The 72089-nt window shown below is 34.6% G+C and overlaps 3 protein-coding genes across 5 annotated transcripts in view; 1 reads left to right on the forward strand and 2 right to left on the reverse strand.

Annotated features, from left to right (window-relative positions):
• Positions 1-28297: 28297 nt before the first annotated feature.
• LOC107839760 (pectin acetylesterase 12) lies at positions 28298-33614 on the reverse strand. Its single transcript, XM_016683385.2, has 12 exons — positions 32974-33614; positions 31909-31991; positions 31315-31444; positions 31153-31226; positions 30174-30260; positions 29977-30098; positions 29824-29884; positions 29397-29450; positions 29232-29309; positions 28981-29086; positions 28751-28896; positions 28298-28644 (listed from the first exon to the last, which is right to left on the reverse strand). The coding sequence occupies exons 1-12, from the start codon at positions 33182-33184 to the stop codon at positions 28537-28539; spliced, it is 1260 nt and encodes a 419-aa protein (XP_016538871.1). The 5' UTR covers positions 33185-33614; the 3' UTR covers positions 28298-28536.
• A 23004-nt stretch (positions 33615-56618) lies between these two features.
• LOC107839761 (protein NRT1/ PTR FAMILY 4.5) lies at positions 56619-60399 on the reverse strand. The gene is made up of 6 exons (XM_016683386.2): positions 60245-60399; positions 60063-60150; positions 59575-59792; positions 58701-59120; positions 58332-58456; positions 56619-57920 (listed from the first exon to the last, which is right to left on the reverse strand). The coding sequence occupies exons 1-6, from the start codon at positions 60245-60247 to the stop codon at positions 56930-56932; spliced, it is 1845 nt and encodes a 614-aa protein (XP_016538872.2). The 5' UTR covers positions 60248-60399; the 3' UTR covers positions 56619-56929.
• Positions 60400-64782: 4383 nt separating this feature from the next.
• Positions 64783-72089, forward strand: part of LOC107839762 (flap endonuclease 1) — an 8087-nt gene continuing 780 nt past the window's right edge. The window contains exons 1-17 of one of the 3 annotated variants that reach the window (XM_016683387.2): positions 64783-64973; positions 65062-65178; positions 65266-65324; positions 66090-66149; positions 66239-66292; positions 66385-66433; positions 66631-66678; positions 67374-67439; positions 67610-67660; positions 68031-68150; positions 68227-68311; positions 68927-69008; positions 69997-70111; positions 70205-70261; positions 70354-70400; positions 70621-70672; positions 71440-71617. In XM_016683387.2, the coding sequence (XP_016538873.1) occupies positions 64962-64973; positions 65062-65178; positions 65266-65324; positions 66090-66149; positions 66239-66292; positions 66385-66433; positions 66631-66678; positions 67374-67439; positions 67610-67660; positions 68031-68150; positions 68227-68311; positions 68927-69008; positions 69997-70111; positions 70205-70261; positions 70354-70400; positions 70621-70672; positions 71440-71613 (1248 nt within the window). In that variant the 5' untranslated portion in view covers positions 64783-64961 and the 3' untranslated portion in view covers positions 71614-71617. Of the gene's footprint in view, positions 64974-65061; positions 65179-65259; positions 65325-65940; positions 66008-66089; positions 66150-66238; positions 66293-66384; positions 66434-66630; positions 66679-67373; positions 67440-67609; positions 67661-68030; positions 68151-68226; positions 68312-68926; positions 69009-69996; positions 70112-70204; positions 70262-70353; positions 70401-70620; positions 70673-71439; positions 71618-72089 lie in introns of those variants that run through there. The other 2 variants (XM_016683388.2, XM_016683389.2) reach the window with 2 other exon arrangements.

Raw genomic sequence — 72089 nt, forward strand, 5'->3', positions numbered from 1 at the left:
GGGTCTGACAGTGAAGAAGAGAAAAATCAGTTGATTTTGCAGGAAGTAGCATTAATGAAAGATATAAAGTTATTGAAACAACAGATGGCAGAGATATACCAAGCTTGGTTGAATGGACAAGCCCCGCCTTCTTCAATCCCTGGACTTTCGACTTCGAATGATCCAAATTTTGACCCAGCTCTAACTGGTGATCCATTTTACCCACCAAGATTTGGCCCATTTTCTAATATGTTTGGAGTTGCTGGTACTTCTACCATGCACCCACTGAATCCTTCTATTGCAAGTAACTTATTTTTTGCTTCTGTAGCACCAACTACTGTGGGTACTCAACCGACAGTACCGAAGAATATGGGGAAACCAAGTAATGATATGTTGTATCCTCCTGAAATGAATTTCAAATCTAAAACTTCACATTATCATGTTCATCAACGGGATACTCCTATCGTGATTGAGAAGATTGCTAAGAATAAGGAACATGAGGAGATGGCAAGAAAAGTTAGAAGCCTGGAGCAGAGTATGAGAAATATGCAAGGATTAGGTAAGCCAAAAAGTGTTTCATACAAGGATTTGTGTATGTTTCATGATGTCCATTTGCCGATAGGATTCAAAATGCCAAAGTTTGACAAATATGAAGGACACGGCGATCCTGTAGCTCATTTGAAAAAAAATTGTAATCAATTAAGGGGAGCAGGAGGAAAAGAAGAATTATTGATTACTTACTTTAGAGAAAGCCTTACAGGGATAGCTTCTGAATGGTTCATTGACTAAGATATTCCCATTCGCACGTATGGGATAACATGGCTAGGGATTTCGTTCAGTAATTTTAATATAACATTGAGATAGTGCCAAATCGCACTACACTACATTGAGATAGTGCCAGATCGCACTACGCTTGCTAACATGAGAAAAAAGATAACTAAAAGTTTTTGAGAATATGCCGTCAGATGGAGAGAGCAGGCTTCAAGAGTCAGACCATCGATGAAAGAATCTGAAATGATTGGCATTTTTCTGCAAGTACAAGAGTCTGATTATTTCCATCATTTGCTCTCTACTATCGGAAGCACATTTGCCGAAGTTATTAAAGTTGGAGAGATGGTAGAAAATGGAATCAAGTCAGGAAATATTATCAGTCAGGCCACTTTGAAAGCAACAACACAGGCAATTCAAAGTGGTGTTGGAAGTTTCGGGGGAAATAAAATAAAAGAGGATGTAGAAACTGTCGTGACAGGTCCACGACAAAATTGGAGAGGTGCGCGTCAATTATACGCACAGAATCTATTATATTTCATTCCATCCCCCAATATCCTATTTACAATGCACAATCATACGCTCAGGCTCCTTCTTACCTGCAGTGGCGTGCACCAGCAATCCAAAATCATCCAATGGCCTCATAAGTTCAAAGAGGCCCTCTTAGGTCTAATTTTCGGCCTAGAGCAGAATTCAAAAGGGATAACATGGTAAAAGATAATTTCACTCCTATTGGAATATCTTACACCAGTTTATTTCATAGGCTGAGAAAAATAAATGTTCTAAACCCAATTGAGAGAAGGATTCCGAATCCTCCTCCAAAGAACTTGGACTATTCTAGAAGATGTAAATACTGTTCTGATGCCCCAGGGCACGACACAGAGGAATGTTGGTATCTGAAAAGAGCCATTCAGGATTTGATTAATACCTAATAGATCATAGTAGAAAGTCCAGACGCTCCAAATGTCAATAAAAATGTCACCCCTCAAATCCTATTGGGGCGGAGTGGCACCCGTAACCGAGGAGGGCCGGGAGAACCAGCTCATAACCTTATACTTCCCATGCATACCTCTATGACGACCCAAAATTCTGACAGCATCATGTTGCATATAAAAGGAAATAATCACCTGTATAAACTCGAGCACACATATATATGTATATACAATACTTGGCCGTTGGAGCCATCACGTCTATTAACAAAACACCACCTTGACTGTACATTAGGTCTACAAAGCCTCTAGACAATACATAGAGTTTAACTAAGGTCGGGACACACCCCGCCATATAAGTAACTTCTATACAATACCAAAAGTAACTGGATATGACATGGAAAGCCCCGAAGCAAATTGGAGCTCACCAAAAGCAGCTGGGTATCGTGGCTCCTACTTATGCGGTGTATGAGCTGAGGTACCTGTGCCTGCAACATGAAATGTAGGTCCCCCGTGGGGGACGTCAGTACGAAATATGTACTGAGTATGTAAAGCTGTAGATAATCACATATGATATAGGAGCTCAACAGAAATCCAAAACAAGTGAATAAATCGTAATAGGAGTGGACCATACTTACTAGAACTTGTGACAACCTGTACATTGAATTTATTCAATTACTTTACCTTCGATCTTATCATCTTTGTAATCATTACTGTACTGTACGATGACCATTAGGCTGCCTCCAATACATATCAACTGGGATCAACCCATGATAGGCTTATGCCCTTGGAATACCACCCATAAACACATAACTAGGGATCGACCCATGATAGGCTTATGCCCCTGGGATACCACCCGATAAGAGAGAACTTCCATCACTTAGTTCAATTAATCTTTGAGATTGTTATTTCGGTCGCCACCGCATTTTTGATACTTTGAAATAATGGTACATCAATAAGAGACATATAAATAGACCATCAATGCAATAACAATGAAGTAGAACTCATTGGCACATCAATGAAGTATTTTGGAGTTATCAATGCCATAAAAATGAAGTAGGAACTTATTGGTATATCAATGAAACGTTTTGGAGTCATTAATAGCACATGGATCTTGTTTGAGTAACCGGATACCTTCTGACATTCATTAGTGCAATAAATATGTAAGATTTGGAAAAAAAGTAAGTATTGGAATGTCTTGACATCTTGTAGGGTGGAAATAAGTTCATTGGTAATGTAGGACATCATACAAAACCATTATGGATCACATGTTACTGAATAACTTTGGAAACTTTCTTAATAGAACAATTGTTCACTTTCATGCCAAAGATATGGTATAGAGTATGCTTTACATACCTGACTGTCAACCTTCAATACTAGTCCCAAATAGACTTCTCATCTTTTCGGATTACTTATCTACAATGAACATATATAGCAATCTAGTATTAGCGACCAAATGTCACAATTCAATTATTTGAATTCACAAAACTAGTGGTTAAGTAGTAAGCCTTAATTACACCATAAAGGGTGTCACTTTAACCTTCTTATACTCCAATTACATTCACATGCCATGCATATTCATACAACATCCTCCAATATCAAGTTTGGATTCATTTATCCTTCCAACCAATCCGTTAAACCAAATTGAGCCATAGACATAAATAATCATCAATTCAATAGTTTATCACCATATCCACCTTCCATAACTCAATTATCATATCCACCTTCCATAACCCAATTACCATATCCACCTTCCACAATTCAATACCACCAAACCATGCAAAATAGTCCATAACCCTATTTCCATCACCTTTCAATAACAACCAATACATATAATCCTCTATCACACATATACATATGGAAAAGAACAAGGCAAACAATATTCATACCTTAGAATTCACCTCTTGATTATGCAATCCTATTAGCACAAATAATAGGTGTCGCTCGAACCTCTCGAGATAACAAACGTAATTATCGAATTACTTTGGAATTTCTACGGTTGAATCAAAAGTAATTTAAAGGTCAAATTTGGCTAGGGTTTGTTCTTTCTCAATATTTGATGATGAAAATGAGTTTTTAAACTCATATACATGTATATATACACATATTCCCGTCCATAATATCATAGGGAATGACCAAAGTGCCTTTAAAATTTAAATAATGTCAAATCTGTCCTTTGGTGGACTGTTTTGAAAAGCTAAAGTACATCGACCATAACTCTTTGCTCCAATATTGGATTTGGGTGAAATTGGTATCGTTGGAAATATAATTCAAAGAGATTTCATTTCATATAAAGTAGGCCACCCATTTCGTCCTGTACAAGGAGTTATGATCGTTTGAAGTTGACCCTAAAAATCTGTTTTGAGAGGCTGAAGTAAAACGAGTATAACTCCTTACTTAGATGTTGGATTTGGATGAAACCAATTTCATTGGAAAGAAGATTCAAATATATTTATTTTCATAGGTTGCAGCTCTCCCAGTTTATTATATTAAGGGAGTTATGATCGTTCAAAGTTGACCAAAAAAATTGGCTGGCCTCAGTAGTTTGTGTGCAGGAAATTATCCTGTACATTTACTATTCCTAAATATCCCGGCCACCGTTTTATAGTTTCGAACGTTCTCTATTATATCCGAAACCTATCCGTTTTTGGAAATCTTTATATCGTTGGAAATCTTATTCAATAACCTTCGTATGGAACCATCGACGGGCAAATTCCGGTATAAATAAAATAAAATAAATTCTATATAAATAAGACCAATACACGTACTTGTATACGCCAATACATGTACTTGAATACGGGGTGTTACAAAAAATCCGCTGCCAGATCATAATGAAACAAACATGCTCAAAGTGATACTAAGTGGTGAAGATTCTTCGATTTCCTTTAAGTCGATCATTAAAATTAAAACTAATTCGGAAAAGTCAGCAAATGTTGTGGATTTGACAAAAGAAAAGCCTATAGAAGTGGATGTGGTGATAACAAATCCCGAATCGTTGAATATTCCCTTGGTGGTGGGGAAAGAGATTTCAGAAAATCGTGGGTCAAGTTAAATAAAGCCGAAACTCATTATTCCTGGAAGATCCAATAAGCCTCTTTTAATCATAAAAGGAGCTCTCATAGCTCCTATTGATATTAAACTAGTGTCACAGCAGCCTATTGTTGATACTAAGACAGTCCCTTAGAATTATGATCATGTTATGGTGATGCACAAGAGGAAAGAAGTGACCGAAGATGTAAATGAAGTAGGGGGATTAACTCGATCTGGAAGATGTTATGCTCCAGTAGAGTTAAGAAAGAATAAACAAGGCGGTGAAGAATGAATGACAGTCAAGAAGCTTATCACTGATGAAGAAGCTGAAGAATTCTTAAAGAAAATGAAATTGCCAGAACATTCTGTTGTAAAACAATTGAAGAAGACACCAGCACAAATTTCTTTGTTGTCTTTATTTATACATTCAGAGGAACACCGCAAGGCTATAATGAAGATTTTAATGAAACATGTGTTCCCAGTGAGATTAGAGTAAATCAGCTGGAAAAAGTTGTTGGAAGGATCCTTGAAGCAAATAAAATTACTTTCTCAGATGATGAATTGCCTATGAAAGGTATTAAGCATAACAAAAGTCTGTGCATTTCTGTGAAATGTGAACATTCCATCGTCACTCGAGTGTTAATTGATGGAGGATCAAGTGCTAACATTTGTCCTATGAAAACTTTTCAAAAGTTGAATGTTAATATGGAAAGGATCCGACCTAATAATGTATGCGTCAAAGGTTTTGATGGATCAAAAACTGATGCCATTGGTGAAATAGAATTCATATTAACAATTGGACCTGTGGAGTTTGCTATGGATTTCCAAGTGCTGAACATTGAAACTTCATATAATATGTTATTGGAAAGGACATGGATTCAAAGGGCTGAAGCAGTCGCATCAACATTGCATCAAATGGTCAAATTTGAACACGACAGGAAAGAAATAATTGTTCATGGTGAAGAAGATTTATCCATGTATAAAGACTACGTCGTTTCCTCCATCGAAGAAGATGCTACAGATAATGTGTTAATTCATCAAGATTCTGAGGTAGCGGCTATTGAGCATATCCTCGAGGAGAATCTCATTGCAAGACCACAATTGTCCTCTGCATCTATTATGGTAGTGAATGAAATGTTGAAGCATGGTTTCAAACCAGGAAAAAGTCTAGGGGTGTTTTTTCAAGGCATAGTTCATCCGGTAAACCTCAATGAGAACTTTGGTACTTTTGGTCTGGGATATGAGTCTATTGCTGAAGATATAAAGAAGGCTAAAAAGCGTATGAAAGATTCATGGTCACTTACCAAACCGATACCGCCACTTCACAAGTCTTTCATCAAATTTAGTGTTGTTGGATCCTCCAAGTTACCTGCAGTAGAATCAATGAATGATGATGATACAAAGTTTATTGGCCTTTTACAGAATATGTTGATTGAAGATGATATGATTGAAATTAGGAAAGGTACCAACAATGTAGATGTGCAGCTTGTCGTCCCTGATATCCTGCTTAACAATTGGGAGGCCACTCATTTCCCTATTGTAAAGGAGTCTTGGTAGTTTGTTTATTTTCTTTCAATCTTAGTAGATTATTTTTCTTTCTGTAATTTGAATAATTTTAGGATTGTAATTCAGACCTTTACCTTGGTATTTTAGGTTAAAAATCTTTTTATCTTTGTTTTTAATAAAGTGCAGTCTCCCTTCGTTTTATTTAAGTCTGATTTTTATTTATTTATCTTCTATCATACAGTTCTTTCTATGCCAATTCTAATGATATGAGATGCATGAAGAATTGTCAACCAGATTTAAAAACCGAATCTAATTTTGAATTAATGAATAAAGAAGTTGAATACGATGAAGAAAAAGCATTTGAAGATATAAGCAAAGATTTCAAACAGTTTGAGAATAAGAAAAATTCCAATTTGGAGGAAACTGAGGCGATCAATTTAGGAGATCATGAAAATATTAGGGAGACTAAGATAAGTGTACATGCTCAACCACAACAAAAGAAATCTATAATTGAAGCTTTGCATAAGTATAAAGACATCTTTGCGTGGTCTTATGATGATATGCCCGATTTGAGCACTGATTTGGTAGTTCACAAGTTGCCAATTGATCCTGCTTTTCCTCCTGTCAAGCAAAAGCTAAGAAAGCTTAAAACTGACATTAGTGTAAAAATTAAAGAGGAAATCACGAAAAAACTTGAGGCTAAAGTCATTTGAGTGACCCAGTATGCTACTTAGTTGGCAAATATTGTCCCTATTTCAAAGAAGGACGGCAAAATTCGGATGTGTGTTGATTATTGTGATCTAAATAAGGCAAGTCCAAAAGATAATTTTCTACTTCCCAATATCCATATTTTGTTGGAAAATTGTGCCAAACATAATCTTGTGTCTTTTGTGGATTGTTATACGGGGTATCACCAGATCATTATGGATCCAGAAGATGCGGAAAAGACATCATTTAAAATGCCATGGGGGACATATTGTTATCGAGTCATGCCTTTTGGACTAAAGAATGCTGGGGATGCTGGGGCAACTTACATGAGGGCAATGACCACAATGTTTCATGACATGATGCACAAAGGGATTGAATTTTATGTGGACGACGTGATCATTAAATCGAGAGAGCAATCTGATCATGTCAAAGATTTGAGAAAATTATTTGAAAGGCTTCGGAGATTAGATCTCAAACTTAACCCAGCAAAATGTGTATTTGGAGTTCCATCAGGAAAACTCTTGGGTTTTATAGTCAATAGACGCGGCATTGAATTAGATCCTTTAAAAATAAAAGCTATTCAAGATCTGCCTCCACCAAAAAATAAAACAAGGTGAGTCTAATGAATGGTTTCAGCTGTATGCTCTATTCCCTATCTAATATTGACATGTCTAGAGTCATTCAAGGATGAATGTGTCCAAGGGGGGATGATGTAATACCCCGAGAAATTTTTTATTAAAATTTTGTGCGTAAACGTATTGGGTTCTATCTTCTAGAATGAATTATAAATTTTTCGTGCAGAATGTCTTAGATTATGACCCACCATTGCTTAGAGTATCAAATAATCTTACCAAATATATATGGATCATCCAAAACGAACACCCGAGCGACGAGTTATGAACATTCCGATCGAACCATGAATAGTAGTAAATAGTAAAACATGCAGGAAAAAGTACTGAGGCCTGGTGTATTTTTGCTCCAACTTTAAACGATCATAAATCCTTGTACATAATGATCTGGGTGATCTACTATATATCAATGGAAAGCTCTACGAGTTCTCTTTCCAATGAAATTGGTTTCATCCAACTTGTCTATCGAAGTAAAAAGTTATGGTTGATCTACTTCAGCCAATCAAAAGTAAATTTTTGGATCAACTTTGAACGATCATAACTCCTCGTACACAATGATCTGGGTGAGATACTTTATATCAACGGAAATATATGAGAGTCCTCGTTCTAATGAAATTAGTTTCATCCAATTTGGATATCGTAGTAAAATGTTATGGTTGATCTACTTCAGACTATCAAAACAGTCCACCAAAGGACAGATTCAAGAATTATTTGATTTTTAGGGACGTTTTGGTCATTAAACCTCACCCAAAATCCATCCAAACCCTATATTAAAGCCTATTAGAAGCATTATATGTTATATTTCATCAAATTCTCTCAAAAAGAAAACCCTAAGCTCCTACATCCAACTTCAAGAACCTCCAAAGTTCACCATTAATTCTGCAAATTTATTCAAGATTCAAAATTCGTAATTCAAGAACTCCAAGAACCATCATTCAAAGGCACGATTAACATCTCAAAAATGAGGATCGATCTAAAGTTCATCATTCAAGGTATGTGGGATTTTTCAACAAGAACTCTCTTTTGTTCTTGTGCCCAAAAGTAATTTTCTTTACAAAGGCATGATTTTTATTTGATTTTTACGAATTTGAAGCATGAACCCATATCTTATGATGATTATTATGAAATCTTGATGTTTATGATTTTGAAAGATGAATTTACATGTGTGGAGATATAAAGCATGAATATTGAACGATATTTATCATGATTTTGATATTTGGGTCGTGAATCCCCATTGGAAATTGTGTTTTTTTGAGAAAGTGTGTGTTATAGCACGTTGATGTTGAATAATTGAGATATTTTGAATGATTTGACCTTTTGGTCTTAATGGAGTTATTTTGAACTCGAGTGTGAAAGAAATCCACAACATGGTTGATTTTGATAGATGGGAAGCATGATGGCTCTCGATGTATATTTATATATTACTGAAATTGTTTTATTGTGGATTGTCTTTAAAATGATCTGAGCTAAGTCCAGAAGAAATCTTTAGCACCGAGTGGGAGGTATAAAGCGACCTTACTTCCCTAGAACTATGTGCCCCTGTAGGAGTGAGCCTGAGGCTGATTTATATAGTGATCAGTAGTTTGTGTGGATTTGATATCGATAGTCCTACTCCGATGACAAGGATAGGACGTCTCTCCCCAATGTGGGTTGTAAGTTGGACTCCATTTAGCTCACATGGTTTATGTCGGTTATAGGATCTCCCTGTGTGTGTGTGTTTCCTTGTGTCAATGGTGAATGGTGAAGTGATTTGAAAGTAGAATTGTGAAAGTTATTTTTTCGAAAGATTTAAATGATATTTACATTATGTGAATTGATATTCTTAATGAACTAAAAGTGATTGACAAATTATATGATGACTCACATGTGTTATTGTACTTATTTCATCGTCTCATGATTATGATGATTTTCTTCGGGCTATGTGAGTCTTTTATACATCCTGCATATTTCTTATAAATATTTATGATGATGATGTTTATATAACTGCATGCACCCCCAAATACTCGGTTCCTTTCCATGGTACTGACCCACATCTTCGGATGTGGGCTGCATTTTCTTAGAATATAGGTTCAGGTGCTCAGTTTCAGGTTCGACAGTGATTTTTTGGGCACATAGTTCTACATTCTCTGTTGTGGTGAGTCCTCATGTTCCGAGGACGTGATGTCTGATGTTGGTTTCACGGAATTGTTTACATTTGATAACTGAGTATGAGTCAGTTGGGGCATATTTCAATGGCTCGCTGATTTTATTGATTTTCTTAGAGGCTTGTCAGACTAGTATAGATGTTGGGAGTTGACTAATAAGTCGTATTTTGTTATCTTTCTAAAATTCTTTTATTCTTGGATGATGATTACTCTGTTGATATTTGAGGGTTATTTATGGAAACCCCATTGATTTGTGTTGAACTTAATGAAAATGGCTCAAAGGGTTAGCTTGGGGCTACTCATAGCCTCAAGCACCGTGTGACGCTCCGGGACCCATTTTCTGGGGTGTAGCAAACTTAGTATCAGAGCCTAAGGTTTTAAGGTGTCCTAGGGAGTCTGATAAGCCACTTTAAGTAGAGTCTTAATCATCGGTGTGTAGCGTACCACATCTATAAGCAAGAGGCTACAAGACGTTTCAGGAAAAAGTGTGATTCTTTTTTTTAGAAGTCTTTCGTGCTTAAAGTGTGTCTCTCTTCTATTAATTCATGCTCTTCTTTTTGAGAAATATGCCTTCACGTCGAGCGAGAAGAAATAATGATGGTCAGCAACCTCAACCCGCTGACCCATTAAATGAAAACGTGTCTCATGCTGAATTTCGGGCAGCCTTTCAGGCGCTGGACCAAGCTGTTACTTCAAATGTTCAGGCCAACCCAGCTCCGGCTCCACAGCAGCAGAGAGGTGATTCAGCTGCAGCCAGGATCTGTGACTTCATATGGATGAATCCGCTGGAATTCTACGGGTCCAAGTTTGATGAGGATCTACGGTTTTTTTTAGAGGAGGTGCGGAAGATTACTCAGGTGATGCATGTATCTGAGGAACATAGTGTGGAGTTAGTTGCGTATAGGTTGAAAGACCTTGCTTATGACTGGGTTGTTGCTTGGAGGAAAGGTAGAGGTGAGGGAGCTGTCCCTACAACTTAGCAAGAGTTCCAGGATGCATTCTTGAATAAGTTTTTCCCTGTGGAGAGCTAGTTATGTGGTTGAGGAGTGTAGGTCTGCTATGCTGAATAGTGAGATAAATCTTTCCAAGTTGATGACTCATGCACAACAGTTTGAGGCAGACAAAATTAAGGAGAGAAATAGAATGAGAGGGAATAAGAGAGCAAGGTCCGAGCAGCACGAATAGGGTTAGACTAGATCTCAGGGAGAGAGTTGCCCTCAGTATCAGGATCGTTCGTCTATGCCAGCACCGTCATCTGCTAGTGCTCCCATTCCTAGAGGTAGGAAGGAGCAAGTTAGCAAGTCATATGCATCTAGGTCCCAGTACAGTGCGGGCAGTAAGCCAAATCGTCCCCTGTGTCTTAAGTGTGGTAGGGCTCATTCGGGTGAGTGCTGGGTGAGAAGAGGGGTTGTTTCTGGTGTGGCAACATGGGTCACAGAGTTAGAGATTATCCACAGGATGGACAAGGGCGTCGTGACTATCGCTCTCAGACCCACACTCAGACTGTTAGTGCTCCAGTTCCAGCGATTTACCCAGCCTCAACTTAGGGTGCCTCTTCTAGCAATGCTGGCGGGCAGCGCCAGAATAGATTCTATGCTTTACCGTCCCGTCAGGAATAGGAGGACTCTCCCGATGTTGTTACTGGTATGCTTGGTATATTTCAGTTTGGTGTGTATGCTTTGTTGGATCCTGAATCCAGTTTCTCATATGTTACACCTTTGATTACTGTGAATTTTGAAATAAGTCCTGAGATTATTCCTGAGCCTATCCTAGTTTCTACCCCAGTAGGTGATTCGATTGTTGCTTAGAAAGTGTATAAAAAGTGTCCTGTTATCGTTCATCATAGAGTCTTGTTGGCTGATCTGATTGATTTAAACATGGTAGATTTTGATGTGATTCTGGGTATGGACTGGTTGTATTCTTCTTATGCCTCTATTGATTATCGGACGCGAGTGGTCAAGTTTCAGTTTTTGGGTGCATCCGTGTTTGAGTGGTCTGGGAATTCTGTGTCACCCAAGAGTCATTTTATCTCTTACTTGAAAGCTTGAAAGCTTATTTCCAAGGGGTGTGTTTACCATTAGGTTAGAGTCAAAGACACTAAGTCTGAGACTCCAACTCTCCAGTCTGTTAATGTCGTCAATGAATTTTCTGATGTCTTTTCGGATGATCTCCTAGGAATACCTCCTGATAGAGAGATAAAGTTTGAGATTGATCTTCTTCCCGATACTCAGCCAATTTTTATTCCTCCTTACCTTATGGCCCCTGCAGAACTTAAGGAGTTGAAAAAGCAACTCAAAGATCTACTAGATAAGGGTTTCATAAGGCCCAGTGTTTCTCCTTGGGGTGCTCCTGTGTTGTTTGTGAGAAAGAAAGATTGCTCTTTGCGTATGTGCATTGATTACCGCCAACTGAATAAAGTCACCATAAAAAATAAGTACCCCCTTTCGAGAATAGATGATTTGTTTGACCAATTGCAAGGTGCAAGTTATTTCTCAAAGATAGACCTTCATTTCGGCTATCATCAACTCAAAGTTAGGGATGTGACATCCCAAAAATCGTTTTCCGAACTTGTTATGGCCATTTTGAGTTTCTTGTTATGTCTTTCGGGTTAACTAATGCCCTAGCAGCTTTCATGGACCTCATGAATCGAGTGTTTAGACCATATATAGATATGTTTGTCATAATGTTCATCGATGATATGCTGGTGTACTCCCGTAGTAAGGATGAAAATTCTGATCATCTCCGAACTGTCTTGCAAACCCTTAGAGATCACAAGTTGTTTGCCAAGTTCAGTAAGTGTGAGTTTTGGCTAAGGTCAGTTGCTTTTTTGGGTCATATCATTTCTTCTAAGGGTATTAGAGTTGATCCCCACAAGACCGAACCTATTAGAAATTGGCCTAGACCTATTTCGCCGACCGATATCTAAAGTTTCTTAGGTTTAGCTGGCTATTACCGCCGTTTTGTTTAGGGTGTCTCCTCTATAGCATCTCCTATGACTCGGTTGACCCAAAAGAAAGTGAAGTTCTTGTGGTCCGAATCTTGTGAGAAGAGTTTTCAGGAGTTAAACTCGACTCACTTCAGCCCTTATTTTGAATTTGCCTGATGGTGTTGATGGATTTGTGGTGTACTGTGATGCTTCGAGAGTTGGGTTGGTTTGCGTATTGATACAGATGGGTAAGGTGATAGCTTATGCTTCTAGATAGTTGAAACCCCAGAGAAAAATTACCCCACCCATGACCTTGAGTTGGTTGTTGTTGTGTTTGCCTTGAAAATCTGGAGACACTATTTGTATGGTGTCCATGTTGATGTTTTCACTGATCATAAGAGTCTGCAGTATGTGTTTACCCAGAGAGAATTGAATCTTAGGCAAAGACGATGGTTAGGATTGTTAAAGGACTATGATATGAGTGTATTGTACCATTCGGGAAAGTCCAATGTTGTGGTGGATGCCCTAAGTAGAGTGTTCATGGGTAGTGTTTCGCATGTGGTAGAAGGTAAGAAAGAGTTGGCTCGTGATGTACATCGTTTGGCTAGATTGGGGGTTAGATTGTTTGACTCTGCTGAAGTTAGTATAGAGGTTCAAAGTAGTTACGAATCCTCCTTGGTTTCGAAAGTGATGGAAAAGCAATAATTAGATGCTAGTTTGGTCAGACTTAAGGATTCAGTCAAGAACCAAAAAGTAGAGGCTTTCTCCCAAAAGGGAGATGGTATGTTGAGATTGCAGAGTAGATTGTGTGTCCCAAATATTGATGATCTGAGACAGTGGATTATGGCTGAAGCACACTGGGCGCGATATTCTATTCATCCTGGTGCCACCAAGATGTATCGAGACTTGCAGAAAATTTATTGGTGGAGTGGCATGAAGAAAGATATAGCACCGTTTGTACCTAAGTTTGCAACATGCCAACAGGTTAAGGTTGAACACCAAAGACCTGTTGGTATGATGCAAGAGTTTAGTATTCCCACCTGGAAGTGGGAAGAGATAAATATGGACTTCATGATTGGTTTACCTCCTTCCCAATGCCATCATGATTCGATTTGGGTTGTGGTTGATAGGTTGACAAGTCTGCTCATTTCTTGCCTGTTCATACTTCATATACTACTGAGGATTACGGTAGATTGTATATCCGAGAGCCAGTCAGATTGTATGGAGTTCCCTTGTCTATCATTTCGGATAGGGGTACTCAGTTTACTTCGCAATTTTGGAAAGCTTTTCAAAAGGGTCTTGGTACCCAAGTGCTTTTGAGTTCTGCTTTTCATCCGCAGACCGATGGTCAGGCTGAGCGAACCATCCAAATCTTAGAGGATATGTTGAGAGCTTGTGCACTTGACTTTAAGGGAAGTTGGGATGATCACTTACCGTTGATAGAGTTTGCTTACAATAATAGTTTCCACTCTAGTATTGGCATGGCTCCGTTTGAAGCCTTATATCGGAGGAAGTGTAGATCACCTATAGGTTGGTTCAAGGTGGGTGAAGCGGTTGTGAGTGGTCCTGATTCGGTATTTGAGGCTATGGAAAAAGTTAAGTTGATTAGGGAAAGGTTGAAAACTGCGCAGAGTCGTCAGAAGTCATATACGGATGTCAGAAGGAAAGACTTTGAGTTTAAAGTTGGTGACCTAGTGTATCTGAAAATTTCACCCATAAAGGGGGTGAAGAGATTCGGAAAGAAGGGGAAGCTTAGTCCCCGTTATGTTGGTCCTTACAAAATTCTTAGCCGTGCTGGTAAGGTAGCTTATGAGGTTGAGTTGCCTTCTGAGTTGTCCTCTGTTCATTCAATATTCCATGTCTTCATGCTTAGAAAGCATATTAGCGATGTTGTGGTGGTGGATTCCTCTGTGAGTGCTGACATTCAAGAAAATCTTTCTTTTGATGAGATTTCTGTTGAGATTCTTGATTTCAGTGTCCGAAGACTAAGGAACAAAGAAGTTCCCTTGGTCAAGGTGTTGTGGCGAAACCAATCTGCTGAGGGTGCAACTTGGGAAGCTGAGGTGGATATGCGATCCAAGTACCCGCACCTATTTTCCGCAAACTCCGATCAAGTCGAAGGTACCATTCTTTCCTAAATCATGCACTTTTGATAAAATTTGCAGCAGTTCAGTTTTCATTTATTATGTGTTCAGCTGTAGTTTCTTGAATTTATGCATTTTATGATGCATTCGGAGTGAGAAACGATGTGGTAATGAGTCTAACGAATGGTTTCAGCTGTATGCTCTATTCCCTATCTAATCTTGGCATGTCTAGCATCATTCAAGGATGAATGTTTCCAAGGGGGGTGATGAAATACCTCGGAAAATTTTTCGTTGAAATTTTGTGCGTAAACGTGTTGGGTTCTATCGTCTAGAATGAATTATAAATTTTCCAATTGGAATGTCTTAGATTATGACCCACCATTGCATAGAGTATTAAATAAGAATTCCAACGATATGTGGATCATCTAAAACGGACACCCGAGCGACGAGTTATGAACATTCCGATCGAGCCGTGAATAGTAGTGAACAGTAAAACGTGCAGGAAAAAGTACTGAGGTCTGGTGTATTTTTGCTCCAACTTTAAAAGATCATAACTCCTTGTACATAATGATCTAGCTGATCTAATATATGTCAACGGAAATCTCTCCGAGTCTTCTTTCCAATGAAATTGGTTTCATCCAATTTTTCTGACAGAGCAAAAAGTTATGGTCGATCTACTTCAGCCTATCAAAATCGAATATTTTGGTCAACTTCAAATGATCATAACTCCTCGTACACAATGATCTGGGTGAGATACTATATATCAACGGAAAGATATGAGAGTCCTCTTTCTAATGAAATTGATTTCATCTAATTTGGAGATCGTAGTAAAACGTTATGGTTGATCTACTTCAGACTATCAAAATAGTCCACCAAAGGACAGATTCAAGAATTAATTGATTTTTAGGGGCGTTTTAGTCATTATCCCTCACCCAAAATCCGTCCAAACCCTATATTAAAGCCTATTAGAAGCATTATATGTCATATTTCATCAAATTCCCTCAAAAAGAAAACCCTAAGCTCCTACATCCAACTTCAAGAACCTCCAAAGTTCACCATTAATTCAGCAAATTTATTCAAGATTCCAAGTTCCTAGTTCAAGAACTCCAAGAACCATCATTCAAAGGCACGATTAACATCTCAAAAATGAGTATCGATCTAAAGTTCATCATTCAAGGTATGTGGGGGTTTTCAACAAGAACTCTCTTTCGTTCTTGTGCCCAAAAGTAATTTTCTTTACAAAGGCATGATTTTTATTTGATTTTTACGAATTTGAAGCATGAACCCATATCTTACGATGATTATTATGAAATCTTGATGTTTATGATTTTGAAAGATGAATTTACATGTGTTGAGATATAAAGCATGAATATTGAACGATATTTATCATGATTTTGATATTTGGGTCGTGAATCTCCATTGAAAATTGTGTTTTTTTTAGAAAGTGTGTGTTATAAGCACGTTGATGTTGAATAATTGAGATATTTTGAATGATTTGACCTTTTGGTCTTAATGGAGTTATTTTGAACTCGAGTGTGAAAGAAATCCACAATGTGGTTGATTTTGATAGATGGGAAGCATGATGGCTCCCGATGTATATTTATATATTACTGAAATTGTTTTGTTGTGGATTTTCTTTGAAATGATCTGAGCTAAGTCCAGAAGAAATCTTTAGCACCGAGTGGGAGGTATAAAGCGACCTTACTTCCCTAGAACTATGTGTCCCTGTAGGAGTGAGCCTGAGGCTGATTTATATAGTGATCAGTAGTTTGTGTGGATTTGATATCGATAGTCCTACTCCGATGACAAGGATAGGAAGTCTCTCCCCAATGTGGGTTGTACGTTGGACTCCATTTAGCTCACATGGTTTATGTCGGTTATAGGATCTCCCAGTGTGTGTGTGTTTCCTTGTGTCAATGGTGAATGGTGAAGTGATTTGAAAGTAGAATTGTGAAAGTTATTTTTTCGAAAGATTTAAATGATATTTACATTATGAGAATTGATATTCTTAATGAACTAAAAGTGATTGACAAATTATATGATGACTCACATGTGTTATTGTACTTATTTCATCGTCTCATGATTATGATGATTTTCTTCGGGCTATGTGAGTCTTTTATACATCCTGCATATTTCTTATAAATATTTATGATGATGATGTTTATATAACTGCATGCACCCCCATATACTCGGTTCCTTTCCATGGTACTGACCACATCTTCGGATGTGGGCTGCATTTTCTTGGAATATAGGTTCAGGTGCTCAGTTCCAGGTTCGACAGTAATTTTTTGGGCACATTGTTCTACATTCTCTGTTGTAGTGAGTCCTCATGTTCCGAGGACGTGATGTCTGATGTTGGTTTCACGGAATTATTTAGATTTGATAACTGAGTATGAGTCAGTTGGGGCATATTTCAATGGCTCGCTGGTTTTATTGATTTTCTTAGAGGCTTGTCAGACTAGTATAGATGTTGGGAGTTGACTAATAAGTCGTATTTTGTTATCTTTCTAAAAAAATTTTATTCTTGGATGATGATTACTCTGTTGATATTTGAGGGTTATTTATGGAAACCACATTGATTTGTGCTGAACTAAATGAAAATGACTCAAAGGGTTAGCTTGGGGCTACTCATAGCCTCAAGCATCGTGTGACGCTCCGAGACCCATTTTTGGGGGCGTTACACCTCATCTCTCGTATGAATTCTTTAAAATATATTTTACAGAAGCCTATGCCTATAGGCAGACTCGCGAAATGGCAGATGTTGCTCACAGAGTTTGATATTATTTATGTGACACGAACTGCAATGAAAGTTCAAGCTTTAGCGGATCATTTGGCTGAAAATCCTATAGATGAGGAGTATGAGCCATTGAAGACTTATTTTCTAGATGAAGAGGTATTGTATGTTGATGAGTTTATTTCTGAAGATTGCCATTCAGGCTGGAAGTTGTTCTTGGATGGAGCTACTAATGTAAAAGGAGTGGGGATAGGAGCAGTTCTTATTTCTGAATCCGGATAATATTATTCTATAACAGCCCAACTTCAATTTTACTGTACCAATAATATGGCATAATACAAAGCTTTTATTCTGGGATTGAGATTAGCCATTGACATGGGGGTCTAAGAACTGTTAGTATTAGGAGATTCAGATTTATTAGTCCACCAAATCCAAGGAGATTGGGAGACTCGTGATTCGAAACTCCTACCATATAGAGGTTGTTTGCAACATCTTTGTCAACGATTTGTATTAGTGAAGTTCAAACACATTCCCAGAGTTCATAATGAGATTGCTGATACTTTGGCGACCTTATCTTCGATGCTTCAACATCCCGACAAAACTTATATTGACCCTTTGCATATACAGATTCATGATCAATATGCATATTGCAATGAGGTTGAAGAAGAACTTGATGGGGAGACGTGGTTCTATGATATCAAAGAATATATTCAAACTGGAAAATATCCTATATATGCTGATGGTAATCAAAAGATAACCATTCGACATTTGTCTAGTGGATTTTTCTTAAGTGGAGGAATCTTGTATAAGAGGACTCCTGATTTGGGACTTCTGAGGTGTGTAGATGCTAAAGAAGCTTCAAAAATCATGACTGAAGTACATTCTGGGATTTGTGGACCACACATGAGTGGGTATGTTTTGTCAATGGAAATACTCTGAGCAGGTTATTATTGGCTCACCATGGAGCGAGATTCCATAAATTTCGTTCGTAAATGTCATGAATGTCAGGTACATGAAGACTTGATACATTCCCCTCCATCTGAGTTATATACAATGACTACTCCATGGCCTTTTGTGGCTTGGGGAATGGATATAATTAGACCAATTAAACTAAAGGCCTCGAATGGACATTGGTTCATCTTAGTAGCCATTGATTATTTCACAAAGTGGGTGGAAGCAACGACTTTCAAGTCAGTGACAAAGAAAGTGGTCGTTGATTTTATTCACTCCAACATCATTTGTCGGTTTGGCATTTTGAAGATATCTATCACCGATAATGTTGCAATCTCAATAGTCATTTGATGCAAGAAGTGTGCCAACAATTAAAGATTATGCATCGAAATTCTACTCCTTATCGCCTAAAGGCAAATAGGGTTGAAGAAGCTGCCAACAAGAACTTAAAAAAAATACTTTACAAGGTGGTGCAGGGTTCCTTACAATGGTATGAAAAGTTACCTTTTGCTTTGTTGGGTTATCGTACTACAGTTCGAACTTCAATTGGTACAACTCCTTACTTGTTAGTGTATGAAACTGAAGCAGTTGTACCTGTAGAGATTGAGATTCCATCTCTTTGAGTAGTTGTGGAAGCTGAAATTGATGATGACCAATGGGTCAAGACTCGTTTGGAGCAATTAAGCTTGATTGATGAAAAAATATTGGCATCAGTATGTCATGGACAACTATACCAGAAGAGAATGGCACGAGCATATAACAAAAAGGTGTGTCATAGATATTTTGAAGTTGGTCAGTTAGTACTAAGACGCATCCTTCCTCATCAGATTGAAGCTAAAGGCAAATTTTCTCCTAATTGGCATGAGCCATTTATGGTGAAGAAAGTGTTACCTAATGGCGCGTTATATCTGACTGATGTACAAGGCCAAATGGAGGGAATACCAGTCAATGCTGATGCAGTTAAAAGATATTATGTATGATATTCATATACAATTATGTTATGTATGTTTTGTACTTACATTTTTTAAAGATTGAAATGATGAAGGCATTTTGTTCTTCTATCCGAATAATATATCAACCTTTGCTTACCCCTTTGAGCTTTTATTTTTCTTCGTACCCCTCTTTTGAAATCAAATTAAAGTCAGAACAATTGAAAAAATAATAATAATAATAATAATAATAATAATAATAATAATAAAGGGTTGAAAAGAAAATTGAAAAAAAAAAGAAAAAAAAAGAGAAGAAATCAATCAAAAATTCAAAATAAAGCAAAAGAATGGTATCTCCTGAACTACGTTTGACCTGATTCTTGCTATGACAAGATACGTAGGCAGCCTTACTCCGGGGTTCGGTCCAACCAAAAGGAAATTCAAATTACCCAGAATGAAAGAAAACTAGGGCAAAAGTTTACTTTCTTAAGAGAATCAATTCCAAAAGTTGAATGTTTTACCCAATGTTGTGTAAATTTTGAGCCTCATGCCGACCTTTCTTTTTAATCCTATCCAAAAGCCAAGTTACAACCAAAGAAAGACCTTCAGATCAATTTTTGAGAATGTCAAGGTTAAACATGCTATGGGTGCATGATATTTCATATTTTGGATGTTTATTCTAAAAAAATAAAAAAATAAAAATGAGAGAGTCTTATTGGTGAAAATCCTTTCGGGCACTATAAGACGACTGTGAGCTGAGAAAGAAATGAAAAGGAGATAGACTCGTTGGCAAAAACCCATTAAGGTGACACTAGCCGAAGAAAGGTTGTTATCAAGAAGGAACAAGTTCAAGATTGGTTTAATTTCAAGCTCAATAAGTGAACAAAAGTTATAATGATTGGTGTGGGTAGATCTGGTTGTTTGATTCAAAATACATGTCATAATCACCAGAATAGATTTCCACATTCAGAGAAGTTTTCTCTTTGTTTAAAAAAAAAGAGATGCCTATTGTCTTTTTCTTTTTGTTTTATTTTAATTTTTGATTTTTTGTATCCTTGTCATCAAACGAAATTTTTTTGTTGTTGTTGTCTTTTGAGTCAAATTTACGTCAGGTCGAGTGAGAAAGGACTCCAAACTCGCTACCAACTCCTTTAAGGATACAAAGCAAGACAAAGGATCGATGCACAGAGACAACGTTTCAAAGTAAAAGTAAGGTACTCAAGATGATTGTGATTTGACCATTTTAAACTCGTGAAAATCTAAGGGATGTATTGGAAGCTAAACTCAGAAGCATCGTACAACAGAAATATGATTTGAGTTGAGGATCTCAGTAGTCAGAATTCTGAGTCAGAAGTATGACAATTCAATGAATATTATCATGGATTGGAAAAGAGTTGAGCATGGCAAGTGCGAGAGCGGTCACTTCAAAAGCTGAATGCCACAAACCAAGTACCACATGTTTTAAAACTCACAATTCTTATTTGTTTGGAACAGAGATGAAATAATTATTTTCAAATAAAGGATGCAATTTCACACTTCTCAATGCAAGAAGCATGGTTACAGCATCCGATACTGGATCTCGATCATGGTAAACTTTATTCTTTTTTAGATATATTGAGATTCAGTGACACATAAATTTTTTCAGTACAAACTGGAGCAAAAATTTTATGTGTGTTGTATGGAATTTATGTTTTGCTCAGGACCCTCCTGAAGAATGAAAATTTATTTTTTGCTTACGACCTTCCTGAAGAATGGAAATTTATTTTTTGCTCAGGACCCTACTGAAGAATGAAAATTTATTTTATATCCAGGTCCCTCCTGAAGAATGGGATGTTATTTTTCTGTTTCACTATTTTCTTTGAGTTCAGGAGCCCGCCTAAAGAATAGGGTGAAGAAGTCGTAAGTCCAGGAGCCCGCCTGAAGAATAAGGTGAAGAAGTTGTAAGTCCAGGAGCCCGCCTGAAAAACAGAGTGAAGAAATTGTAAGTTCAGAAGCCCGCCTAAAGAACAGGATGAAGAAATTGTAAGTCCAGGAGCCCGCCTGAAGAACAGAGTGAAAAAATTAGAAGTCCAGGAGCCCGCCTGAAGATCAAGATAAAGAAGTTGTAAGTCCAGGAGCCCGCCTGAAGAATAGGGTGAAGACGTTGTAAGTCCAGGAGCCCGTTTGAAGAACAGGGTGAAGAAATTGAAAGTCCAGGAGCCCGCCTGAAGAACAGGGTGAATCAGGTGTAAGTCCAAGAGCCCGCCTGAAGAACAGGGTGAATCAGGTGTAAGTCCAAGAGCCCGCCTGAAGAACAGGGTGAAAGAAATAACAAGTCAGGAACCCGCCTGAAGAATAGGGTTAATTTTCAAGTTCAAGTCATGAAGATTTGAATCAAGATTCTAGAGATTGCAATTTTCATTTCATTTTTTATTTTTCTTAGTCATTTGAATGTAAAAGTCAGAAGTCGTTAACCGGAAACTCGACGGAATATCATTCTACTTTTAACTCTTTCTCTCTCCATTTTACGTTTGAACTACTCGTGACCTGATTCCCTTATAACCCGGGATAGGTAGGATGTCCAAAAAACAGGACTCGGTCATATTTTTTCTTTTATTTTTGTTTTTCTTTTTATTTTTACCTTTCAAATAATTGGAGGGTCAAAAATCATATCTTGTCTACTTCTGTGTATGAAAATTCTTCGAGATTTCACATAAAGAGGGGCAAAAATGTAGACACGTGATTTTTGATCCTCTCTAAATTTTAACTTGTTTATCGATATTAAATATTTTTATATTTATATTTATTTAATCATATATTATTTTGATTCTTATTTTTATTTTTAATAAATTTTTAGTTAAAAAAAATAACTAAATAAGGTTAACTTCAAGATATTTTTTTATTCTAATTTTAAAAATAATATAAAAATTAAAAAATATATATATATAGTTTCCTTTTATAAATTTTTAATAAATAAAGTAATTTTAATATTATTTTTATTATATTTATTTTTTGTATATTTATAAATTATTATTATGTTTTATTAAATATTAAATTAATTGATTTATTATTATTATTATTATTATTATTTTATTATTTTTACTATTTACTTTTATTTATTTATTATTACTATTATTTTATATTTATATATATATATATATATATATATATATATATATATATATATAATTAATTTGAATTTCAAATGATTCCTCCCTTATCTATTAAAAAAAAAATCTCCCCTCAGTAAAAAATATTTGTTCTCCCCAAAACCCCCTTACTTAAGGGACTCTCTCACCCCAGAACAGACTACGGACTATTCTACTTTGACATAGAGCAAAAAAAAAAATGATCAGATAAAAATACAGAAAGAAAATACCAGAGAGAAAATAAAAAGGACAGTGAATATCAAGGAAGTAGGAGAGTGAATATCAAGGAAGTCAAGTTTGGTTCACGTTCGAGTTTTCGAGAACGATATTCAAAGTTTCTATTTTATTATCATTACAGGTTTCTTTTAAATCTTGTATTTTATTTTATCAGTTTTGTTATAAACTGAATCATAACATGATTATTTTTAGTGATTTCATGAATTGATGATGAATAATTTTATTGAAATGACTTTATCTTGTGTATAATATTGTAATGTGTATATTATAATGACGAAAAGAAACTGATATTATGCAGCATTTTTTTTTATTATTTGTATATGACAATAAACATGCTAATCTATTAATTTATTATATTTTACTCACTGTTATAGTAGACAAAACAATATATGATCCTCCACTAACACTTCACTCTTTATCACACCACATTGATACATATATACTGCACACACATAACAACGATTCATAAATATCATGGATATGTTGCTAAGTAAAAAATGGTAGAAAAGAGAAAAATCAGTAAAATTGGATGAATTAGAGAACAAAAGAAAAAGAGAAGAAAAGAAAAAGGAATTCACTGTCTACATGATAACACATCACGCACCGGTCATATTTATATACACATTTTGTTTAAATCACAGTGATTAACACACACTACATACACAAATATCCACTTTCATTGAAAAAGCAACATTTCTCCTGCCCCCCCCCCCCCCCCCCCTTTTTTTATTATATAAAGGAATTTTTTAAAAAAAAATATATATAGATAAAGATGGTAATATCAATAAATCTTCTAGATGTATATAAGAGTCCATTTCTAAAAGTATGTTAAATAGTTAGTTACCTGATGACTTTCTCGTGGGCCCATTAATTTTTGATTTTTATCAATTAAATGTTTCTTCAGTATTTACCTTTTTAATTAATAATTTTAGTGATAATTGAACTCATTTTTTAATGAATTGACAAATATGTGAGCAAACTACTGAATATGATTTAGTATTTATATTCTCTCATATCTGTGATTCTATTTTTGTATTAAAATTAACTATAATAAATTTGAAGATAATATTAAATTTAGTATAATATGGATAAATTTTTTTATTCATTATTCTATTATTTTATTTCAGTGTTATTAATAAAATTTTGTAATTATTTATTTATTAAATTAATTAATGGCTTTAGTCTATCGTTAAAGAACAAATAATTTTTAAAATAAAAATTGTTATGAATTTTCAAGCGATAAACTAACGCTTTTAATACTAGATAAACTTTAAGTAAGTTTAATATATTTGTCTCGATTAAGAATCCGGCGTACGTATCTTTCTGAGACCTTTAAAATTCAAGGATGCAATAATGCACCTTGACAAATATTTTTCTAAAATTAACTTTCACCGATTTGTTTAATATAAAATAAATAGATAGATTTTAGATATTAAAATGAGCGATTTTAGGCTTTAACATAATTGTTAAAATAATTTAAATCGAGATAAGTCAATAAAAGCGATCGTGTTAGAATCACGGGACTCGAGGGGTACCTCACACCTTTTCCTCGATCAACAGAATTTCTTACCCAGTCTTTTATTTTCGCAGACCATAATAAAGAGTCATTTCCTTTTAAGTAGGAATTCAAAAAGGGTACACCAAAACTCAATTCCAAGTGGCGACTCTGTAATTAAAATAAGCCCTATTCAATATCGTTACTTTAATTGAAAAAATCCTTCGATTCGATCCCTTCAAGCGAAAAAGGGGTGTGAAACTACCAGTATTGAACTCAAAAAGAAGAATATTGATAATGTTTAGATTCAAGTGAATTTACTATTGTTAAACTCGAAAAGAAAATATTAATATTCTTCATATCTATATTCAAGCGAATTGAATATAAGGAACCGAAAGAGAATTGAGTGTACAGTCAATAGAAAATTAAAAATTTAGGAATTTAGTCAATTGAATCACAACAATACTCTCATTAAAAGGCTAATTTTTACGGGCAATAGGGTCAATTGCCATTAATAATTGACTTTAAAATATTTTTTTTTTGTTTTCCAAGATATCCACACAGCCGGCAGTCGTGAGATTAATCGATAGGGAATTGACCACAGAGTTTGCTTCATTTGCCAGAGACGGGGATCAAACCCCCGACCCCTTGCTTAAGGGACATAGCGCTGAACCACCAGGTCAACTTTAGTGGTTAACTTTAAAACATTATTTAGCGGCAATTAATACTTCGTTTCTTGTAGTGAATTACCATATGCACATTGCTAGTAACAAAGTATAGGAAAGATGCCAAAATTCAGATGGAATCCCAGTTTGGCCTATTCACAAAGTCAATATCATAAATTAAATTTTGGAATCGTGTTTTTTTAATTTATTCTTTATGATATTGAATTAATGAAAAAATAGTTTGATATTTTCTCTACATTCCTGGAAATCAAAACACAAAGTAACTTTTTCTAAAAAAAAATTGGGGGTAGGGGAGGGGATCACAATTTTTCGAATCGAACCCTCACCAATAAGGTGAAAGTTCAGTTAACTAATCAATTAAGCTATTGAGATTTTCGAAACACAAAGTAACTGAGAGTTGACGAAGAGCAAATTTTATATTGTACAGTACTACCTCCGTCCCAAATTGAGATGGCACATTAATTAAGAAAAATAATTAATAATGTGTCTAGTTTACTGTAGTACATTTGAATTTGGAGAAAAATTAATTAATGCAAAGGGTAAACATGGAGAAAAAAAATTGTCTCTTTTTGATTAATGAAAAAAGAAAAGTAAAATGAGAAATCAAATTAGAAAATTTGGAACGGGTAATTTGAGACAGGAAAAAAACTAACATGAGTTGTGGTGCAGTGGATGTGGTTGTTCCACCTTTAACCAGCGATCGAGGGTTCGACCCTGGGTATAAAGAAAACTCTATTGGGAGCGCTGTCACCTTAATGGCCCCTGCAATGCGCAATCCGAATTAGTCGGATCGGGGCTTTAATACGGATCGATGGAAAACCAAAAAAACAAAAAAAGTCTTTTACCTTTTATTTTTATTAATTTTTTAAAGTGTAATCTTGAACAATTTAGTTTGAGCTTTGGATTAACTTCACTCATTTTTTTGAATCAAATGGTTATGTATCTATTTACTAACCAACTTAAAACTTATTGTTGAAATATATTTTTGTCGTTTAAAAACTGTTTAACATATTCCCGGGAAAGGGTCGATCTCCTCCGGAATCCATCTGTCAATAATTCATTTCCGTCCAACCAGCCTGTCTAGTCAATCTTGTAAGATCAGCTCATTCAAGGGGGTGTTTTTGAAGTGTAATAACCTCTGCCTTGACAAAGTTTGTTGAGTGTACGAACAAAATTACCACTTTGGTAGCTGAAAGAATTCAGAAGCGACATATAAGATGTAGAATGTCTTAATAGTATGAGAGCCGTGAGGTCATTTGGAGAAAATCATATGGGTTTGGCCCAAAGTGTAAATTATCACGCCATGTAATAGTATCTTTGGGCTGACTGAGCCCAACAAATTCGAGACTTCGAGCCTAATCAGGTCTCCACATCAGCTCCTGCAGACAAAGCTCATCATTCATTAACAGATTTTCTTCTTTAAAATTTTGAATATTTTTACCTTTAAAAAAATTATCTCTCAATTAACTGGTACCTCATAATTATGTTGGTTCATTCATTTTTCTAGAAGAAAAAATTAATGCAAACATTGATTTGAAGGCGAAAGTAAAAAGGATAAATTACACAAATAAAATTCTATTTTTTAACTTTACTCATGATACATATCAAGAAAATTCACATTCTATTTTTACTTCACCATTACCTCTTTCAAGATTTACTTCTCTAAAATATCTCCCTAATTATCAACAATTAAATCATCTCCCTTCCTGATTTTTTTCTCTTCCATTAATACTTAAATCATCTCCCTCCTCCATTAATGCATGCAACTTTTTTTCCTCTCCTAAAATCTCTCCCATTTTTAAAAAAAAATCTATTGATACATATATAAATTTATTTAGTTATTCATATATATTTATTTTGTTAATGGTGATTCATATGAATGATAAATATGATATCATTATATGGGTATTATGGTGATTCATACGATAGGTACATTTTGTATGATTTTAACGGGTGATACATAGATATTAATGGGTGATACATATTGTATTATGGTGATTCATATGGTAGATACAATTATTTATTTCAATTATCGGGTGATTCATATGATATTAATGGGTAATATATTAGGTATTATGGTGATTTATATGATAAATACAATTATTTATTTTCATTATTAGGTGATTCATATATATGATATTTTGATGATTCATATGGTAGATACAATTATTTATTTCAATTATTGGGTGATTCATATAAATGATATTATAGTGATTCATATGGTAGATACAATTATTTATTTCAATTATTGGGTGATTCATATGATATTAATGGGTGATATATATGTTATTATGGTGATTCATATATTATTAATGAAAGGTGATGGTGTAGTCAGTGTAGGAAACAAAAGTAATAATATTTAAAAAAAAAAAAAAAACTAAAAGCAGAATTGAAATATAATTAAAATTAAATCTAAAAAAAACAGACTAAAATTAAAGACAAACAAAAGAGAAAAAATACCCCAAAAAAACATATCTTTCATAATTAAAGACGAAAAAAGAGAAATATAATTAAAACACTTAAATTAAATCTAAAAAAAGAAAAAAATTAGATATCTTTCCTTAAATAAAAGAATACAATGAATAAAAGAGAATTTATTATTTCTTTAAATAAATATCTTATTAGTTTCAAATGTATCACTTTTTTATATGTATCATCATATAACATATATATCATATTTCAAAAAATTGGGATAAAATATAATTAACAAACTAATCGGAATTTTATGTAATATCACTTAAAGATTCAGGGGAGGGATTTATGTAAGTTACTCAAGCAAAAAATAACACAGAACTACATCTATCCACTAATCTAATTAGCTATCCTAATAATAATATATGAATTAGTCATGGTAATAACCGAAGTGTAAATCCTTTGGACGAATGCCATAAAGCAACAACAGTATTAGAATTTATAATTTCTATTTTAGTTATTCCATCCCGTAAGACGAATCATTAAAGAGCGAATATGCGTCATGTCTAGTGTACCTTCAATTCTTAGTACATTCATGATATTATAAGTGCAATATGTGAAAATTCAAGAAAAATAAAATTTTGAATTCATGTAAATAGAATAGTACAACCAACTTACTCAGGAAAATATGATTATTATTATGAACTGTTGGTACTTGGTAGGCCAGACCGCCAGATAGGAGTTGCTTGGTTGAGAAAGAGTTATCCCGGGATAATTAATTCCAAGATTAGCTATCGCACCATAGAGTTATCCTGGGATAATTAATTCCAGGATTAGCTATCGCACCATATATATGAGAAACTTATCTCATCACTGTGATGTAAATAGTGGGATAATTTATCCCAAAACTATTTATCCTAGGTATTAAAATTCGTAATTAGTATCGTCACCACAATTATGTAGTGTTTTTTTTTTATCAAAAAAAAAAAAAGGATGTTTCTACTGAAAATGAACAAACCACATTGGTGGCCAAGTATAAACTGGTAGCTCTTCATTGAGTTGATTTGTTTTACAATCCAATAAAAATGGAATAGATACATAAGATAAATAACTTTGTTACACTGGAAAACCTTATTGTCTACAGTGAACTTTGTTGCACTACTTTGAAACCTCTTAAGCTTAATAGGGATGGGTATATGACTATCAAGATGATAACATATTTCTGCCAAGTTGGAGCAGGAAAAGAATTTGATTGTATGGATCACTTAAAGACCAGGTTGTGACATGTTCGATCACATGGATATGCACAGTCTATGGCCTTGACACCGTTGCGATCAAAGTACCAATCTCCAACTGCAAGTGCAATCGGCTGCATATCGTTTCAGATTCAAGTTATTATGATGCTTTTATAATGTATAATGAAATCTTTGCATAGCGAAAAACAAAAGGAAAGATAGAAATGAACTTAGGCGTACCTTGTTATTAATTGTGGGGGAATTATCGGAGAACCATGTATCTTGCCTCTCAGATTGGCAATGAGCAAAGCATGAGTTTATAAACAAACCACTTTGTCTTGAAGCAGAGAATCTTTTAACTGCATTAAGCATATGAGTCCTAAAACCTGTTCAATATGTAGCTACCAACATGTGAGTTCCGGATCTCAAAATATTTGAAAAATGTTTTTAACAGATTGAGTAGGGCATACCTTGCAAAAATTGAATTTGAGAAGGAGAACATCTTTCATTATTGAGCGTACAGTCGTGCCATAAGCCGTGAGGATCAGCTGTACGAGGAGCTAAGCTCTCCTGAAGCTGTACAAGTGCAAACGAAAGAATTTCCATCACTATAAAAACAGTCTGACAACAACTGGAGCGTATCAAACAGAAACTAAACAACCTCAAAAATCATTTTATATAGAAGAACAGCAAAAATAGATAAGAGTTAATAATAATTTACCTGCCAGGAATCATAGGCAGCATTCAGTATAAAAAGAGGGGTCCTGATGTTGCCGATTAAATTCTGAGGAAAGAAACACTGGAGAGGGAAGAACACAAACTTTTATTAAGAAAACACATAGAAGCTTTCCAGATGTTAAGAGAAAATTACTCGGAAGGGACTTACTGAGGTGGCATCAAGGTGGTTGGTGCATGTTCTTGGTAGCGTATTCTGAAGACCCTGTTACAAAAATGCAAACTTCGGCTGAGCAAGGCTTTAAGAAAAGATAAACAGCAATGCATAGGAGTTTTCTTCTAAAAGATATCGCTTATTTAATGATCCATTTAGGTATTAAAGAAACTTCTTGGCGTGGAACAGCTAGCAGTTATCTTGCTGAAATTGTTTTTCAAGAATGGCAGTTCCGTCCAAGGTTTGCATAGTAAAGCGTGAGAAATGAAGCATCTCCAAAATCTTGTTGGAAATTTGACAGCATTTTATCCTTCTACTCTAGCAAACTAATGCTTCAGATGTTTACAGCATTCGATAAGTAAAACTAAACAAGTTGGTAACTTGCAGAAATTGACCAAATATAGAACATGACTAGGCTCATTACCTGAGTCATAACCACACCTCCAAAGAAATTTCTAATGGAGTGTCCTCCTGATACATCAATTCTGTAAAAGAAGGCCATTATATCAATTCACTAATTTGCAAGAGAGTCAAAGCGCAGGTAGTACACTTGAAGGGTATAAAGAATAGGAATTACGCGTCCATAAATAATCCAGCATCACTAAGGCACTTCACTTTAGTATGTGGGAGCGAATTGCTGAAGTCATTACAATGCATTATTGAAGCTAGACCACCAGCAGAACATCCAGAGAGAAGAGCCTAAAAAACAAAGTCTATAATCACAACATGAACGACGAAAGCAAATGCGATGAGAGCTGCGCATTGTGATTCTACCTGTTTGGCGTATCGCATTCCTTTTGACATTAACTCGTCCATAGCAGCTTGATATATGCGCTTGCCTCTAAATTGCAACCCTGCAGCCTGGGGAAATATACATTTAAGTCAAACAAAACTACTGCAGACAAACAGATAACCAACAATCTCTTCCTCAAAACCATAAAATGAATTAAATTCCGTCAAATCTCCTAATAACTCCACATGAAACCTCTCATTCTTTCTCGGTTTAAATTTGCAACATAAACAACTTCTGGTGGTTAGCCTACTTAGGTGAATTGTATTGGAATCGCCATGTTATAGGGCAAAATAAGAATTTAGAAATTGTGAGATTTCATCATGTGGGGGCACCACACTGCCGAGGTCCAGGATCGAGCACAGGATATTTCTTTAGTCTCTTAAAGTTTTTTAAGCATAAGATTAGTCAGATGATATAGCAGGAGCTACAACGACGATGTTAACAAAATTGAACAGGAAGGCCTAGATTAGAAGCATTACAATGGGAAGGCCTAGAGTAGAAGAATACACCACCTTGACAAAAGGCCTCTATTCTTTCACCGTCACAGCGGAAAAATGTAGCACAAGAAAAGCTACATCGGAATATCAAAAAGTTCAAGGACATTCGTTTCAGTTCTGGTCATACTAACTTTGAGCTAAAAAGAAAAAGGGAGCTAGTATCTTCTTTCCTAACTTCAGGTAAAAAAAAAGAGTATTGATTTTATGTCGTTTTCCTCCGGTGCCTCTCCAACTAAAAAAGTGCAAGGAATAAGACTAAAAGAACATGAAGAAGCAAAAAGATAAAATAAAGCCAATATGAGAAAGTGCACAACATGCGGAGTCATCATGGTGGTTGCAAATTGAAAAAGTAACATATTCCAGCTTTTATTATCTTCTCCACTCATTTACTTTTTCAGACCAACACCACATTTACATGATTAGTGAAAACAAAAAGTAGAAATGGGCAAATGATCTGACAAACCTTATCTTCACTATCCCCTATAAATGAGGCACCATCACAGTAGCGAACTTTTACTCTATTCCAGTTGAAAAAATCTGCGAACGGAAAAAAAACAGTAAGGAAATCTCCATAATATTCTTGAAACTCTTAGAATAGATGATGTCATGTCATTAACTAAAGGACCTGGATTTTCTTCGGCCCTGTTACTCAAAATCCCAGTGAAAGGAATCTGTTTTTCCATGTAATTCGATGATCCCCGCCTTGTTTTTTTGCGATAAACACAACTTCTAACACTGTTGCACCATCCTCCACCCTGCCACAAGAAGACACTAAGTTTAGAATCTGAAGCAATCATAGCAATAGCGAGCAGCAAACTTTTCTTCAAGACTTTCACGCCCCACAATTCCATTCCCGATACATTAGAAAAAGCATGCATACCAGAGAGGAAAAAAGTCAAATTCCGTAATCATGTTAAAAGGCTGGCAATAAGTACCTAACATAAACATCAAATACAACTTGTCTCCAACATCTATTTAAACAACAGAAGCACTCTGCTACTGACAAGAACAAGTGAACACACAGAATCGGGACAAGAAAATAATAAACACCACGAGAAACCGAAACTAAACCAAGTAAAAATGGTTACTTAATAAAGACACCAGAAAAGACAACACATAGACATGCAATTCAAAAAGTTGGCTGTTGAAACAATTAAAATAACATTAAAAGATGAGTGTTGAAAAAGTTAATTCAATTAAGAAACAGTTAGTGGCATACCTCCAATTGAATGAGCCAACTGTTTGCCCCAGACCCATAACCTCGATGGATGTGGTAACCAGGTAATGTTCCATCTAAACACACTGTAGAAAATGTAAAAACAAGAAAGTAGTCAAAAACAGCTCAATCACTTTCCAAGAGATAATTTTTTTTAATTGCAAAACCTTATTTAGGACCACTGATAATTACAGCTGACCTAAGCTAATTAGCCAGAAAAAGAAATTTCAGCAAATCTCTTCATCAACCACTTGGCTTTAACATTTTCACACAAATAATAAGGTAGTAGTAACAGAATAAAACTTGTTGCAAGTTGTTGACAAGAGTCAATTTTTCTTATTGACAGGGGTCAACTATGACTAATTTTTTACGTTAATTCTTACTAGCTAATTTATTTTTTCTTTAGATGTTCATAAACTATACGATAAAAGTAACTACCAGTTACAATACTCCACCTTTTTGTAACGGAGGGATAAGTAAAAAGGTTCACACTAGTAACAAAACAAAAAAAAGAAGGCAAACAATAAAGAACATCTGATGGAGATATCAAAGCGCCCCTTATAGAAAACAGCAGAAGCTTAGTATACTAAACGGAGCAGTCTGGTGCACAAAAGTGTCCACGATACATTTATGTAAGAGGCTGTTTCCAGGACTTTTAACTCTTGACCTTCTAGTAACAACTTTACCAGTTACTCCCAGGCTTCCTTCCAAAAGCTTAATACTACTAATAGATAAATCGACGAGAAGGATTACTCGGATGGTAGGCACCTCCCCATCTAACTCTAAAATTAAGGGTTCGAGTCACCAAGAGAGCAAAGCTCAAGAGACGTGTAAGAAAAGAAAAACTAACAGATAAATTAGAAGCAAGAATCACTGAAAGAAAATCTAATGCAAGATCTATACTGGGTTGTTGCAAAATCATCAAATGTAATCTAAGATGCAATCCTATAGTCCAAAGCAACTGAAACAAATCTAAATCAAATACAGCAAACAACTTTTTGTCAAAAAAAAAACATTGAAGTGGCATTAGAAGAGAAGAGGGAGGTTTAGGGAGAGAATGCAGCTAACCAGCTCCTCTAGCAGCAGCACCATGGATGATGGTAAGACCAACCATAAGTGGAGTTGGAGCACCAGCTGCAGAAGCTCCATACACACTTTCCAAGAATGCCCCTTCTGTTTTATTGTAAAAAAATTCTTCAAATTCATAAGAATTTACAAATTTGCTAAGCACAAAAATCACACTCACAAACCACAAGAACATCTTCTCCATAGCTCTCATTTTCAAGCTCTCTCTCTCTCTCTCTCTTTGTTGTCACCACACAAATCTTGGGGAAGAGAGAGAGCAAGAAAGTAATGGAAGTAATGATGGGAGTATTTGTAAATGTAAAGGTTGTGCTTTTAAATTGGTGGCAATAATGTTTTAGTTTTATGAGAATAATAATAATAACACGAAAAACACGAACTAATGTAACAATTTTTGTCCCTTTGGACAGAGATTTTATTGATTTAAAAGAGAATTTTTTTATTTTTTTTTTTGGGGGGGGGGGGGGTTGGGAGAGGAGGCGTTAAATTCAAGAATCAAAAATTTTATGTAAAAAGTTATGAACTCAATGAAGTGAAGAGTGAGGAATTGCAACTTCTAACTGTGTTCCCCCCCCCCCCCCCGCCCCCCCGGGTATTCAAATGATTAACGTGACAAGTAATATATGCTAATGTTATTAAAAATAGATATTTTATACTAATAGTTATTAAATTTGGAAAATTAATATATAATTTGAAAATATTCAATTATTAATTAACTTTTTTTAGCCTTTTCTTAAACTAGAGATAATTACGAAAACACTATTAAAGAAAAGGGCAATTTTGAAGAAATATTAATATATTTTTTGAATTCGAAGAGTTTACTTATTTTGGACTATTAAAAAATATCAAAAATGTAAAAACTTTTACTTTTTAAAAAAAATCTTTTCTTAAAACTAACGATAATCAATGAAAAACCTATTAAGGAAAAGGGTAATTTTGGAAAGAAAAAAAGAATTTGAAGAGTTCTCTTATTTTGGAATTTGGACTATAAGAACATTAAAAAATTATTTGCTTTTAAATGGTGATTATTTTAAGTTATAAAATGACTGTTAATGTGAACTGAGGAAGTATTGTATTCAAAGTTGCAAACTTACCATTAAACGTATTTAAACATTTCACTTAAGTGGCAATTAAATATAAATAAAAAAATATGCAAAGTTACTCCGATACCAAAAGTAGTGAAGGAAGCACACGCATAGAATCTTAACAAAAGTATGGCAAATACTAGAAGAGTGGCTGGAATTTGATGGCCAAAAAGATTATAGTACACCATTGCAAAAACTTGGGTGACACTTTTCAACAGCACCATATTTAGGTCAGCTGCTTATAGCCAAAATAAATGAGAAAGTTTGATCTAAAATAAAATAAAATTTAATTAAGCCCGTAGAAATTAAAATTAAATAAACTGACGATAAAAGCTTTTGATAAAATTTCTGTAAAGGTGAAAATGTTAGATAAGTTACTAGCTTAGTACATACAACAAATCCAGTGTATTCCCACATACTGAGGTATGGAGATGGTAGAGTGCACGCAAATCATACCACTAACTCAAGAGAAGTAGAGAGACTGTTTCTGATAAACCCACTAGCTTAGTACATGAATGACTAAATTAATCAAGCATTCTTTATCTATATAGTATTTTAAGAAGGTTGATTCAAATTATACATTACAATTTACCATGAATGTCAGTCAGTGTATACCTAAATAGTTTAATTTGTCTTGTTAATGTGTGATTAAAATTTACAACTGTCACGACCCAGATTAACGAATCGTGCAGGCATCTACGCTATTCTAAGTAGTTAGGAGAATCCTTATTACCCAACAAAAAATATGCGGAAGACTTCTATTTTTAAGGAAATATAAAGTAAATTAAATACTAATAAATAAACTTTTTCAAAAACTTCTTACAAAATGTCTTTCACTATCCCAAGACTTGACCAAGCATGTACAAGAGCTACCTATTACAACATAGACTGACAATGAAATAAATAATACAAGGACTCTAACATCTATCAGGAAGAAAGCGCAGAAGTTAGTGTTGAATATCGTCGTCCATCTAGTAACTGCAAACTAACATGCATTCAGTCTACACCCCAATAAGGAATGTAGAATAGTAAGGTCGGTACAACCACACGTACTGGTAGGCATCATCGGTCGACCGTGTTAGTTCATATAATCATAAAATAAAATTAAGGAAAATAAATCATGACATCTTGAATGAAATATAATTCAACCAAGGTTGTAATAACATTATTACTTTACCTATATTAGTTACATCATTCAATTACTCTTCCAACTCCACTCATCATCCAATTACTCTTCCAACTCCATCAGTATTATATTCACTACTAACATACTCTAGCCACATTAATTCACACAATCAACCACAATCCAACGCTAATACATCACTATTCCTCTTTATTCACCTTATCTTTTTCATTACTCATATTCACAGTAACAAACCTATAATCATAGACAACCCATACTAAACTCTCGGACCAACAACCAAATGCTCTCTTATAATATTAAAGAATGATAACTAGCCATTCTGGTAAGCTATGATTAAAAACGTATAAATGAAGCAAGGCAATCAACATATAAGTAAGTACAAAGTTTCACTTCTTCAAATACATATCACACAATCAAATACCCAATAAACAACAATACAGTAATAACAGATCAAACAGTGCTCACAAACAAACCACATAACCATCAAGAGTATCAACCATACTGTAAACATCCACAGACTCAACACAAATATGTACACACATGCTTTGAGACTTATTTTTGCCCAAATAGTCATGACCTGCAGGGAACAATCTATGTTCATGTATCGTACCGACGAAGTACCCAATCCACCATATATATATTTGTACCCGCGTGGTACCTGGTCCATCATATACATATCCGTACCGGTGTGGTACCCGATCCAACGTACACATATCCGTACCGGCGTGGTATCCGATCCAACATATACATATCTGTATTGGCGTGGTACCCGATCCAACATACACATATCCGTATCGACGTGGTACCCGATCCAACATATACATACCATACCGACATGGTATCCAACACATACATATCAAATGACTAAATTAATCAAGCATTATTTATCTCAATAGTATTTTAAGAAGGTTAATTCAAATTATACATTACACTTTACCATGAATGCCGGTCAGTGTATACCTAAATAGTTTAATTTGTCTTGTTAATGTGTAATTAAAATTTACAACACATGTAACTTGAAATTGAATTGAAAAGTTTTAAGCAACGACAAGAAGTAAGACTAATAATGGGACTAAGAAAATGCACTATAAACAATTCCTACTTCCCGCCATTCAATTTGTTTATTTTATTTTTCTTTTTAGTTCATTTCAAAAATAAGGATAGAATCCAACACTTTACATAAAATAAGAATAAATGGAAGGACAAACAACATAAATCTCAACAATTTGAAACTTAATTATAAGAACTTCTGATAACAACAACAACAACATACCCAATGTATTCCCACATAGTGGAGTCTGGGGGTAGAGTGTACGCAAATCATACCACTACCCCCGGTGAAGTAGAGAGACTGTTTTCGAAAGACATCCAGCTTAGGACCGATAACAGTATAATAAACACAAAACATAAATGCATATAAATTAGTACAGTATGCAAAAATAAACAAACACTGCTAGCAACAAGATAATACTAAAAACTACCTATCCGAAATCATAAACACCATCCAATACCATGAACAAGAAATTTCAGACACAAATAAAGAACGCTCCCCTACTATTACTGAAGCACTCTCACCCCCTAACTCTCTACCCTAATCCGCGTTCTCCACAGCTTGCTATCAAAGGTCTTGTCCTCTATACACTGTAACTGCTCCATATCATGTCTAATCACCTCCCTCCAATACTTCTTCGGCCTACCTTTACTCCCTCTAAAACCATCCATAGCCAGTGTCTCACACCTCCGCACTGGAGCATAAGAGCCCCTCCTCATTACGTACTCGAACTAACGTAACCTCACTTATCGCATCTTGTACTCCACCGAAGCCCCTCTCACCTTCTCCTGAATAATCTCATTCCTCACCCTATCTTTCCTGGTATGACCATACATCCAACGCAATATCCTCTTCTCTTTCAGCTTCAACTTTTGAATGTGGGAGTTCTTAGCTAGCCAATACTCCGCTCCATACAACATAGCCGGTCGAACTGCCACTCCATAGAACTTTTCTTTAAGCTTCGGGGGCACCTTCTTATCACATAAAACTCCCGAAATGAGCCTTCATTTCAATCACCCTTCCCCAATACGATGCGTGACATCTTCGTAAATCTCACCATTACCCTGAATCATACACCTCAGATACTTGAAACTCTCCTTCTCTTCTGGATGACCAGAGAGTTCAGCTTTACGACCACGTCAGACTCCTGTGATCCACACTAAACTTACACTCCCAGTACTCCGTCCTTGTCCTGCTCAACCGAAATCCTTTAGACTCAAGGGTCTGCCTCCAAATCTCCAACTTATTATTAACTCCTCCCCGAGTCTCGTCAATCAGTACCACATCATCAGTAAATAACATGCACCAAGGCACCCCCCTTGAATATGCCGTGTCAAAATATTCATCATCAAGGCAAATAAAAAGGGCCTTAAGCCGATCCCCGGTGCAACCCAATCGAAATCGGAACGTGCTCCGAATTTCCACCTATTGTCTTCGCATGAGTCTTTGTGTCATCATACATATCCTGAATCAACCTAGTGTACGCCACGGACACCCCCCTCTAGCCTCCAAGCCCTCCGCAAAATCTCCCTAGGAACTCTGTCATAAGTCTTCTCAAGATCAATAAACACTATGTGCAAGTCCTTCTTCCTCTCTCGAAAATGCTCCACTAATCTCCTCACAAGGTGAATGGCCTCAGTAGTCGAGCAACCTGACATGAGACCGAACTAATTCTCAGAGATGTCAATAGTCGAGCAACCTGGCATGAAATCGAACTGATTCTCAGAGATATTTACGACCCTTCTCAGTCTTAACTCAACCACCTTTCCCAAACCTTAGTATGACTCAACAACTTAATACTTCCGATATTTACATAATTATTGAAAATCTTAATTTTGAGTCTATCAAGATATATAATCAGTTCTCGATACATCAAACGAAGATACATTTTTTTCTTTGTAAAAATACAAAATTAGCTTTTTATATATTTTTTAAATTTTAAATCTGTCGAGATATATAATTAGCTCTTGATATATCTAATTAATTAAAATCTTTATAATTATTTTATAAAAGTAGAAAAAAATTGTATAAATATAATAAATTAATATATATATGTTTATGTTATTTTTTTCAGATGGAAACCAATGAGTGAGTGTTATCACTAATCCAAATTTGATAGTTGAACACAGCTATCTATCTGCTGAAATTTACCTACACCTTTGTATTTTTCGGAGGAAGTTCTAATCAAATCAGGGCCGTTTGTTTAATTGATATTTTAAAAGTAGTGGGTCCCATCCCGCGACGGTGCTTGTCTGTTTCTTATTATGTGGTTTAGTGTGCGGTGACCGTGTTCTACGGCGACCGCTCATCGCGCCAAAATTCATCACTTGTTCAATTCCCCCCTTCTTTTCTTTTATGGTAAGTATTTTTTTAATAACAAATTCTATCAATGTATATATATTCTTTTTGTTTCGAATTGGTCCATTTATTTAATTTGACATAAGTTTATAAAAAATATTTTTATTTGAATTTTAGAATTTTAAATTAAAAATACATTAATTATATTAAAAAAATTTTAAATTTTTATGTTAATAAATATAATTAAAAATTTGTAAAAAGAAAATAGTCATTTTTGTTGCATGAACTAAAAAAGAGAGCAAAGTTAAACAAATTTTGGCTGAATTATTTTTTGTTAATATATATAAACATTGAATGATTAGGTGGAGAGAATTTTTACCTTATTTTTGTAAGGGCGTAAAGTGCATGCGTCACAGGTCAACACATTGAGTCAAATATGATGATCACAGTCAATATTATACTCATTCCAAAAATAACACCAGAGACAACGAGGAATGGAAATTTAACTAGTCTCTAATTTTCATAGCAAGCTATATCTGCAATAGGTTATTATGTTGGATTGTGTTGTATTTCGATCTATCTTTTAAAAGTATTTTCACTGATTTAAAATAAATTAATTTTTGCCTCAATACATATATGTTAAAGAAAAAAAAGGATATAAATTATATTTTATTTTTTAGATATTATCAAATTACTTTTAAACTTCAATCACATTAAAATAAAATAAATTAAGTTTCTTGAAATACTAGAAAGTGTAAATAAAGAGTAAAATTAGAAAAAATTTCAACACGTCTCTTGAAAAATGAATAATTCACTTACTTTAGATATTCATAAATAGCTTTAAAATACACTTATTTTGAATTAAAGGAAGAGTATTTGCTTGTACGAACTAATAAAAGCTTAATATGGGTACTTGTAAATTACTCTATAGTAGCAATATTTCGCTTTATTTCAATACTCTTTAATATCAATTATTTATTATTTTCTTTTAAACAATTCATATTTAATTATATATTGTGTTTCTCTTTTACATACACCTTACTTATTAATTAAGAACTTTTTGACTATAATCTATTTTTATTTATATCTTAAATATGATCTTTCGTCACTGATTATTTATTCTATTTATCTACTATCACTCTATAATTGAGGTGTTTGTAATTTTCAAGAGTCATTAATATTAAGGTAAGGTGAAAAAAATATAATTAATTTTGTTTTGAATCTTTTAAATAATGGACAGAGGATTGGTTTGTTTGTATTTCAAATGAAAGAATGCACTCATAAATTTTCACTTGTTACGAAGTAAATTTTCAAGTTTACTAAAAATGCCATCACTTCGTCTTGAAATTTTTAAAACACGATCTAAAATATGACTTTGACTATAGTTCAGTGTTAAAATTTTTACTAGTATATGGTACACGAGTCTTTTCTTTCTTTAACTATATTGTGGTTCGTATATTATATTATACTGTGTCTCTGTTATTTTATCTTACGTGCGTAGTACTTAATCTTCAATTAATCGGTCGGACTTCACAAAATTAATCTAATCTTAATCTGGATCAGCAGACCTTATAATGTAAGTTAACTCATAATTTCTGCTTTCCTGTAACATTACATCAAATTTAGCAAGTTTACCAAATTGGAGTTAAATGTGCATGCAAAACTCAAAACAATATTAGAGAATCAAAAAGTTGAACATTTCTGTCTAAGTGTCCTTATTTTTCTTAGGCAAAATGAAATTACTTCATTTTCTTTTCTTTTTTGGCAAATGAAAATCTCAAAAGACGCAGGATTTGGATACCTCAGTTTGTCAATTACTTTAAGAGGAACAAAGACGGATCCAAAATATTTAGAAAAGATAAAGTGATGGAAAGAGATTGACTAAGAAAAGAAAAATCAAATGGGAAGAATGTGGGGGTACAAGTGGGATAATTAATATTATACTTTATAAAGTTAATCAAGGTTGAATTTATAGTTGGAAGTTACTATGAAACCGGACTTATCAATTGAAAACAAATCTCACATGATTTCAAAACTAACTTTATTTTACAACTTGCAAAACCATGTTACATCAAATATTCCTCAAATTTGCATATGCAAAATTGTTTCTCAGTCATTTTCGTATTCCATAAACTCAAAGTTGCAGAATATTTTGATTCAATTAGGTTTGTAAAGTAGGAAACCCAATTTATTCACTAGTTCGTTTTTAACATATGTAGCTGTTCGATCAAACACAATTACAGCCACTAGTTATCATATATAAAAATTGTATCTTATGCATTGTGATACAAAACATATATATTTGTTGACTATTATTTTGATGGATAACATATACAGGATAAAAATTCAAAAAATTAATATATGGATTTAGATGAAGGTGATCCGAACTCTCATCTAGAAAATTTATAAGAACAATCCGTCTGAAATTATTTGTTTAATATAAACACCATCCAATAAGATGGCCAGCTATACTAGTGGAACATGGAAAAAGAAGTACAGTACACATCTGAGGTCTAAGATATGGGTGTTTTTTGTATCTGTATTTTGTGACAAATGCTTCTTTCATATGGGGTTCCATATGCCAAATGTGAATCTAATCTAAAACTCCACATTAATTGTCAGAAGTTGATAATGGAAGGAAATTAATTAAATATATAATAATGAAAAAAGAGTTGTCTTTTCATTAGGCAAAATACAATAAGTAGAGATCCATACGCAAAGGAACTCTCTCTAACGTGGCCATAAAATTATGTCATTTTCTGAGTTTTCTATATTTGCATGTCCTCCATGTATTTATTTTTGTGGCTGCGTGTTGGATTTGAGTTTGCAACTCTACACATCATGATATTATTGGTGTTTTGGAAAAAAAAAAAAAACGAAAGTGACACGAGAAGGGACAAGATCAGGAAGTTCATTTTACGTTCAATACAATACAATATAGATAGCATCATCCTTTGTTTAATGTTGATCCTAGTGACTTCAAATCCACATCCCTTGTGAGATACTCTATACAGAGATATGTAATGTGAATTCGGACATAAAATTTTCAATTATTTTAAGAATAAATTACTATATATTTTGAAGTTACATAAATATACGTAAAAAAATTTGAAAAAGTTATCATCAAAGAAAATCTTTAACAAAAGAAAAAAAAAATTGACACGATGATAGCTACATTCGAGCCATGTACCTCTTGCGCAAGAGCATTTCAACTCTACGAAGTATTACACTTGCCTCAAAACTTAATTTCAAAAGTAATAAGGGGTCGTTTGATAGAAGGGATGGGATAAGCAAGGATATCCTATAGGATGGCATATCTCGTGGGATTATTTTATCCCTCCCTTCTAATCATGAGATAGTAATCTCACCATTTTAGTACAAATGGTGGGATAAAATAGTTTAAGGATTAAGTAATTTCTTCTACCAAACATGGTGCTAGGATTCTGACAGAATAAGCAAACCACAAGTAAAAGAAAAACAAGAACAACAGACAAATTTACGTGAAAACCCTTGCAGGAAAAGCCACGGGCAAAAGCAGAGGAGGTTTCACTATAATGGAGAGAGAGTACAATGTGGAGAACACTGAATTTTCTGAATAATAAAATAACCCACTAAATCGCACTTATATATGTAAAAATTACATATATATAATGACATGTTTACTAATAATTACTAAAAGTCCCAACTTTTTTCAAAATCTCCTAAAATCCCAACATTTGACCTCTGATGATACATGTTAATCACATTAGATACATAGTACAGATACAAGTAATAATTAACTAAATCAGCACATTTTAAGGGATGTAACAGATTAGTTTGCATTAAATCAGCATTTAATCTAACTAATTAAGATTAAAAAACAAAATGAAATCCCACAATTTATGCTAATCAGAATATTACTCCACCACATTAAAACTAATAAACCCTTTTGTATTATTTTTTTGAAATTGAAAAATCTTCATTCTTCTTGTTCAGAGAAAACATACCAATTTTTTTTATTTGATTTGTCAATTTGAAATTGAGCATTCCTTCAATTACTATGCCAAAAGATCGGACAAAATTTTTTTTTGTGATGGAAAAGTTGGTGCTGTAATGTGTTTGGAAAGTCCATCAAAAAAAGTTGCAGAAATTATTAGTTATAAATCTAATTCTACTTCTCCTATGCCTTTGTTGGATAGCAAGGGAAACAAGATCATTACTGATCGCAAACATAGTGATGTTAAGGTTGGGCAAATCTACAAGGATAAGTGTACTCTCATTTCGGTTATGGCGCGATTTGCAATTGAGCATTCCTTCAATTACTATGCCAAAAGACCGGACAAGAAAAGGTATGTTATGTTTCTTATGTAACTGGTGTTCTTAATTTTGTGTATGTTAATTTAATTTTGTATTCAATGTTTGGTTATTATACAGATTTTTTTTATGTGTTTATGTTATTAACGCCAACATACATTTTGTTATGAAAATGATACATTTTGCTCATCTTGTATCTCAGTTTATGAATTTATGTTTAATTATGTTTCTTGTTGTGTTTTAGTTTCACATATATAATAGAAATGTCCTAGATACATAGAAATGTCCTAGATACATGTTGTAAAATTTTCTAGATACATGTTGTACAAGTTTCACGTTGAGATACATTTTGTTATGAAAATGATACATTTTGCCCCATCTTGTATCTATGTTTATGAAGTTATGTTTAATTATGTTTCTTGTTGTGTTTTAGTCATAACGTTATGTTAATTTGGTCATGATACATCTTTATGATAAAAGATACGTTTTGATCATCTTGCATCTAGGTGAATATATTTGATACGATAAAAACTTGGATCGTATAAAAAAGAAGTCAAAATATTCCACAAACAAAGAGAAACCCGAGAGCAACACAAGCACAATTCTCGGCTCCAACAACAACAAGAAATAAGGTGTAAATGACTAACAATAACAAGGGATAAACAACATTATAATAAGAAGAACCACAATAGGATAACAACAATTCAATGATTACAAGATTACAAGAACTAACGATTTCCCTAGATAACACTAACTAAGACATAAAATGTAGAGATAGTTAGTGAAACATACACTACAAGAACCCAATGATATATTAAATCTAAGGACCCCTAAGAATTACAATAGCAACACCACATTCTAACGAAGACACGAGAGGGATTCCACCGCTCAAGCACCATCGTTTCCAAGCAATACACATTCACAGGTGAGTCCACACTTTCTCATGTCCTAGTTTCGGCCTAGGGAGGCTCTCTCTCAAGAGAAGTGTTATTTCATCAATATTCAATAACTAATAAACTAAAATCCTATCATGTTCTATTTATAGACTTATTACAATATGAGGTAAAAAGATAAAAGAGCCCTTTAATGAAAAGGGCACAGAATAGGCGCCCATGGAGTGTGTTTTGGGGTAGCTTTGTGCACACCAAGGCCCTTCTTCACACTTCAATTTGCACACTCCCTCAGTTGCATTCAAAATACTCAAAAACGTCCATCGTCATGATCGTGCCCGTATCAATATTGATGTCTAATTATGTATCTTGGTGAATATATTGATTTCTTATTATACAGTTTGAAAGTAACTCAGGGTTAAAAAGTTGAAGTTTTGTTTTCATTGATTCAGTTATGTCTTACGATGTCGTTCAGAGGATTATGTTTGGACATTTAAAGCATCATCTCGGTAAGTTGTGTTACCACCTAAATACAAACGTCAACCTGGAAGGCCAAAGAAAAACATGCATAAGAAATCAAGTAAAACAATGACATCGAGCAGTAATTGTTGCGGGAGATGTGGTTATGGAGATCACAACAGGCGCACTTGCAACTTCTTTCCAAAAAAGGAGTGACAAATATAGTTGACTAATGAATAATGTTGAATAGTTCCTTGGAATGTTGCTGGATTGTTTGTCTATTTTGTTCGACATTTTAGTTGATAAGATTCTTGGTTTTTTATGAAATTTAGAAAAAAATATTTACCGAAATAAATAGCATTCTTTGTTAATTTGTTATTTAGTTATATATGTTTTGATGGTGTATTTTTTCGTGACACATAAAGTAAAAATTTAGATATATTGAACTAACAATGTTATTAAACATTCTATTAGTAGTTCTGCCATAGTGAACGGTAAAAAATAGATACATTCTTATAGTATGTATCTCCATTAAATTTATAGATTCAATTTTAACAAATATGTATCGTTTGTAAAATATAATTTGTCAGTATTATTAAGATTTAGTAATATAAGTTCTGCTAGAATTTGTCATGCAGGTTATAATCAAACATCTTTTTCCACTAATAAAAAAGGTTATAGATACATAAAAATGTAATAATTTGTTGGTTACTATGATTATATAGTAAAACAGTTTCCTTATAATAGATACATACAATTTGAGAAGATATATCTCATTTAAAGTTATAGATACAAGATCTAATAATTTGTTTCACATGTAAAATGTAATAGATTAATATTTTTAAGACTTAGTTCTATTAAGTTATGATATAATTTGGTATGAATGTAAGAGAACATGAATTATCTATAACAAAAACCTGTTATAGATACATAATACGACAATATTGTGATGGTTAATACCTATATTGTAATATATCTTTCTTTATTTTAGATACATAAAATTATAAAATACAGTAAAACATGTATCCAATACAATGTCTGTATATTGCATGGAAAAAATATCATAACGATAACATAAATATATCTTTATGTTATTTAGCATTGCGTTAGAATGTTTATGCAAAATAGAAGTAATTATTCATTTAAAAAACTTAATGTATGTTTGTCTAAACACTACTAACATCATCAAAGTTTATATCATCAACAATGTTTTTAATAGTCTACTAGCCAAAAATTAACAACTACTGAATACGCAAAACACGATCGGTTTCTTTTGGTGTGACTTCATCCTTGGCCTTAGTGGATCGTCATTCTAACTAAAGTATCCATTGTCTGCTTTTACAGATCTGTACTTGCACAAAAGACTAGCATATCTCAGACGATGGTAGTGAGCATCAATTTTCGAAGATAGAATATCTAATCCCTCGCTCAGATACTCGGCACATACAGCTACAAATACACCACAATCCCTGAATAAAAATTAGTAATTTAATTAGAAAAACCAATATAAAATTATAAGCTAATGAAACCATCTCAAAAAGTAATGTAATACGTACAAACTTCCACTTTCTTGTTGTGCTATATCAGATACGTATTCCACTTGAAATGGATCACGTTCGGTCTTTTCCTTGTAGGATGTCAGTGCAGTCCAGTTACTTGGTACCTTTTGCTCAAAAAAGTTACTGTATTGAAGGTAAGTAGGAATCATTAAGCCAACTTTTCAATCTCACTTGTTTGTGTTCTTTTTCATGAAGAGGCCATTGAATCATACACACGAATGCATCAATCCTTTAATGCAATAACTGCCAATATCCAGTGAAAGGCACCATCACGGTTAATTGGGACAAAGACCTCATCAACCAAATACCAAGGCTGACCTGCGCATGGACTGAATCCCTTAATGGTGTTAATCAATGTCATTTCCATATCAGCAACCTCATCAATCTTTGCATATGCATCTTGTGTGGAAAGCTCATTGCCAGCATCAGCATCATAGTAATTCACATATGCTTTCTCGATGTACACTTTGAAAAAGTAATCTATGATAGTGTATCTCTTGCTTGGAAAATTCTTGTTCTTGTACTTCTTCCTCAAGTAGTACATGATGACATCCAGATGCTGTTCAAATTGTAAACAAATGAAATATATGTTACATTAGTCTACCGTAATCATTAAAATTGAAAGAGGTACAAATTAAATGTTTTATGTATCTAATGTGATTAATGCAGGTAATAGACAATTGCCCTAGATAATGAACCAGATACATAATAATACAGAAAGATACATGTTTTGTTATTATGTATGTAGTACAAAATGTGGGCTAGTCTAGCTACTGTCTGATCATGTGCAGAATTTAGGATGCATAGGAGCTCCCCATCTAAGGATTTAAGATTAAACTAACTTTTATAAACAAATAATGTAAAAATATTTTTACATTATCAATGTATTTAACTTGTTATAACATGCTTGTAACGTAATTCAATCCCTAAAAATAAAAAAAATGAAAAAATCATTTGAGATGCAACAAGTTTACTCTAAGACAGTACAATATATATAAAAGCACTAAAAACATAATACATTAGATACAAGATTATACAAATGTCTCTTTAATCTCTACAACATGTATTTCAGCGTGAAAAAATGTATCTTGTGTAATTCTACTTTCAATACCATTTAAACAGCATAAGAAATATATCAAAACATTTACAGTAACTCACAAATACAAGTTAATATAACATGTATCTTAGAAATAAAAACATGTATCTATTATATTTAGACTTTTAAGTAAAATTGGACAAAACTAGATACAAATCAAAGCATTAATAATCACTCACATATACAAGTCCACTTAACATGTGTCTATGTATTTATGAACTTGTATTTTGTTATATTAATTTCAATAAAAAATAAAATACACAAGATACAAATAACTTAGCAACAAAAAAACAGATATACAATGAAATTCTAAACGTATCATGCAACCCAAAATATGTATCTCGGCCTAACATTCAATAGATCTGAACATGCAATTACCTTGGAAAGTTCATCTCTGGAAATTGCTTTAACAATTCTTCTTCTCTTGGCGGGAGCTTTACATTCAGGACTGTTGGGTCCCCTTTTCTTAGAACCACTTTTTTCTTTCTTGTCCTTAGAATGCTTTTGCCACAACCTCTTCATAATTTGGGGATCATTTCTATGCTTTAATCTATTTTCATCAAAGTCAACAAATTCATAATCAAAACTTTCGGAAAAGAAGTTAACAAATTCATGAGATTTTTTGATACTTTCTAATTGAGAAACCCCAAGACTAAAGGAAGGTCCCAAATCTCTATTCATAATGGCAATTCAAACAATGAAGCCTAAAAAATAATTAATCGAAGAAATTGCTCAACTAAATCACCCAAATTTTACTCTGTAAACTTAGGCGCAAAATATTTTTTTTAATCGAAGAAATTGCTCAACTAAATCACCCAAATTTTACTCTGTAAACTTAGGCGCAAAATATTTTTTTTGAAAAAAAATGTAAGAACAATTAGAAGAAATTGAAGCGGATTTTAGGGAGGAAAATTAACTTGCTTCAAGTTTTGAATTGAATGAAGAAGTTGGATAGAAACCGCTCCACAAATTGTGGCGTACAAAGAGGGAGAAGTGGGTTATTTTTGGTAAAGAATCTATTTTGTAGTTGGGTGTTTTAACTTATATCTCAACTTTACCAAAAATTATGAAATATTGGGATTTAAGTAATTTTTTAGTAGTGGGGGATTTTTAGAAGTTTAGAAACTTATGTTGTGTATTTAGGTAATTTTTCCCTTATATATTACGTGCATACAAATAGATCCTAGGCCCAAGAACATAAAGGTCCATCAATAAAATCCGGGTCACAACTCTAACAATCTCCATCTTGACACGAATTCTAATTCAGAACTCAAATCCATTTCAAGACATAAACTCTCCACCTCTTCCAAAAAACCCCTAAGGGAACATCTTAACAACTAACACCAACCAAGTCCAAGCAATGCTCAAACTTGGCACTTGGTAGTGTCTTGGTCATCATATCAGCAGGATTATCATGCGTACTAATCTTGCTTGCCACAATATCATCATATCGATGTACTTTGTCCTTTCGTGAAACATCTGATCTTTCGTAAGGAAGATAGCACTCTGACTATCGCAAAAGACCGTAGTAATCTGTAAGTCTTTGCTAAGTTCACCAAACAGACCCCTCAATCAAATAGCTTCCTTGAAAGCCTCTGTAATAGCCATATACTCTGCCTCGGTAGTTGACAAAGCAACCGTAGTATGTAAGGTAGCTTTTCAACTAATAGCACAATCACCAATGGTGAAAACATAGCCTGTAAGGGGTCTCCTTTTATCATGATATCCTAAAAAATCAGAATCAACATACCCGATTACTCCATCTCTATTTCGCCCAAATTGCAAACAAATATCAACAGATCCATGCAAGTATCTGAAAATCCACTGAATTGCTTTCCAATGTTCTTTGTCAGGATTTTCCATATATCTGCTAACTGCACTGATGGCATAAGATAAATCTAGTTGGAAACACACCATCACATACATAAGAGACCCGATAACACTAGAGTATGGAACTTGAGATATATAGTCATGCTCATCATCTGTCTTTAGAGATAAAGTGGTTGAGAGTTAGAAGTAAGTTTTCAGTGGAGTACTTAAAGGTTTGGTATTTTGCATATTGAATCTATGAAGCACTTTCTGAATATACCTTTTCTGACTCAAGTATAACTTACACTTCTCTCTATCCCTCATAATTTCTATGCCAAGAACCTTCTTTGCTGCTCCTAGATCCTTCATCTTAAACTCCTTGCTGAGTTGGGCTTTGACTTTTATTATCTCTCTTATATCCTTTGATGCAATCAACATATCATTAACTTACAAGAGAAGCTACACGAATAAACCATCAGTTACCTCCTTGAAGTAGACACAACTATCATAACTACTTCTCTGAAATATATGAGAGGTAATAAAAGAGTCAAACCTCTTATACCACTGCCTAGGAGACTGTTTTAAGCCATAAAGAGACTTTTTCAGCAAACATACATAGTCCTCCTTTCCTGAGACTACAAAACCCTCTGGTTGCTGCATATAGATATCTTCTTCGAGTTCTCCATGTAAGAATGCAGTTTTGACATCCAACTGCTCAAGCTCAAGATCATGCATGGCCATAATACTAAGAAAGGCTCGAATTGAACTATACTTTACAACTGGAGAACACATATCTGTGAAGTCAATACCTGGGACCTGACTGTAACCTTTACCAACTAGTCTTGCTTTGTACCTAACATCTTCAACTCCCGATGTTCCTTCTTTCTTTTTGAATACCCACTTACAACTGACAACTTTCTTATCTTTAGGCAATCTCACCAAATTCCATGTGTCATTCTTATAAAGTGATTCCATCTCCTCCTGCATAGAAATCGTCCATTGGTTAGAATTATCACAACTAACTGCCTCTGAGTAAGAAAAAGGTTCTTCACCGGAATCAATACCTTCTGCTACATTCAATGCATAAGCAACCAAATCAGCTTCAACATACTTCTGAGGAGGTCTAATATCTCTTCTAGGCCTATTTTTAGCAATAGAATATTGTGGCGTCACTGGTGGTGAAGAAGAAATAGTATCACTCTGTATCTCTGGGCTAGACTGAAAAGTAGGCACTGGTGTAGACTCTGCTCTAATTTACAATTCAACGTGGGTGGATGACTTTTGCTGATTCATGTCACTAAGTTCATCTGGGGGCGAAGCACTAGATTCGGAGGGAGCTCGAAGCATGGCAGTTTCATCAAACACAACATCCCTGCTAATTATAACCTTTCTACTTTCTGGACTCCAAAGCTTATAACCTTTAACACCAAGCTTATAACCCATAAATAAGCATTTGACAGATCTAGGTTCCAACTTTTCATTATCAACATGAGCATACGCAGGACATCTAAATATCCTCAAATTAAAATACCTTGCAGGAGTACCAGATCATACCTCTTGTGGAATCTTTTTATCAATTGTGACTGAGGGAGAGCGGTTAATAAGAAGACAAATCGTGGAAGTATCTTCGGCCTAGAAAGACTTGGATAAACCAGCATTAGAGAGCATACAACTCACCTTCTTCATTATAGTCATATTTATTCGTTCGGCCATACCATTCTGTTGTGGAGTATGACGAACTGTCAAGTTTCTCACAATTCCTTCTGACTTGCAAAAGCATTAAATTCATTAGAACAGAACTCTAAACCATTATCAGTCCGAAGGCATTTTACCTGTTTCCTTGTCTGCTTTTCAATCATAGTCTTCCACTCCTTAAAAATAGGCAACACATCATTCTTTTGCTTCAGAAAGAACACCCAAATTTTTCTAGAATAGTCATCAATAATAGTCAACAAGTAATTAGTGCCTCCTCTAGATAGTACTCTAGCAGAACCCCAGAGATCAGAATGAATGTAATCAAGTGTGACCTTAGTTGAGTGGATGTCTTTAGTGAATCTGACTCTCTTCTGCTTCGTGAAAACGCAGTGCTCACAGAACTCTAATTTGGTAATACTCTGCCCATCAAGAAATCCTCTCCTGCTTAGGTCAGTCATCCTGTTTTCACTCATATATCCCAGGCGTATATGCCAAAGTTTAGCAACCCCACTTTCTGATAGAGAAGAGGTAGAAATAACTGTATTACCTATAACAGTAGAGCCTTGCAGGACATACAAATTTGTAGACTTTCTCTGTCCCTTCATTACAACAAGTGCACCTTTAGTAACCTTCAGAACTCCACCTTCACCAGTGTACCTATAACCGTTCGAATCAAGGGTACTCAAGGAAATAAGGTTTCTCTTCAGGTCTGGGACGTACCACACATCACCAAGTGTCCTCACAACCTCTTCAAATATCTTGATTTTGATTGTTCCAATGCCAGCTATCTTACAAGGTGTGTTATTTCCCATCAACACAGCACCTTTAGAGACTGTTTCATATGTTGTAAACCAATCCTGATTACAACACATATGAAACATATAAACTGAATCAAGAATCCAATCCTCACAGGGCTTGGAGTTACCATCAGAAACTACCAAGAGTTCTCCATCACTACCACCATCTTCCACAAAACTGGCTTCACCGAACTTCTCTGGTTGGTTTCCCTTCGGTTTTGGAGCTTCTCTTTTCTCTATATTATGTAGATTCCAACACTCGAATTTGATATAGCCCTTCTTCTTGCAGTAATTACAGGTTTTTTTCTGTTTTTGGATTTCGACCTATTCCTGTCATCACCCCCAGAATTCCTTTCACGAGTCCTTCCTCCTCGAACAATGAGACCATCTCCTTTAGTCTCCGACCCATTCACAAGATGTTTTATCCTCTCCTTAGAGAAAATTGCATTATAAACTTCATCAATCGTCAAGGTATCACAACTATATAAAACTTATCCCTAAAGGTCGTGTATGATGCAGGCAGCGAACACAACAAAATCAACCATAAATCTTTCTCATCATACTTAACCTCCAGAGTCTCTAAATCAGAGATGATTTTTTTAAAGACAGATAGGTAATCTTCCAAAGACACACCCTCAGACATACGATGGGAATAAAGTCGTTGTTTGAGATGCAACTGTAACACCCCATACTCAAGTACACGTATTGGCGTATTCAAGTACGTGTATTGGTCTTATTTATATGGAATTAATTTTTTTATTTTATTTATACCGGAATTTGCCCGTTGATGGTTCCATGCGAAGGTTATTGAATAAGATTTCCAACGATATAAAGATTTCCAAAAACAGATAGGTTTTGGATATAATCGAGCACGTTTGAAACTATAAAACGGTGGCCGGGATATTTGGGAATAGTAAATGTGCAGGAAAATTTCCTGCACACAAATTACTGAGGCCAGTCGAATTTTTGGGTCAACTTCGAATTATCATAACTCCCTTAATATAATGAACTGGGAGAGATGCGACCTATGAAAAGAAAGATCTTTGAGTATTCTTTCCAATGCAATTGGTTTCATCCAAATCCAACGCCTGAGTAAGGAGTTATACTCGTTTTACTTCAGCCTATCAAAACAGTTTTTTAGGGTCAACTTCAAATGACCATAACTCCTTGTACAGGACGAACTGGGTGGCCTACTTTATATGAAATAAAAAATCCCTTTGAGTTATCTTTCCAACGATACCAATTTTACCCAAATCCGATATCGGAGGAAAGAGTTATGGTCGATCTACTTTAGCTTATCAAAACAGTCCACCAACGGACAGATTTGACATTGTTTAAATTTTAAAGGCATTTTGGTCATTCCCTATTATATTATGGATGGGAATATGTGTATATATACATGTATATGAGTTCAAAAACTCATTTTCATCATCAATCATTGAGAAAGAACAAACCCTAGCCAAATTTGACCTTTAAATTACTTTTGATTCAACCGTAGAAATTCCAAAGTAATCCGATAACTGCGTTTGTCATCTCGAGAGCTTCAAACGACACCTATTATTTGTGCAAACAGGATTGCATAATCAAGAGGTGAATTCTAAGGTATGAATATTGTTTGCGTTTGTTCTCTTCCATATGTATATGTGCGATAGAGGATTATATGTATTGGTTGTTATTGAAAGGTGATGAAAATAGGGTTATGGACTATTTTGCATGGTTTGGTTGTATTGAATTGTGGAAGGTGGATATGGTAATTGAGTTATGGAAGGTGGATATGGTGATATACTATTGAATTGATGATTATTTATGTCTATGACTCAATTTGGTTTAATATATTGGTTGAAAGGATAAATGAATCCAAACTTGATATTGAAGGATGTTGTATGAATATGCATGGCATGTGAATGTAATTGGAGTATAAGAGGGTTAAAGTGACACCCTTTATGGTGTAATTAAGGCTTACTACTTAACCACTAGTTTGGTGAATTCAAATAATAGAATTGTGACATTTGGTCGCTAATACTAGATTGCTACATATGTTCATTGTAGATAAGTAATCCGAAAAGATGAGAAGTCCATTTGGGACTAGTATTGAAGGTTGACAATCAGGTATGTAAAGCATACTCTATACCATATCTTTGGCATGAAAGTGAACAATTGTTCTATTAAGAAAGTTTTCAAAGTTATTCAGTAACATGTGATCCATAATGGTTTTGTATGATGTCCTACGTTACCAATGAACTTATTTCCACCCTACAAAATGTCAAGACATTCCAATACTTACTTGTTTTCCAAATCTTACATGTTTATTGCACTAATGAATGTTAGAAGGTATTCGGTTACTCAAACAAGATCTATGTACTATTAATGACTCCAAAACGTTTCATTGATATACCAATAAGTTCCAACTTCATTGTTATGGCATTGATGACTACAAAACACTTTATTGATGTGCCAATAAGTTCTTACTTCATTGTTATTGCATTGATGGTCTATTTATATGTCTCTTATTGATGTATCATTGTTTCAAAGTATCAAAAATGCGATGGCAACCGAAATAACAATCTCAACGATTAATTGAACTAAGTGATGGAAGTTCTCTCTTATCGGGTGGTATCTCAGGGGCATAAGCCTATCATGGGTCGATCCCTATTTATGTGTTTATGGATGGTATCCCAGGGGCATAAGCCTATCATGGGTGGATCCTAGTTGATATATACTAGAGGCAGTCTAATGGTCACAGTACCGTACAGTAATGATTATAAAGATGATAAGAAAGAAGGTAAAGTGATTGAATAAATACAATGTACAGGTTGTCACAAGTTTTAGTAAGTGTGGTCCACTCCTATTACGATTTATTCACTTATTTCTGATTTCTATTGAGCTCCTATATCATATGTGATTATCTACAGCTTTACATACTCAGTACATATTTCGTACTGATGTCCCCCACGGGGGACCTGCATTTCATGCTGCAGGCACAGGTACCTCAGCTCATACACCGCACAAGTAGGAGCCAGGATATCCAGCTGCTTTTGGTGAGCTCCAGTTTGCTTCGGAGCTTTCCGTGTCATATCCAGTCACTTTTGTTATTGTATAGAAGTTAGTTATATGGCGGGGTGTGTCCCGACCTTAGTTAAACTCTGTGTATTGTTTAGAGGCTTTGTAGACCTAATGTACAGTCAAGGTGGTGTTTTGTTAGTAGACGCGATGGCTCTAACGGCCAAGTATTGTATATACATATATATGTGTGTTCGAGCTTATACAGGTGATTATTTCCTTTTATATGCGACATGATGCTATCCAAATTTCGGGTTGTCATAGAGTTATGCATGGGAAGTATAAGGTTATGAGCTGGTTCTCCCGGGCCTCCTCGGTTACGGGTGCCAATCCGCCCCAATAGGATTTGAGGCGTGACAGCAACTTACTTGTTAGGCTCTTTGTCATGCATAAAGATTCCAGTTTCAACCACAATGCAGCGACAATGGTCTCCTTCAAAACATCCTGTATAATCTGATTGGATAAATGAAAGTGGATCTGAGATAGAGCCTTCCGATCCTTATGCCGTTTGTCCTCGTCCGTCCACGATGAGGGCATCTTATCAAACCCTAGTAAAGCATCATCAAAATCCATCTGCGCGAGCATAGCCCGCATCTTAACCTGCCATAATGAAAATCTGGTGTTGCGATTCAACAGCGGAATATCATACTTCATGGTTGTCATCCCCGAGAAAACAATCAACCAAGCTCTTGATACCAGTTTGCTAGGATTTGGACAGAATAAGCAAACCACAAGTAAAAGAAAAACAAGAACAACACATAGATTTACGTGGAAACCCTTGCGGGAAAAACCAGGGGCAGAGGCAGAGGAGGTTTCACTATAATGGAGAGAGAGTACAATGTGGAGAAGGCAGAATTTTCTAAATAATAAAATAACCCATTAAATACATATTACATGCGTATAAACAGGTCCTAGGCCCAAGAATATAAAGGTCCATCAATAAAATTCGGGTCACAACTCTAACACATGGAATAAAGTTAATCTCAAACTTTATCTCGTAATTATTTTTTTTATGTCTTCAACCAAACGATTCCTAAAGATTTTAATTATACTATATATATATATATATATATATATATATATATATCATCATTGAAAGAATATTTCTTAAATTAAGTGATCTTTATCTCATATTTCAAGAAGATTTATATTTGGATGACTTGAATTACCAGAAGTGCTATTTTCCGATAACAACTTCCAACTACATAAAGCAGATTACCAAATTAAAGGTGATAAAAGGGCAATGTTGGGCATAACAACAATCTTAGGTGACTTATTTGGGAGTACTCGTGCCGACAAATGAAATTATAATAGGAGATGCATAGAGGGGTCTACTATGGGGACTCATCAAAAACTCCTTTTTGCTGACTTTTTCTCACCTATTCATGACTTGTTTCATGATTGATAACAATACATTAAATCTTCTCCTCTTAAAAAAAAAAATTAATTACAAACTTTTGAGCTGTGTAACACCCACCTTTATTCCAATTTCTACTCCCCTCAATTAATCTGCCTACACTCTTCTTGATTAATTACAACGCTAATGGAGGAAATCCTTGGGCACCCTAATTTAAGGAAAAGCTTACTGCTCCATGAGTTTCATTACTTGTCCTTTACATCCTAAAAGTATATTTCCTTTTTCATTTGCAACATTGTCTTGTTATTATGTAATTACATAGAGTAGTCAAACTTAAATTTCTAAAATATAATTAATTAAATAAAATAAACTTCTAATAAATACTCTTTATTATCCTTCTCATATTTTTGGTGTAGTAAATCATCAATGCGGATAAGTTTTGACATTTTTAATACGTTAATGACATCAAACTGCAGAAAATGAGAATTTAGGAGTAGAAATCTAAAATTTTAAAAATGAAATTCCATACATATATTATATAAAATTTAGTCATGACACGTTGTTATGAACTACACTAGATCTAATGGCTGCAAAGTAATTCATTTCCAATTATTAGGCATCTGAGATTCCTAAATCAAAGATGCATAATTATCAAACCACATCTATTGCATTAGCTAATCAACATGTAATCAAGTCTGAGAATTGATCAACGGAACCAACAACTGAACATGATTTGATTTATTGACTAGTTACCCGGTGGTTTGATCACATGAAATTTGAGATATAGTTAATTAAAAGGGAAAAAAAAGAAGAAGAAGAAGAAGGAGAAACCTCAATTCACCTCATATATTAAGTGTTAATATAGTGGGGAACACGTGAAGTTTTGGTCCCAAACATCACATGTACAATTGCACCTTAGTCGCTTATGTTTTAATAAAAAAAAATTTTGGGCCTTCTAGTTTCTTCTTCAGTTCAAGCTTATTTATTAGTAGTGTGCTTTCATTTCCTTCTTGTGCAACAGTCGCAGAATCCAAGAGTAATATGAAATATTCTTTATCTGCATTTTAAGCTTTTGCAATCTTATTACATAAATCATCGTACGTAGTAGACATGAAAAAATGTACGTTTAAACACTAGTTAGAAAACTTGATACAAAAAATCATGTAGATGCATGAAAACACACCAAATCAAACTTAAGAATGATCATTGGTAGAGACCTTTACTCTGAATGGGCCCTACTTCGTGCAAACGTTTTTTATCATTATCATATGATTCGTGTAAATACCATTTAATTTGTTTTATTCTGTTGAAAGTTTCACATTAATTAGTATCCTCTGCTTGCATGTCTTCAACTGCGTGCTTCAGTCGTAACAACTTTAGGCACTGCTGATGAATTTTCATTAGCTTCCTCAGTTGGCCCATTGGATGATTCTTCAATTGTAGGCATTGATGTTGCACTGTCACTGGGCTTCAGCAATGCCACTCTGCTTACAGAGTTGGACAAGCTGATGGAATCACCTAAATTGAGCTTGGGCTCCACAACCTCATCTTTTTTGTACTTATACCATGAGGCCCAAAATAGGTAGTTCAGAAAGTTGAGCCCACTAAGAATTGCCAAGAACCAATAGAAGAGGTGCAAATTGTTTTGATCCAAGTCTGTGCCCACTAACCATCCTTTTTTGCTTGGTGCTCTTCTTTTGGTCACTGAATTTATAATGTCTACGAGCACACTACTCAAGAAGTAGCCCAATGAGATTGAAATATATGTAAATGAAGTGGATAAGGACCTCATTCCAACAGGTGCTTCCTTGTAGAAAAATTCAAGCAAGCCCACTAAGGTAAACATGTCAGCTATTCCAAAAATAGCATATTGAAATCCTAGCCATGCTAGATGAATTGGCTTCAATGGATCTTTCAATGAGTGGTGCTTTCTTTTGATCTCAACTAAGGCAGCCACGGCCATGGACACGATCGAGAGGACTAGCCCGACCCCAACACGTTGAAGTTGAGTGATCCCCGAGGGATGTTTGGTGATTTTTCGAGCAAAGGGGACGAAGAAAAAGTCATAAATTGGGATGAGAATACACATGAAGATTAGTGGGATCGCGGGAACTGAGGGTGCTGGTACCTCGAATTTTTTGATGAAACGGTTCATTCGATAGCCTTGTGCAACGGAGAATGTTTGGAGTTGGGCCATACATGTGTTCATTATAATGGTACTAGCTATGATGGGCAACATTCTTGTTAATACTTTCACTTCTTCGACTTGTGTCACAGTGCAAACTGTCCATGGTGTGGGCTCAGCTGTTTTAGGATGGATTGCAGCTTTGTCAAAGAACCTGATTCACAATGTATCAACGGTTATTATGTCTAATAGATAGCAGCTTTGCCTGAGAATCTGCAAATATCTTTCGGATGACCTGATTGTGTGAATAATTATTTACGATAACAGTATATATAAGTTAAACTCTTCTAGAAATGGAAACTTTGTTATCAAACTATTCCGCACTATTTTTGTGCTTAGTGGAAGAAATTATATTAATCTTTAGGCATGGACCTAAAAAAACTTTATGCAGTGGGTTCCCTTTTTCATCTTCCCTCATGCTTTTATCTCGTTAAAAGTTCAAACCAAGTGTGTTTTTTATTAATGACAAATGGTATTACTTTGCAATAAATAAGAAATACACATATGCAAGAATGAATAATGCTGCCTTTCCTGTGTAATCAATTCATCAGAGAATTAACATCACCTGAATTGATTAGTATGTGCAAGTTTTGGCTGTGATGAGTCACATTCTTTATCACTAATCTCATAGAGCTCCTCACTGTTTTTTGGTATTTCCAGCTTCCGATTTTTGATCGCCACAACAATAACCTGAAGAAGAAAAACCGCAATTTCACTTAAAAGCGAAGACCGTCCAAGTCATATAAAGACATCACGTACTCATCCCTTTTATCATCGATGTCCTTACCAAGCGAAATTCTCAATATATATTATGCTTGAAATCCAATTTCTAATTAAGAGTGAAGAGATTTAAATTATCAACCACACTTTTTGGTGGTTATATATTTTATTCTAAATTGCGTAAACATAAAGAAGAGGAGAATAAATAATGAACCTGGAAAACTCTAGTAAGTGGACTGCCAGCAGGAGTTTGAAGGCGAAAGAAAGGCTTTCCAAAAGCAAAGACAATAAAACCAAATGTGGTACCAACCAAACCTATAAGAAAACCTTTCCACCAAGCTTTAACAGTGCTAACATACACTACAAATGTGACCCCAAATGCTCCACCAATCACAGAACTAAACAACACCAAATTGAAGTATCTTCCAAGTGCCTTAGCCTCCTTTGGATCTTTCTGATCAAATTGGTCAGCACCCAATGCTGGCAATGCTCCCTTAACCCCACCACTTCCCAATGCAAAGCAACAAAGTGATGCATAGAAGAATATAGCTTTCCCTCCTGATATGCAATTTGGCACCAAACATACTGGTTGCAAGCTCTTATAATGAGCTTGAATTGTTATCAATGCAAATGCCTACAATTATCATTATCATCATAAAGTATTGTAGTCAGTTTTTAGTGGCTGATGAGTGAAACTTATTTTTCTGAAACTACGTATATAGTAAAGACTAATCGTAACAATTCTCAGATTGGATATTTTTTTGATGAATTTTTCAACTATTAAAGATTAATAATAATGTCTAATTATTGGTTGAAGCCCAGTAATACGAAATTATAAGTTACAACGTTACTTGTAGGCAAAATATTTCGCCTCTAAGTAGAAAGCAACTTTTTCTATTTTTGATGATGGTTTTCTGATAACCAAAAACCAAAAAAATCTGACTTCCTCGTAACACAACATTTTAATTAACTGAAAAATGACTTTCGTCATATCAAACATGCCATAACAGTATTTCTTTAAAGTGAAGGACATTTTTGTTGAAGAATGTCGATTTAGATGGTAATTAGTAGTACTATAGTTAACTTACTAGGATTTCGAAAGGTCCAAAAATGAGGACAGTGTGGAATCTGTTGATGTAACTATCAGAAATGAAGCCACCAAGAATGGACAGCAAGAAGGTTGAGCCCATCAAGTTGGTGAGCGTATTGGCTGAGCCAGTGAGGTCAAAACCCATCACTAAACTGAAGTACAACCCAAAACTCACCATGATTGTCACGAACCCCATGTTTTCCAATCCCAACAAACCTATGATAAAATCGACAAATTAATAGATATTAAAACACCAAATACATTACTTCTAGTTTATTGCTCCCTCGGTCCCTTATTAGTTGTCTACGTAAACAAGTTTGTAAAGTTTCAAAAAAGTTTTTTTAAGGGGTAGATTAGTAAAACTATCTTTCTTATTTATGATATCTTAATGGACGTGTAAAGCGGAAAGTGGACAACTAGTATGGCACGGAGGAGTAATTAATGTATAAGTTCATATAGCTAGCTAAAACTGGAAAGTTTAATTACCATAGATGAAGGATGTAGCTCTAAATCCACCTTTTCCTTTAGTTTTGCTTGAAGTCACAGAATTATACTCTGTGTTGTTACCCTCCTCCTATAATAGCACACAAAACAAATCAATTAGCAGTAATTTAGTGCTTTTTCCCCCCTTTTTGTTGCACTGATCAACAGAAAGCAATTGAACTTACCATGGCTGCAGAGAGTACTTGAGAGGATTATACTGCCACTAAAGGCCAAAGTACTTTTTTAAAACTTTGGTTTTGAAAGTCGAAGAGCTAGAGTTACTAAAAGAAGAATATAAAGTAGCAAAAGGGTTATGGTGGGAACGTTGCATGTAACGTTCGTGTCATAAAATTTATCGATTTCTTGTTGGTGTCACTTTCTTTCTATTTCTCATTGACAAGTGACACAATGGCCATTAATACATTTTACTAGTACATAGTAATGCATATATGGGTTGTGTACACTTTATTAATTAAAGTATCTATCATAACTCCTCATTTCAGCCAAACTAGTCTCGCTTTCTCAGTTCAAAAACATTATTCTTTTTATTTTTTGGGTTGTGGTTATTAAAATTTAGTCCTACAATGCTAGAACTGGCTGGAGATATGATAAATTATTTACGCTTATCAATTGTAGTCGGGGGGAGGGAGGGACAGAGGAGCTTGAAGTTAATTAAGGTTACCTATGGGCTAGTTCGGTAGAATTTAATAGCTTTAATCAAAATCTTAAACTGTGTTTAGAAACTTACTAATAATATGTATAGAAATTAGTAATTGATAATACTGTATATGTGGCATATTTAGATAAACAAACACTCATTGTTTCGCTACCTTTCGAATGCCAATGTTTTTTCTCCCGATAGTGAATCGAACAAGAAATATTCCATTCTTATAGTAACTAGCTTTAGACCTACAGGGTAGTTTACAAATTTTCTTATAACTAAGCTTTAGACCCGCAGTGCTGTCCTACCTATCTTGATTCAAAATTTCTAAAATCACATACTAGGATAAAAAAAATAGGAGAGAAAAGCTTTTGAAGAAACGTTTATGTTACTTGAATTATTTTAATTTGGTTTTTGAAATTTTCCGTGTTCTACGGGTAGAAGAAGAATTTCTCAATAAAAAATTGTCTAATTCTATTTCTTTATTGAATGTGTTTTAGAACTTTCTTGATCTCTTTTTTAAAGCTAGAAAAATTATAAGCACTTTTATTGCCAAACACCACTATATAGTATATATAATTAGATGGTGGAAACTTTCAAATATAAGTTACATTTCTTGGATCTTTTGGGTGAGGAGTGTATTACAGACTTAAATTATGCGTCTGTGTCCTTTCCTTTGCGCTTAGGGACGACCATACAATTCAACAAGGCTTATAATGTGCTTATTTTAAGCAAAAACAGTATCATATTGAAAACGCAAAATAGATAAGTGAATTTTTTTTCTAACATTATCTTTTAAGCAGGCTGCTCACAAGATGTATATATTTCATGGGATGGGTCCTTTTCCATCTTAAAATTCAATGCTTACAAGTTGGAAAAATGTATGTAGTAATATTTGGCAAGTACTGCGCCATTTATTCACAAGTTTATCTTTACTTGATTGTCTTCTATCGTGTTGTTAAGTAATGTCAAGTGTGTTTAGTGGGCACATACACTAAAGTAGTGATTAACAAGTACGAAAATTTTCTAATAATTAGTTTCAGAACATGAATATTCCTCATGAACAAGTAACACTAATTTAAAGTGGAAAGCAACATCACAACAAACCTGAATTTTTGAGGATTGTGTCCAAAATATTAGGTCCCATGATTGAGTGGACAAATCAAATCACCTTACTGATTGATCATTAGCTAACAGATCATGTATATACTATATGCCATAAGGTTCTTGGTAGAAATTATAGTGTTAAAAGTGCTTATAACATGGATGGATCCCAACTGCTAACACTTTATGGGTACAAACGAAAATGGTTATTTATTTCTAATAATAATGTGCTCCATCTCCATGTCAATCAGTTGGTTACTATTTGAGCCATTTCTTATCTGGATATATTTACTATTCTAGACTTTGCAGTTTTGTCTATATCAAGAGCAATGTGAAGATACATTTCAGTTTTCTCATTTTGTTGTTTTTCTTAGAAACAAATGCAATGAATTGAGGCTGATCATCTATAGTTATTGTTGTCAAGCAGATGATATAAATAAGAAACATACAAGCAAATCAGCCAAGCACCCCATCTCTGTTCCAGAAATATCATGCTTGTCAGTTTATGAATTATATATGAATATGGGAAATTTTTCATCAAATAATGTGAAAGTACATGAAATGTGGAGCCAAAGCACATCTGATCCATTTAGGCCATAATAATTATTCACTTTTTTCTGATTTTTTTTTTTTCATATTTGAAAATCAACTTGCTTTGAACATGAAATTTCAAATACATCTTAAAGTAGTGTTTGGAATTTGAAAACACCCACACCTTGTATTTTCAACGCTTTTAAGATATTTCATTCGGTATAGGTGTATTCCTAAAATTCAAAGTATGAAATTAGGAGTACGAAAACTAACAAAGATATACATTAATAAAAAAAAAACATAACACTCTATGATAGGAAAATTTTGTATTCATCTCTTTTACAAAGAAGAAAAACTTGTGTTGATTTGTAGATGAGAGAATCCATTAAAGGCCGAAAGTGCTCTATCATTTGCTGAAAATTTAGTCCAATAAAGAGAAAGAATAAAGACTCATTTATATAATAAAATTGATAATGACTAGATAAAAATGAAGACTCACTTATATAATATTAGGCAAAATGGTTTAATCAACCCTATACTATATGCGTTTTGTAATATGGATACTCCTACTTATCTGTTTGTCATCTGGATCCTTGAACCCATTAAAAAACAATATTTTAAACTACTTGATCGTTGACCAGACCTATGTAACATTACAATGGCTGACTAGGACGATACGCGTGCAGGCACGCGCCTAGGGGCGGCTCAAGCATATTGGTGGCCTAAGGCGAAAATCAAACGGAGGCCTTAAAATTTTAAGAAAAAATAACTTTTTTTTAATGAACTCTATTTTAAAAATTATATAATCAGTTTTTTCTAATTATTCTTTTTTAAGTAATAATATAATCAATGCATTTAATCTTTCTTGAGACATATTATTCTAGATATGTGAACTTCTTCTAATAATTTTTTCCTTTTATATAAAAAAGATTATTTTTTCTATAAATAATATTTAATATTTTTTTAAAAAAACTATATATATCATTGTAAACAATGAGGCCCCTCAAATTTGGGGCCTAAGGCGGCTGCCTATTTTGTTACAAGGTAGAGCCGCCCCTGCACGCGCCTAGGGTACGAGTGGGGGTCAATTTTATATTAAAATAATTAAAAAAATAAAAATAATATTAATTTTTTTTTTTAAAGGGCCTTTTTTTTCCTCCATCTTTTTTATAATTTAAAAATATTTTTAACAATTTTAAAATAATAAACTTTAAAAAATAAATAAAAAAGCCTCCCTCCCCAAGCACCCTTCACCCGTCCAGCCACCCCTCACCCTCATCCAGTCCCCTCCCCCCGTCCAGCTACCCCTCACCCCCGTCCAACCCCTCTCCTTAAGCACCCTTCCCCCGTCCAGCCACCCCTCGCCCTCGTTTGCCCCCTCCCCGTCCAGCCACCCACAACACCACCCTTTACCCTCATCCAACCCCCTTCCCTCCACCCCAGCCCCCGTCCAACATCCCCCACCCCTCACTTTTTATTTTATTTTTTAATTTTTTTCTCAATTCAAATCTTTTCATTTTTTTTTTGGATTAAAATTTAAATTGAAAGTGAGTGATAGTGGATATTGAAAAGTTAGTGAATTTCATTAATAAGCTTGAAAAAACTTAAAGTTTTTGTGAATTTGGTAAAGATATTCAAATTTAAAAATAAAAAATTCATTATGTTTGTATATATGAATTAATAGTTAAAAATTTAAATTAATTGGAGAAGAATTTTAATTATTTGGAATGAATTTGATATTTAATTTGTGAGCAAAAATAAAAAAATGACTATTTAAATTTTTCTACTATTTCTAATTTTTTTATTTAATTAAATTTATTTTAATATTTAATTTCCTATGTATCATTTTAAAAATGACATGAAATTTAATGTAGTAGATGAAAATGACTAGGAGGCTGATGTGGCAGACATGACAGCTGACGTGGGGGGCGAGTGTGTTACACTCATAAAAAAATATTTAAAATATTGCCTTTTTAGTGGATTCAAGGATCTAGATGACAAACATGTAAGTAGAAATATCAACATTACAAAACGAACATAGTACAAGAGTCCGTCAAACCATATTTTGCCATATTATTATGACACATTAACTTTTGAGGGATGAATGATGACCGGTTAAAAATATATATTGAGTGAAAATAAATCTAGAAACAATTATCTTATGAATTATATAATTTAATAATAATTATTCCTCGTATAGGTAGGGATTTTGTATAAATATTTTTTTTTTGGCAGCTATAAAATATGTCATGAACACTAACCACCAAAAAAATTCTTAGAAAATTCCCCTTTTTCTCAAGAATCCAAGAACATTGAGCGGAACGCGTGCTACTCACGGACTGGTTTGCGCGCGTAACATGAAATGTTAACATTCATGTTACTTATGGGCTCCACATTTCTTATCACCAGGCCAAGTGCGAAATTCTGAGAATTAAACTCGAAACACGGTAGCAAAACCCAGCGTATAATACGAGACTTGTAAATATACTTACTGCATACACACAGTATATATACCAAAGAGGCGGGAAAATATTAAACCCTAGTACCCAACCTTTGAGAAATTGGCTTCCTTTCTGTGACATTGGCTTTCCGATTTCTATCCAAAAATGGGAATTAAGGTATGTCTACGCACAAATAAACTGTTTAATCCATCAATTATTCGTTTTCGTTTTCATAAAACTGAACTTTGCCTTTGTGAATTTCTAGGGTTTAATGAAGCTGTTGGCGGATAATGCTCCATCTGGTATGAAGGAGCAGAAATTCGAGAGCTATTTCGGCCGTAAAATTGCAATCGACGCTAGTATGAGCATTTACCAGTTCCTGGTCTGTACATTTTACCTCTATATATACTTTCATGTTCAGAATGCACACCCAATTATTTGGTTGATAATCGAATTGTTGTGGTGGTAGATTGTGGTAGGACGAAGCGGTACGGAAATGCTTACAAATGAAGCTGGGGAAACTACTAGGTATATTATGTTTATTTTTTTTCCTACTATGTCTGAAAACATGAATTGGTTTTGTAATTTGTGATGATTTTTCGCTGACTTAGACGCGGAGTGTTTTAGTCCATCTGATTTCAAAAAGAATGGCGACTAACGGTCTAGTATCAGTTGGGACATTGGTTTATTAATTTTTTTAAGTAAAGCTTATACATTTAGAAGCTAGACAAGATGTGGTACTCTCTCGATTCGAATTTATATGACCTAGTATGAAATATGAATCAACACATTTTTAGAGAAAAATGATAACTTTTGAAAATCGCGATGTAAAACATGTCATAGCATTTATGTGACTATAAAACTTTGAAACTTGTAATTTAAAACATATCAAAACATCCATGTGATTATAAAAGCTTCTCATTGGACGTAAAATGACAAGTTTAAAGTTGATTGTTTTCAAAATTTTGAAGTGTCGCATAAAGTGGAGCATGAGGAGTTTAAGTTACAAGGTTGGTTAGTAAAAAGTACTTTAAATATGGTAGTCAAAGGGAAAACTGTTCGACTCCACGACTAGTAGTAATATTTTAGTCTAGATAAAATGAATATGACTAACATCTTGTGGCCTATTTTTTGTTTTAAACAGTAAAGCAGGACATGTTGCATGCCTGCTGACTGCTGTTCTGGTTCATTTAGATAGTTGCTTATGTTAGGTTTGTTTTACTTGGTTCTACTTTGAATTTGACATTATATGACTGTAGCTTTTATTGATATGACGGCTATGTGCATTTTCAGTCATTTGGTTGGGATGTTTTCACGGACAATTAGGCTTTTGGAAGCTGGAATCAAGCCAGTGTAATTTTCTGCTTTAAGCGTTCATGTTTTTCCTTTTGCCCCTTTCTTGTCTTGCTCCTCTTCAGTAATTCCCATGTCTTTACTGACAGTTATGTTTTTGATGGGAAGCCCCCTGATTTGAAGAAACAAGAACTTGCAAAACGGTACGTAGTAGCTCCCTTGTATGCTCTTTGTATTATATCCATGACATCCTGCCTGTTCGTTCATGTTTTCACACTGTTTCTTGTCTATGCAGTTACTCTAGAAGGGAAGATGCCACAGATGACTTGGCTAAGGCTACAGAGGTTTGATAGTTATATGTCATATGATTTCAGTACCTCTTTTGGGCTTATTATTAACTGAATTTAATTTCCTGTACCCTCCACCACAGGAAAAGGGTTGGGGAAAGTATTTAAAATGTTCTATGTTTTTGGTCCACCTCTTATTTTTCCTCATCTGTGTGTATGTTCACATAATTGATATAGTTGCATTCTGATCACAGACTGGCAACAAGGAGGATATTGAGAAATTCAGCAAGAGAACAGTAAAGGTGGGTGTATGAACTTGTTCTTCTTTATGAGTGCTACTGGTTATTCCCGACTTTCCGAACTGGTTCTGAGTTTATTAGTTGCCTAAGACCAGAAATAGTGATTTTTTCTACTGCTCTTCCAATCGTCTCGCATAATAGATGGTTAAATGCCCTATTGTTCTGTTATCTAAGAATACAAGATTTGTAACACTCTGCTGAAATAGTCCAACAGCTTGAGATGCAGAGAGAACTAATAATGTCAAGAAAGGAAGCACCTTTGCTTACACGTAATCTGTTGAGCTTCACCGTTTAATATCATTTTGAGCAGACAAGGTTTCAGAAGTGGGTGGCTTATATGCTCAAAATCTGAAGCTTGTATCAATTTTCTGCTATTGAATTATGATTTACAACCTTGGTCAACACAGATTTGCAGGTTCTGAGTAGAAAAGAAGTTTCAACACTTTGGTGATAATTTTAGAATTACCTTTTAATACTCTTGTACGATTGGCAAGGGTGTGCTGCAGTAGTAGCTACTGCTACCACTCGAGTGGTCTAGACTTTGAAGAAAATGACTTGTTGTGAAATAGAGGATATCTCATTGTATAGCATTCTTTGGCTCGAAGACCTTCCGAAATGTTTGGGCTCTACCCCTTTTTTAAAATTCTAAGTAGCCAAAACCTGTGCATGTATTTGAATGACACATACCTGATTTTCAGGTTACGCCGCAACACAATGAGGACTGCAAAAAACTTCTCAGACTGATGGGGGTACCTGCTGTTGAGGTGAGTTCGAAGTCTGTATAAACATTCTGGTATAGGGTGTCAATTTGATGGCTAATGGCATTCACTGCACCTTAATTCACATAATTTACATACAATAATATGTTTGCAAAGTATAGTTTTGCCCCTGATGCGATGGAAAGTCTGAACTTTTTTGTTTTATGGTTCCTTAGGCTCCTTCTGAAGCAGAGGCTCAGTGTGCTGTACTTTGCAAGGCAGAAAAGGTATGTATTCCCTGTCAAATAATTAATTGCTTAGTACCATACCTGGGAGTTAAAGCAAACATCACTTATGAAATGCTCAGATTACCTGGTAACTTACTTGATGCTTCATATCGTTGGAATACATAATCTATAATATTGTAAAGGATATATTTAATGCTTACATTTGCAGATTTAAGCTTCCTTCATGGTATGTATAGTCCTTTGCACATATGCTATAATTAAAACTTCCAAGGGTGGGGTGGGGTTGACAATGAAATATTTCTCTGAAGAGTTGTGACGTGCAATTGAGTTAGATTTTCCACTTCCAAGTCATTCGTTGGGCATCGTTATGGATAAGTATCAGATGAGAAAGAGTTCCTCTACTTGTCAGGTCTATGCTGTGGCCTCAGAAGATATGGATTCCTTAACTTTTGGAGCTCCAAAGTTTCTTCGCCATTTAATGGATCCTAGCTCCAAAAAGATACCAGTAATGGAATTTGATATCTCCAAGGTAAAATGGGCCTCGGCACATTTTTTAGTTGATGTCTTGATGTCAAGTCTAATCTCTGATTTATGTTTTATTGCAGGTATTGGAGGAGCTCGAACTTAGTATGGATCAATTCATAGACTTGTGCATTCTTTGTGGATGTGATTACTGTGATAGCATCCGAGGTACGACGCTTATCAGTTAAATCTCTGTTTAAAATCATTTGACTGCATTATATAGATTGCTGTAATCTAAGAGCTCATAACTTCTGCCTTCATTTTTTCTGGATTAGTATATATGTTCCGATTCGTAATGCATATGTGCTTTGATTGTTGTAATGGAGATGTACATGTGCTTCTAGCCTTCTACCAAACGATGTGTGTAGATTTGGATCTTAGGCTACAATCTGTTACTATATAGTAGCTTCCTTGTTTTCTATTTTCATCTTTGCTTCCTCGGTTAGTTATGTGGAGATTGAGATACCAGAGAAATGCCTCCCCTCCCACCCCCACCCCCAACATTTTCAAGTCTAGGCCCCTATGCTACCTCGTGTTTTTCTGCACTATCCGTTCCCGGTTAAGGTACAGTAAGTGCCATTTTCGGGGTTTTGCACTTTGCAAAAGTTTTACCCTGTCCCCAGATCCCGACTTCTTAAAATCAATCTTACATTAGCATCTAGGAGCTATTTATACTCCATGTTCTTATGCTAGTTGCTACAAGCTTTACTTATGCTGCAACTGATATGGTTCGAGTGATTTGAGCAACAGTTCTTGGTATATAATCATTGATCTATGCAATAGGCATAGGGCCGCAGACAGCTTTGAAGCTTGTACGCCAACATGGGTCAATGGAGAGCATATTGGAGAATATTAACAAAGAGAGGTATCATTTGATGCTTTATGGAACCGAGTTCATCAACTATGTATTCATGCATTCATTGGGTGTTAACTAGCTCATCTTTGCCAACGGTCTTCAATTATCCTGAATCCTGATAAAATGAATCCTGATAAAATGAAAAACTATTTCCAGAAGCTTGTTGAATTTCTCTTGTTTCTCAAGGCAGAAAGAGCGAGGAGATGTTGAAAATTTAGAAAGTATTCTGAAGGAGCTTGTTGTTTATGTAGAAGGATTTCCACTTTTTCCTGCAATACTGCTGGAGACTTTATGGATTAGCTCTATTTGATGGATTTATACTTCCTCCATACAATAAACAATGTTCTAAAACTTTTTGGCAGAAAGATTTTGAAATTTTAATGTTCACCCAAGGGACCTTATATTGTTAGGTAAACTATTAAAGAAAGGGAAGCTTGGTACACTAAGGCCTAAGCCCCCGCTACTCGTGGAGTTCTAGGAAGAGATGGATCACATTGGATCTATTGAACACAGCCTAGACGTACTTTTTTATAGTTTTATCTCAAAATATATGGTCTTTTATGAAGTTAAATTTTCAAAAGTCTCTAGAACTTTGGTCTAGTAATAACAGCAGTGCAACTCGTGATGTGTGGGTTAGGCACACACCACCGGTTTGCTGCAATCAAAAGCCTGATTTTTAAGTGGAGAAGGATAGTGGGACGGGCCCATTATCTACCATGTTTTGAACCGATCTAGCTCTCAAGTTTTTTTTTTTGGTTATTGGAAAAAAAGTTAATGTTCAAAAAAATTCAAGAGAAAAGTATCCCAAGTAATTGACATACTTGAGAACTCTCCTTCCTCTCTATTTCTCTGTCTCTCTGTGACCTTTTTTTGTCTCGTGGTTTGGGAACGGGTGGACTCGACTTTAACATTATTGGTAAATTTATAATTTTGGCAGTTGAATAAACCTTTCTTCATATGTTGCTTAAAAGTATTTTCACTGTCAATCCCATTGTAGATATCAAATACCTGATGATTGGCCTTATAATGAGGCTAGGCGACTCTTCAAGGAACCATTAGTTGTTACAGATGATGAGCAAACTGAACTAAAATGGGCTGCTCCGGATGAAGAAGTGATTGTCTTACCTGAGGAAGTTTTGATTTTTTTGATTGGTTTGTTAATGAATTTTCACTGAATTTTCATTTTCATATTTTATTCTTATTAGGGGTTGGTTAACTTTCTGGTGAAGGAAAATGGATTCAACATTGATAGAGTTACGAAGGTATGGTTCCTTTTATCACTATTTGACAGAAAGATTTCTTCTAGCTTCTTTTGAAAGATACAATTAACTAATTTGCATCTGGCTTTGTTCAGGCAATAGAAAAGATCAAGACAGCCAAGAACAAGTCTTCTCAGGGGCGGTATGAATTGCTTAGAATAAATCTGTTGATGGTTAATAATGTCAGGAAAAACAATCATTCCCTTAACTTCTTAAGAAATGGTTGATTGGTCCTTAATTATTATTTCACCTTGTAAAAGCCATCAATTATGTATGATTTTCTAGTGTATTTGTATTTCTTGCGGTATCGTCTAATCATGATATTTTGCATTCTGAATTTGTGTTGTCTCTTTCCTGAACAGGTTAGAATCATTCTTTAAACCAGTTAGCACATCTGCTCCAATTAAAAGAAAGGTAACGTTATTGAACCCTGAATGCAAAAGAAATATTCTACTAAAGTTCGATTTTCTGCTATCACGTGTCTGTAATATGCATCTCTTTTTGGTTTGTTATTTAAACTTCTGACCCTTGTTTAGTGTGATGTAACAATTATTATTTTTTATGATCCACTATGAGGATAACATTTGATGATTGCCAACATTATTGCATTGCTTTCCATTTTGGCGATGGAAGACTCGGATAAAGTAATCATTTATATGTTATATATGAGTAGTTCAGTTCACTTTATTAACAACTGCAAATTATGTCTGGTGCGAAGTAAGAACAACACTTGGCTTTGTTGGTTTTTTCCTTCTTTTTAACCATATCTTATGTTGATCTTTCTTGGAAGCCAGCTATATCTCTTGGGGTTGAATATCAATTTAGGTCTATCATTCATTTTTAGTGCTTTTCTAAAACCTGTAACTTTCTTTTACCATACAAATTTCAGGAACAGTTTACATGCCCATACTAAATATATAATTTGTCAATTTTGTTCCAAATTCCTAGGAGGTAGCGGTATGTACTGCGTACATCTTACCCTCCCCAGACCCCACTCTTGTGGGAATACACTGGGTATGTTGTTGTTGTTGTTCCAAATTCTAATTGGTTGCCACCATAACTTTGGCACCTTGGTTCACAGGGAATCCAAAAAGCATGCCTGTGCTAGATACAGAATTTGCTAATGTTTGTTACAGATTATGATTGGTTGCCCCCATAACTTTTGGTACGTTGACTCACAGGGGACTAAATGTGTTCTTGTGTCTCCGATTCCTGTTACCAAGTTTAAGACACTCTCTTTACGATCCAGACCTGGTGTCCCACCTGGTGTCCCTGGAAGACTAATCTACCCATCTTTAGGATTGAGGTCGAATTACTCCGTGCCATTATCCAGACACTTCTGCTTCGGCACCTGATACTGTAAACACCTCATGAACCTTGATCTCTAAGTTCTTGCCTTTTATAGTTCAAAATGCTCTAATTTAGGTAATACTTTGCTAAGATTGCTATGCCGAATAGTGAATACTGAATACTGAACCTGTGGAAAAGAAATTGATTGGAAAAGATTTGGAATATAAATCGTTAATTCATGATGGTGCAGCTAAAAGACATCCACCTAAAAATGGTGTGCCCTGAACTACTTTATGAACGCACAAACATCAATTTTGAAAGTAACGACTACATGAGTTGGGGAGTAGGGTAATGACGTTGAGAACTGATACTTGCAAAACTTCGTCCATCTTTATGCTTGGAAGTTGTATGGTCAACATCCACTTCTTTTATTTCAAAAGAACAGCTAATATATTTTAAGCTAAGTACTCAGTATGATTTTTCTGTTTGTGACGTTGGTTTTTTGCTTAGTAAAACTTTTGTAAAGTGTGCTCCTAAATGA

This window comes from Capsicum annuum, chromosome 8, assembly GCF_002878395.1.
Source record: "Capsicum annuum cultivar UCD-10X-F1 chromosome 8, UCD10Xv1.1, whole genome shotgun sequence".
NCBI lineage: Eukaryota > Viridiplantae > Streptophyta > Magnoliopsida > Solanales > Solanaceae > Capsicum > Capsicum annuum.

What these genes read in the sequence shown, in the direction of transcription:
- LOC107839761 (XM_016683386.2), bottom strand. An exon ending in TTGGACCTTTCGAAATCCTA is followed by an intron (nt 59,121 to 59,574) that starts GTAAGTTAACTA and finishes TGATAATTGTAG; the next exon opens with GCATTTGCATTGATAACAAT. An exon ending in GCACATACTAATCAATTCAG is followed by an intron (nt 57,921 to 58,331) that starts GTGATGTTAATT and finishes ATTGTGAATCAG; the next exon opens with GTTCTTTGACAAAGCTGCAA.
- LOC107839760 (XM_016683385.2), bottom strand. Translation starts at nt 33,184, where the DNA reads ATGAGAGCTATGGAGAAGATGTTCTTGTGGTTTGTGAGTGTGATTTTT. An exon ending in GCTGGATTATTTATGGACGC is followed by an intron (nt 29,885 to 29,976) that starts GTAATTCCTATT and finishes CTTCTTTTACAG; the next exon opens with AATTGATGTATCAGGAGGAC. An exon ending in GAGGTGTGGTTATGACTCAG is followed by an intron (nt 29,451 to 29,823) that starts GTAATGAGCCTA and finishes TTTTTGTAACAG; the next exon opens with GGTCTTCAGAATACGCTACC.